We start from the raw sequence: 51,460 nt of genomic DNA, 5'->3' as shown, positions 1-51,460 counted from the left end.
AGGGTGGGAAAGAGGTGTAGATGCCTCAAAAGAAGTAAAAAACCATTTGCGCTGATGTATTTTTTTATATAAATATATGGGTGCTACTTTAGTATGCGGTCTACCTTCACATATCTACTTTAGCATGCGATCTACCTTTATCTACGTTTACATACTTTTATATGCGGTCTCACTGTCTCAGTTCTCGCGTGTGACACTGACTGAATAATACCGACCCTAACAACCCAATCTTAAATAAATAGGGCCAACCTTAACTTAACCTAACCTATCCTAACCCATAAATAAATAGGTGTTGGCTGCTAAGATATCTTTTTTTAAAGTTTTATTTCATCAATATTTTCACAACAACAAAAAAAACTTCTTAGTAGCCAACACCTATTTACTTAAGGGTCAGGATAGGTTAGGTTAAGTTAAGGTTGGCCCTATTCATTTAAGATTTGGTTTATATTTTGATAGAAATGCTTCGACAACATTATGGGGCGGCAGGAAAAAACAGAAATTGTAATAAACATTTCGTTGCTACGATACAAATAAAAAACATAGATAAAGTAAAAAATAATCGACTGCTATTCAAAGGTAGATCGCATGCTAAGGTAGACCGCACACTAAAGTAGCACCAATATATGTATGTATGTAAATATATAATTATTATTCAATTGAGGATACCAAATGTGTCGATGCAATCAAATTATATAATATTATATTGAAATAGCATGAATGGCGTTATAAAAATGGAATAATATGTTATTAGTAATTCCCGGCATTGGCGATGATAATGTTGACAGCATGATTGTCACCATTGTATGACAATTCAAAGTAGCGCGCACAAAAAAACCAAATCGGCTTATTAGCGAAAATCAGTGTTCAAATCAGTTAACCCTTTCGGCTACAAAGTAGTTTATTCGAAATGTTATTTTATACCCAATCGTCTAACACATTCATTACATTATACATAATTAGGTATATTATGCATGATAGATTGGATCATGAAATAATTATGTAATATTCGCATCCTTGTTCAATGACCTGGAAAACCAAGTTTGACGGTCACAATTAATTCGACAGGTACTTCAGATTACGTTGGCACAATTGGGTCATTTTGTAATCGTAAAAGGCCGAACAAAATTAAAATTTTACATGTAAATGATTCAATGTTGGTGACTTGTGTGATGCATCTGTAAGGGCATTGTGCAAGTAATTGCAATCCGGAACGCGTTTGCTCGTCATCTAATGGTTCACCGATTATTAAATTTTTATAATTTTTAGTGTTATAAATACTGGTACGTATTGGGTTTCCCTTTTTATTTATTTTTATTTAAAATATTCTGTAGACAAATCAATTTTTTTTTACATATTGTGAAATAAATATGGAAATTTGTGACTTTCGTATTTTCATTATTTGATTACTATATAGATTTGTATATATTTATTTGATTAATTGGTCAGTATTTATTGAACAAATGATCTACATATTAGAATATTAAATATGTATATCTATGGTTAAATGTATTAACTACTTGCTATAAAGTCATACAATGAAAATCCAATAATTGTTCGAACAAATGAGAACATTACTTATATTTAAATATTATCAATTTATTATGTAACAAAAACTCTAAAAACGAAAATCAAATTTTTGGTCAGTATCTGAATTAAATAATTCATTAAAATTATCAGCAAAAAATATTAAACGTCGTTAAAAACTATAAATGGTTAGTTAAAACAGTATTTTAAACATTCAAATCGTAGCAGTGATTTGATTTTGACCATCGGACTGTGAGTGTTCTTTTTTAATTACTGACTGTTTAATTTAAATAATAACCTTTTATAAATTTATTAGATGATCGATAGAACATTTATAGCACTTACTGACTATTTTGATATATTACTGACAACTTATTTAATTTACTACTCGAAAGGGAGTATTAGTAACTGTCCATTTAAATAAAATACACTTTCTAATATAAATTTTGAATATACATATGTATGTAAATTAAAGAAAATGGAACCTGCCTGAAATCACTAAATATTAGTGATTTCAGGCAGGTCATAATAGGTCCTCAAAAAACTTTACCATTTCCGAAAAAAAAAAGGATCAGACTGTCTATATTGAATAATAAAAACATGACATTAAGTTGTATTTACAGTAAGGAAGTTAGTTTTTATTTAAGGTTTAAATTTAGGCCAGTCTTTAATTGGTCAGTAACGTTAACCTGACCAACGCCGATCGGCGTTTTGCCAATTAGTCCATGAGCTTGAAATGCGAGTATTTAAAAAATAAAGTAGAATACTACCCGCTAAGCCTTTTCAGGTAGCATTGAAAAAAAATGCATTGAACATGGGTCGTGTAATCCGTGTCAATGTTTATAAAGACTGGTTTACACCGGAATTTCTGAATTTATTTATTTTTGTTTTATAGCAGAATTTCTCGATGGAAATCCCTAACTGCTGAGTACTTTACATTGTGGCTTGGCATTTAGATTGTGAGCATTACATTTTAACAACAATGAAGAAGATGGAACTAGTTTTGGGAAAATACAGTCGTTAATAGACTTCTTTTGATTAGTTTATATTGTTGCAAGATATATTCGAGAGTCTAAGCACACCTTTACAAAACTCGAAATCCTCGGCGGTAGTTATCTAGGGTAGTGATATAGAGTTTGTTTGAATTAACTACAATTTTTATGCCTGCTTTCTATTGGATTTCTAAATAATTCTAGTTAGAAATATATGAAATTTTCAGCGTGGCGGGCTTTCAACAGAAAATACGTCAGCACTCAAAGGGTTAAATGTTTTTGGTCAGTATTCAGTTATTAATAAAAATTGCGGTCAGTATATGTATAGTTGATTGGACAATGTATGTATATATAAATACATGGTCAGTTTATTTTGACAGTCTATTGTGCTATTACGCATATAAATGATTTCTTACCATTATAGGATATGCATATTTATGAATCTAATGAAAGCACTTAATAACCAAACTGACTAATCGTATATACATAACTACTGCCTATTAATTTCAAAAGTTACCGACCGAATGCACTTTATTCGGTTTCCTCAAAGTTAAGTTAATGTGATCCGAATAATTTTAACCGAAATAATCTTTGGGAATGCAAGTTTTCAAAATCCGCCTGAAACCAGAAGCGATTGGATAATGTTGCATAATATGCATACATATGGACAAACATGTGTACATATATTACAATATGAATGGACAAATGGATCGAAATTTATTTGCATAGGTTTCGGCTCTGTCGAAGCGGCGATTATTCGCGCCAATTAAATTTTCCCGGCTGGTGCCATTGTGCGTCGGTTTTACCGGCTGGAAAATCGGCGAACAGTGTTGTCCGTGGAAAATTGACATATTTAAACAGATGACGTTGGCCGCAATCGCCATTTTGGCTCAGGATTTCGTCCACTCTCCACACATTCACTCATGAGAGATCCTCAACTGCGCAGGTACGAACCAGCTTCATTTAACACGAAAATGTCAAACTTTTTAAAACTTTGAATGAAATATTAATCAAAGAAAATTATTATTATTGATTTGAATTTTTATGATAACATTTCAAAAAGGTTTGATTTATAATTGAAAGTTAAAAATGTTAATTTTAAACGTTTTCTTATTTGATTTTTTGGATTTTGTTAGGCGTCAGGTTATTGTGCCGCATTTTATATGTGAAAAAATTAATGCATTGGTTATGTACGTATATAATTTTATATGAACGTTGTTAGTGCGACAATTTACCATTTCCGATCTATATATGTATGTATGTATGTAGTCATAGTTGATTCTATCTCATTTCATAATAAGAGTCATTAAATAATTTTTTTTGCACTAGTCAATCGCATGATTGCAAAATAATTATTGAATGCAATTTTCTTTAATCAAAAGAAAAAGGAAAGCATTTTGCCAAAAAGTCATTTTTGTCTAGATAAGACAGCACAGCAGGTCACCCTTTTCAGTATAATCTTTTGGAATCCTTGAAATTCTGGGTTGGTTCCAACATAATGGATATGTTTCTGCAACATGACATGTCTCGTATCTGCAGCATATTTTATTGTACATATGATCTTTTTTTTTGGTTATTTGATGAAGATGAAGGTTACTGACCACCGATTATCTAGAGTTGAAGGTTAATATTTGAGTGGAAGTTCAACGATTTTCAGAGATTATGCTGAGGGAGGTCATGAAGTCATTCAAATAAATGTTTTGTGTAATCTGATGCTTATTGTGCAAACTGTTTCAGAATGTGTCTTTGGGTTTTGACCGCTTGTTTGGGTGTGGTACCCGTTCAGCCAAACTATGCTTACTATCCATCTGGATACGGCAATATCGTTACCAATGGTGCTCCACCACCTATAATAGTACCCACGACTCCTCCACCAACCTTACCGCCACTTACTCCTGTTCCAACTCCTGCTCCAACTCCTCCTCCTACGGCTCCACCAACTGCTCCTCCAACGGCTCCACCAACTGCTCCTCCAACGGCTCCACCAACTCTTCCTCCAACTCCTCCTCCAACCACTCTTCCTCCTCCGACTACTCCACCTCCTACTCCGCCTCCTACCACTCCACCTCCAACTACTCCACCCCCAACTACCCCACCTCCTACTACACCACCTCCGACCACCCTTCCTCCAACAACTCCTCGAGCTACCCCGTTCCCTCTCATAGATCCAAGAATTGGCACTCAATCTCCGCTGAAGTTGATGGACGCCGAATTAGTGAGGTTCGGTGGCGAATTAGAAGATGTGGTTATTGAGTCTGCCGACAGTGGTGGAGCTATCATATTCCCAAGGAACAAAAGGTCGGCCAGGTCGAAAAAGCACAAGAGAACGAAGAGGCAAACCAACTGCGGTTGTTTCACAGCAGCTTTATGTCCAGCAGCTCCGACTACCACTGCTGCTCCTAATACTAATGGAGCTGGACTTATTGACTTCCGCATTGTTTCTAACGTATGTAAAAGGCTTTAACTAACCAAAATCGATGCTACACAATGTATGTTGATTTCTCACCATTATCGCTCACGTATTATAAATACTTCGTTAAAGCCCAGCAGAAAGTCCTAGACGCGTCCACGTTATCGATTTGTGCACACACTTGCAAAAATTTATGGAAATGGCTGTTGCGTATCGTCGATTTTGACCAGTATGAAGTTTAATGCAGTTTTTTTTTTTTTAATGTCTATTTATACTATACAGAACTGCATGGCAACAGCATGACAAAGCAATGCATGGAAATACTACTTCTATTCATACTATACTAAAATCGTAAATAGTCGCCGAGTCAATATTGTCACAATGTTATGTATCCGAAAATATTTACTTAACGCTTGCACTCGCCACTATGACGTCACAGCATGTGTGAATATTTCCATAGTGACCAACAAAATCGGTTTTGCCTGATACGTTGTTTCTGTGCAGTTGCCAGTCTGTGCTGTGCCAGTATAAACATATCTTTAAGTGTATTTTGGGTTTGGTTTCTTTCTACATCATTACGTGAGAATTGCTAGCTCTAGTGACATCGTAAAAAACGTAACTAAAATTGAGTCTGGAGTCGAGAAGCTTAGAGCTCGTTCTATTTCTGAAGGCCCACCCCCACTCTGCAGAAAAGGTGTGTAAGCATATTATACGCATCATTCCCGTGGAGTGGGGGTGAGCCTTCGTAAATGAAACGACCTTAAACTTGAACGTTTTACGTATTGTTAGATACTTATAATGGTACGAATCATTGTATGAATATAATTAGGCTATATCTCTATTATTAGGTAATGATTGTTCTCAAATGTTACAATTCATTCAATAATAATTCTCTTTCCATATGAAATGTTCATAGTGTCATTGTATTTTTAAAATATTTTCAGTCTAACAACGTCCAACAATGTATAGAAGGTCTGAAATATTGTTGCCTATCTACCTCTCAACCACAACAGTCTTGTGGAGCTCGCCTTCAAACGAATATCATCTATCCCATTCAATCCGGACAGGCCAAATATGGAGACTATCCTTGGATGGTGACTGAATACGACCAAAATAAAGACGTTACTTGATTTAGAAACACACTTCAGAATAAATATAGCATTGATCCATTTCAGGTAGTAATACTGACGACCGACAACATGTACATAGGAGGTGGAGTGCTCATCGACTTGCAAAACGTTCTGACAGTAGCTCATCGCATTACGAGCTATCCGTAAGCTATTGCTATTTTTAGCTAGTTGAATAACATTAACTTGCTTTTTAAGAAGGTATTATTCTGTTGTCTAGGAATGGAAGTGGTCTGAAGATTCGTTTGGGTGAATGGGACGCTTCTGGCAACTACGAACAGTATCCTTACAGGGATTATTCTATAACTAGAGTCTGGATCCATGAAGCTTATAATCCTAATACACTTCAGAATGATGTGGCTCTCTTTAGGATAACTGGTGGAGTGCAAGTGGGTACACCTGCTATTGTTCCAGTATGCTTGCCATCACCAGCTCAAGTCTTTGATGGACAAAGGTACTTAAAAAGTATTTAATTTTTGAGAACTATAATTGCACTAGTTAAAGAAGAGCAAAATGATTTAAATTTCAACTAATATAATAAATACAAATGTGGTTTTAGATAAATACACATGTAATAGGTTAAAGTTAATTTTGTATTGAAGACTATTCAGAGGCTTACCCATTGATGTATAATACACTAGATCCGCCCTCACGTCTTATACTGGTCTCCCTTTTGGCGCATGCAAAATACACGGCGCATGCACATGTTTCTCTTAGTAGGTAGGTAGGTACCGCTGCGTCGCAGGGAAAAAAACATTTTTTTCCCAACTTCCCCGCTAGTTAACCCCCCCGCACCCCTCAGTTAGTGAAGACAAAATCTCCGACCAAAATCACACGTCAGGGCCCATCTATGTGTATTATACATCAATGGGCTTACCTCTGAATACTCTGTCCCCTTAAGGGATCAAGTCGAGGTACAAGAAAACAATCAGGTAGGTTTCATATCTTTAATATATGCTCTTCTGGTGGTAGCTGGGTTTTGAATGAATCCTGAGACGAACCCACTGGCTTTTATACGTGTTTGTAAGCCGCGTGGGTTTGGTTGTTTAGTCGAGCTTGGTCATTAGTCGGTGAGTCAAGCTCTCCGATTGGTCAATAAGTCGAGCTCTCTGATTAGACGATGAGCGCCGCCCGCTAATTGGGCGAGCTCTCTGATTAGATGGCGTGAACTGATCGTCCTATCTTTACGCAACAATATTAAAATGTATTTATATTAAATGGTCAGTATCATAGCTGCCAGTGCAAACAACGAAAGATCAGAAAGACAAAAATCTGATACAACTGACTATCTAATAATTAGATGGCCAATTTTTTTACTCCACCAAATCATAAGTACATATGTATATTCATGCTGATCAAAATATATATTAATACTGACCGTCTGTCTCACTACAATAATACTGACACGTGGCCGTATAAAGGTGTTTCTTAGATGGGAATGAAAGACGCAGCAGTAGTGATAGACGTAGTTTATTGTTCTTGATCGGTCGGCCTGTCAACTCCAAATGAAGCATGGATCAAAACCGTCGAATATTTTTACCGCATAGGTAAATCGTTGGTCCATTGGTCGTGACACCTTATTGACTGTTACGCGACATCAGGTGATTAGTAGAGGTAGGACCGGAAGCGTGCCGTCCTTTGTTTAATGTTCACCGTTCATTGTACATTGTTCATTTTTATGATGAACCTTTTTTTTGCACTATAGCTTTGTAGTTTTCTCTATTTCCTGGAAAATAGACCCAAAATGCCCTGTTTCCTGGAAAAAGCATGCTTCCGGTCCTACCTCTAGTGATCAGTAAAGAGCGGACCAAGTTTGCGCCGTTCATTGTTCATTGTTCGCACTGCATTGTTCATTGTTCGCACTGCATTGTTCATTTTTGAGATTGAGAAAGTGCATTTTTTCGTTTCCTATATAGGAAAGAATATGGGTATTACCCATATCTCTACCCCACTCCTTTCCTTTTGGGCATGCTTGGGTATAATTCCATTGAACTTCGGAGAAACTTCTCATTAATTCGCTTCGTTCTCCTGCTCTTACGTGGTAATACGTCATGCCCGTTGTTGCTGGAGCAGTTGGGACTTTATGTCCCTAATCACTATGTGCGTGGTAGACATCATCATTTGCTGGCTGTACCTCCTGCCCACACAGTTCTTTTTCGAATGGCTCCTATTCCAAGAGCTATTCGACTTCTTAATGAAATCGTTGCTGCCGAGACTGAATGTGATATTTTCCACCTTAGTGAGCGTAAATTGTCGGAAATTACTCTAACCCATTTATCTGGTAGTCTGCGCTCATCATTGTTTTCATGATTGATTATGATTTATGAGTGAAATTTTGATTAGCTCTCTTCCATTTGGGCCTTACAGGGATGTTTTGTATTTGTAGTTGTTTCTTATATATGCAAGGCATTCCTTATGCTATATTTTTTATTTGATATTTTTACTTATCTGTTATTATTAAATGCTATTTTTACTTATCTGTTATTATTAAATGCTATTTTTTATGTTTATGTATAGATGTATTTATGTTTATGTTCAAATGTATTTTTTTATGTATAATTGATGAGTATATTATTTTCGTTATGTATTAATTTATGTTTAATTGTTATTTTGTTTTTTTTGTGTTATATTTTTTGACCATTGTGGCGCTTTAGGAATTCCTGTTATGCCACAATGGTCTGTTTAGAATAAAATAAATAAATAATTTTTTATGATGAACATTTTTTTTGCACTCTAGCTTTGTAGTTTGCCTTGTTTCCTGGAAAAAGCACGCTTCCGGTCCTACCTCTAGTGATCAGCGACATTAAACAAATGGTTGAAGAGCACCAATCATCTAATCTCTACGTTAAAATACATACCTTTTTTTGAAAAATACTGACCATTTAATGCAATTTTTTATTTATATACAAGCTAATGAGATTCGTTTGACTAATTGGTTTATCAGCATACCAACTTAAATATACGCTAGACCCCAGCATGCCAAATTAATCATTTGTACATGCACTTTTCTATTTTTGATCCTTTTGATACGATATTTTCAGATGCTGGGTGGCAGGCTGGGGCAAGGATGCATTCGGTGTGACCGGTCAGTATCAAACGATACTGAAAAATGTGGATGTGCAAATCTTGGCTCCTGCAGCATGCGAAACAACTCTGAGAACCACGCGTTTGGGAACTGCGTACATACTGGATCGAGCCGCTTTCGTATGCGCCGGGGGAGAACTGAACAAAGACGCTTGCACGGTGAGTTCCACGAACGATTCTGCCAGCAGTTTTCATTTTGTGAAAGTTTTAACATGCTTTTCAATGTCGTTTCAGGGCGATGGAGGATCAGGTCTCGTCTGCGAGACGACTCCAGGTCGTTGGACTCTTGCTGGTCTCGTGGCTTGGGGCTTGGGATGTGCATCCCAAGGAATACCAGCAGCCTATGTCAATGTTGTCAACTATTTACCATGGATACAAGCCAGACAAGCGTCTTGAGTCGTTTGATTGTGCATTTAATTTCGTTTTGTCGTCGCTCCTGTCAATTGATGTAATACATTATCAAAAATATTAAAAAAAAAATCGTACATCAAATAATAAAACTTGCAATTTGTATGTATTATTTATTTTTTATGTAAATTAATATATATTTATATAATTGAAAATAAAAATAATATTTTCATAATAAGAACGCTTTGGTCTGTCTAAAATATTACACGTGTTTATTATTTAGTTTATTATATTTTTTTGGACGAATTTAAAGAAAAAAAAAATCAGTGAGATTCCATATTGTTTCTATTTTTAACCCTCTATGAGCCAAACGATTATTTGAAATAGATTTTTTTTTGTGAAGTTATGAATTTTTATGAGGATTTTAGTGAATATTTCGTTTGAATTTTGTCATAACTTCGGACGGCAGCGTTAAAATTCACCAAAATTAAACATTATTGGAACTCAAAGGGCTAATTTTTTTGCATGGTATTGCTTTCGACAATGATATATGTAAGTGCAATTATTAATATTAAAATTAACCAACTTAAAAACAATAACTGTACACAAATGATTAACGAACTTTGTACATAATAAATAACAAATTGCGTTAAAGAAAAAACGTTAATAATAGAAACGGTACAAATATTGGGGAAACGTTGCATTTAAAAAGACGTAAATAACCAATGGTTCTAAACTTGAACAAACGAACACTATTTTTGTTTTATTTATTTATGTATATAATAATATTATTATATAAATTACGAGCTAGGTTTTTTTTTATTTAATTTTTTTTTTGTTGTTTTTAAATAATAAATCTATAGAAAACGACATCTAAATCATCATCGGTCTAAAAGTATCGCAAATGTACAAATTCGTATTCACTTTTTGAATATCATAATAACAAAAAAATGAAACATATCACATGAAACATTGCTTTCGTGAAACGAATATTGTTTTTGTTTAATCAGATCAATTATTCGACGGCTTCTTTTTTGGGACTCAATAGAGGAGTATCGCTGCGAGCTTCACTCGCTTCCGAAACCGACTTTCTTCTTTCCTTTTTAGGCTCACAGGTCGGCGGAGATCCAACTTCTATATACTCATCGGCTTTATCTTCAATTTCTTGCTTGATAGCTACTTCTTCTTCTTTAACGGTTCGCTCCTCTGAAGTTTGGTTCTCCTTAGAAGAAGATCTATGCTGCCTCGCATGAGCGTAAAGACTCAAAGGACTTGGACTTTTCGAGGTCTTCACCTTCTTCAAACTCGGTGGGGAGGCTGTAAAATATGACATGGCGTCCATAGCGTGGAATCCATTCTGATTTATGAAGTAAGGATGTTTCAGAGATTCAGCCGCGCTCAGCTTCAATCTTGCGTCGTCTTCTAAATGGCTGTAGCTGTGGTTGTCCAGTTCAGCTCTGAAGAAGAATTTAAGACCACACCTGGCACAGTCGTAAGGACGGGACGCCAAGCCATGAGCTAGCATGTGCTGTTGTAGAGCAGCAGCTGCAGTAAAGACAGCAGAGCAGAGATAGCAAGTGAAGCCACCGCATCCGGCAAAGGTATGTTCGATCAGATGAGCTTGGAGCTGAAGAGGAGATGCTAAAGATCTTCTACAAAGTCGACACTCAAGAGAACTACCGCCTATCACGTGTCCTTGCACGTGAATCCGCACTTCTTCCTCAGACTCGAAAGCAGCCTGGCACTCTATACAAGAATAAGTCTTCCTGTGTACTGTTTCCACGTGAGATTCTAAAGATGTAGCAGATTCAAACTTCAAGTGGCATTCGCTACAGCGAAGATCTACATTCTGGACAATCCCACTGTGCTGTCTGTAGCACTCTCTGCAAACGTGAGTCGTTGGAATTCCGTTATTCAACTCACCACCTGTCGGAATTACATCTTGAAGTTCGAAAGACTTGAGACAGAGAGCACACTGGTAGTTCTCAGATACAACTCCGGAATTTTTCAGATGGAACCTGGCGTGGATTCGAGCTTCTAGATCTGTAACGAGAGTCTGGCGACATATCACACAAGGTGTAGGGAGTGCCACGGGAGATGTAGAACAAGGACTGCTCGGTGGGTTGTTGTTATTTGAATGCTGCGACAGATGAGCGAAGAACTGCTCTTCATTGGCTAGAACTGATTTGCAATGAGTGCAGTTGTTCCCGGTTAAGACTTTACAATGGGTCAGTTTGTGTTCTGCCAATATGGCCGCAGATGGGAAGACTTCGTCGCAGATGAGGCATTTGTGCTTCCCGCCAGATGCACTGCCTTGGGAGTGGCTCTTCATGTGGTTCTCTAGTTCTGTGCGCGATTTGCAGTTCTCGCTGCAGTACGCGCAGCTCAGGCTGACAGCTCCGTTCTTTCCTGTCATTTTGATGTGGTGGACCAATTTGCGATGAGCTGCCAGTTCACTTTCGCTTTGGAAGTCGCTTCTGTCACATATGTCGCAGTTGTTGCTATCTTTTTTTGCGTTGTTGTTCTCGGACGGTGTGGATTTCATGCGGTTCGAAATCGAAGCCTGCTTTGGCTTTGGACTGCTGCCGTTGATGCTCTGAAAACATGACGAATGTTTGCATGAGTAATGTTCAAAAACTATATTGGGTTTTTTTTACAATATAAGTTAGATCCGCATCAAAATTAGGACACACTCAGACACAAAGTGCTCTTGGAGACACACAGAGCCAACGCGCGCATGCTACATATTTATGTCTTCGTGACGCCGGGTGACCGTCACCGTACCGACAGTCAAAAAATAGAAAATGTTCATTTACCATGCATACATATGAAAAACGGTTAGTATATATGTATGTATATCAATGGCGTGCAGTAAAACTCTCTCTCCCCCCGTCGTACATCCTCACTTACATAATTAGTGCGAGCAGGATACAAGAGGAACAAGAGGAGCAGGCTTTTCCTCCCGTATCCTGCACGCGCACATTTAACAAGGCTGTATGACAAAAAGAGAGATAATTTCACCGAATGCCACTGATATATATTATATATACTACATTCTAAGCCCGCTTTAAAGGTCAAGGAATTTGACCCTTAAAGCCCTCAACATGAGGCCACCCCCCCCCCAACGAATACAGTCTAAGAGACCCTTTCGTCGGAGAACGAGACGGTTGTTCATCAATATCGCACAAGAACAACCGCACATCACTGTTCTATTAAAAAAACCACACTGTACATAACCAAGTACAAAATAAACAACAGCGCACGAACACATAAAGCGCGCATGCGTTAGGAAACAATACCTGAAATGTGCCGTGCGAATGTACGCACACTTCAAGTATACATACATGTATGCATGTTTATACGTGCACAAACACGCACACACACACACACCAACACACACACACACACACACACACACACACACACACAATCACACACACACACACACACACACATATACAAACCACAAAAACATACACACACATAGTATCGTTTACTATGCACCCTTTATTACATACCTCCTTTACGTTTCACTTACGATTACAATCCAGGAAAAAGTTTGCCTCTTATCCGATCGTTTTCATACTTTGCCATATTGCTCATTTTGGTCATCAATATATGTAAATGGATCCTCCGCCATTACGATGGTGCAAAAATATCGTGTAAGATGCGTTTGATATCTGCCCGGCGAGATAGTGGTTGACGTTTATCCATCGTTTGTTTATTAGTTTTAAACATAGATGGCGGTAGTAAAATAAAATTATTGTTTTTATTCAAAATAATAATTTTATATACAAATTATAGAAGAGGTAAGTTTTATAAAACCATTTTTTTTTTGATCTTTGCCTCCGATATTTGCTTTTTCGATCTTTTGACTTTCGGTTCCGTAAGGTAGACCCAAATACGCCATATCAGATTCATGTGGCTCCATGTGGACCTCCTGAATCATTCAATAAATGCTGTGAAGCGTCTTTGGCCTTTCATTTGGATCCTGAATCCATCCCTATGATACACTATTAATAAGTAGACCTATCGACTCACGTGTGGTGCATGGTGTGTCTGCATGTGCCTGTCGAGCAGAAACTCGACTTGGAAGCTCTCCCTGCAGATGGGACATCGGAATTGTTCTGCGTGGGCGGCCAAATGGAACTGCATTTCAAGATCTGAAGAGCACGTGGCTCTGCAGAAGAGGCAGCGCAGGGAAGACGGTGGCTGGTGGTGCGCGTGCGAGGCGTGCTGTGCGCGCACGTGCAAAGCGAATTCGGCCTCCGTGCGAAACGAGGCCGGCGGGGATGAGCACGCCGTGCAACGGTACACCTTGCACTCGTGGCTGTGCTTCACCGTAAAGTGCACCTATTTAAAAAAAAAAAACATTCAAAATAATCAATATTTGAAAAACTGATTGATAAATAGAAGCAGCAACATACATAGACAATATTTTTCAGTTTTGTTATTCCATTTTATTACATTTTTTATACCAGGAAGGCCTTACAGGTAAACCCCAATGCGCCTTCCTGGCCAATTACAAACAATACAGCAATTTTATTATACAAGTCGCTGAATTACGAGACACTGAAAACTCACAAATTAACGAGACATCTATGAATTGTACATTAATTAATCTCAAATAGTGGTGACATAGTAGGTAGGAAGGTTTTTAGCCAATTTTTAATCGGGAACCGTTTCAACAATGAAATCAGAGAAAATTGGCAAACTCTAATAGGAAACGATTGACCGGGAGTCATAAATATCCAGGTCTGACCAGCAGCACTACAGATATTCTTTTCAATCGAGGTCAGCTCATAGGATCGAACCCGGTGCCTCTCGGTGTTAGGCAGAAGCTTAACGACCGAGCTATGCTGCTGGCTAAAATGTAAAATGTAAAATGAAGAAGCTCAATCAAAGAACAGCAGTGATCATTAATCTATAAGGTTATTTAAAGGACGATGCTAATCTTAGTACAAACTTTAGATCTAATCTGAGTGACATGTCTAGGATCTAGCCGACGAAAATGAGATTCCTTGCAGAAGTTATGGAAGCAAACTTGCAGCAGTTTTTTTTTTTAAATAGTTTTGCGAATGTAAAAACAATCTGATGCCGATAACTTACGTCAAATTTAAATACAGTTGATTCCTATCTGTGAACGGTTGGGTCTATATTTTATTGGCAATCGTAGACGAATTCTTCAGGAAGTGTTTGATCAAGATATTAGGACTCAATCTTGAATAGAAGGAGATAAGAAGTAGACGGACTGATAAAGTACTGGAATGGTACAAATGCGAATGCAGAAGAAAACAAAGGTGAGTTGATGGATACTAATTAAAGCACAATGTATGTATATTTTCATTCTATACCAAAAATAACCAGCAATCATGTGGTCATGGGTTTAATCCTTGGCTTTGCCGCTAGCCAGACCTTATGTGACTCGAAAACTCGATTGAATTTGCCAATTTATCTGATTTCATTGAAATGATTCCAACAAATTGGTAACCCTTTCCTATTATATCTCGCAAAATTCGAGTCGAAAGCATCTCGAATTAGTTGATTTATAAAATTCTGCAAATTTGATCATAAATGTCTCGTAAATTTCGAATTTTTCAACATATCGAAATTTGGCATTCGAAAAAAATGCTGATTATATAATGTATTCATTGATTTGAGCTAAATTTTTCTACTCATCTCAATACTATTCTTGAAAGTTTTGTGACATAAGAGATATGGTTAATAATTGATGAAGATATCGATAACATACCTGTATTGCGACTTTGGAATCGAACATCTCCTTGCAGATAGCACAACGGTAGATGTGATGAGCATGCAGATCCATAAGATGCTTCTGCAGCTCATCTGGCTTCGAAAATGCTCTAGAACAACTGGGACAACCAAACTCGGAGCCCAGAGCCAACAGATGAGCAGCAGCATGTCTTTCGAGCGCAGACGCCGAACTGAAACGAGCTCCACACTGCGAGCAGGACAAAGGACTCCTATCAGGAGCACCTGGAGTTGTAGAACCACCAGTGGAACCATCAAGATGCGCCCTGACGTGCACCCGGAAGGACTCAAAGTCAGGCAAAGCAGCACCGCACTGGTTGCAAAGCAGAGTACCAGCACCTAGAGCCACATCGTCGCGGCTCCTTGGCCTCTTGGTACCGCTCTTCTTGCTCAGATCCGTCGGACGGAGTTGCTCTCCATGGACCAGCAAGAAGTGTTCCGCCAGACCAGCTGGAGATTCGAAGGGGATGGAGCAAGCGGCACAAGCCAGCGGTGAACTGCCAGGACTCCTCTTGGCGTGTGCTGCAGCAGCGTGTTGTATGAGAGCCACACCTGACGGGAACCTCATGGTGCACATGTCACATGGGTAAGGCAGGGCTGGTGATTGGGACGATGCCAGGCCGTTTTGGGATGGAGATTGGGGCAGTTGCTCTCCGCTTATTATAGCCCCGTGCATGGCTCGTACATGGGTCTGTAGCTGGTCCATGGTGGTGAAAGAGTCTCTGGTGCAATATATGCATGCAAGTTTGGGTGTGAATGCGTGATGTGGGTGTCTAGCTCTTGGTGATGGGGGAGTTAGTGTCGCCGAAGCTCGAGGACTGCCTTCTTGGGGCATTTCGCCTGGATGTGCGACAGCAATGTGGCTCTGAAAGCAAAACGTTTTGTTTAATGTTAAGGGTAGTTCTCAAAAAGCAATGACATGATTTTAAAATGTGTCTAATTATGTAGTAGCATTTGCTTGTTGTTCAAATTATTTATACTTTGTCATAGATAGATTTAGTAACAATAGATGAAGTTTTGTGATCATGCGAAAATTTGAAGTCACTGATCACGTTTTCACGATTGAGAATTTGTGTATTTTGGGGATTTTTTGAACACCGTTAGTGCTAAATTTGTTTAAATTTTTTAAGTTTACCGGAAGTGGTCCTTATAGGTGTCCTCTTTTTTTTTTACAAACATCATATCAAGTTGCTTTCGCTTTTTCGTCTGACAAAATTTGGGTTTGGATTCAATTATCTCCCAAACCGTCAACCGAACCAGACAAAATTTTTACACGTAATAGAAATTAAAAATTTTATACCCTAATATTTTTACCTCAACCGGAAGTAGTATTTTTACTCTAGAGAATCGAGGTTTTTTTTATGTTTTTCTCAGAAAGCTTTCGGTATATTGAAATAAAGTTTAATATCTAGAAGTTTAAGCTTAATCTTGTTAGATTTTTCTTTCACTATTTTTTCGACCCTATAAATATTCATGAGAAAATTCAAGTGTAATCCTTGTATCAGTGTGATGAAAACAAAAAGGAATCATTAAATTTAATAAACCAAAAGGGGGATATTTTCATCTTAGAAAAATCAAAAATTTTGTGACTACGATATTTTCCACACCACTGAACCTATCAAGCTGAAACATTAAATTTGAATTTTTTATGTACTATATTAGATTTGATAAAGTTTTGGTTTGAATTCGTAAACCAAAAGTAGTATTTTTTTTTAAAACAATATTTCATTATTTTATTTTGACCTTTTAATTTATTTTTATTTTCTTGATATTAAATGTGTATAATATTGATAGTGTTTTTAAGTAAAAAAGAAAATTTGAATAAAATCCAACAACCGGAAGTAGAACTTTTGTCTTGTGTAAGTTTCCCTACATTAGCGTTCAAACTTGCATCGAAAATATTCTCATAGCCGGTAGGTGTAAACGTGTATGTGTGCGTCATTATTGAATTTTGTATTTTATATTTCTTATATTCCCTAAATATTATAGGGATTTCTTATATTCCCTAAAAGTCACGGATTGGTAACATCCGAATTTGTAAAATGATTTGTATAGTATTAATTACACTGTTCGACACAAAAAATGGTTCAGAGACGAGATATGACTTTTCTTATAGATCTATGCCCAGTAAACACGAATCTGGCAATAAAAAATGTTGATTGGCTCGAGATTCGGAGATATATGTGTTTTTTTAATCGCGCGATTTTTCTATATCTTCGTGTTGTTCGATCGATGTCTCAAAATCTGTCAATTTTCTGTTCAAAATGAATATTGGAATCTATAGTCGGGTATTTTATCTTTCATTTGTAGTACTTTTCAGCTTTCAAATTCCTCTAAGTAGTCGTCCAGTTCAAATCAAAAGTCAAAAGTACGTATTTTCACTTAGGATTTTTTGTTGATACTATTTTATATTTATTATTTTTTATTTTTTATTTTTTATTAACAGATTCGTGTTTACTGGGCATAAATCTATAAGAAAAGTCATATATCGTCTCTGAACCAAAAAAAAGTCGACATTTGTCGAACAGTGTTATTGTTCAGATAGTCTAAAAGCAAATTCAACCCACCTGTAACATATCGGGCCGCCTGAACCTATCACCGCACTGCAAACAGCGATATCCTGCCGAAGATCTACCGCCAGAAGTCAGAGGATTGCTTCCAGCAACAGAAGAAGGACCATTTCCATCACTCCTCTTGTGGTTCTGCATGTGCGAAGTGAGAGCAGCTGCTGTGTTGTAGCCGCGATTGCAAACAGTGCACTGGAACGGCTTCTGATTGTCGTGCGTCTTCATGTGTATCTTCAAATGATCACTGAAATCAATCGACAAGGGCAGAAATCAGCGACCGGTCCGACACCACCGACCGGTTCGTTTGATCCTGAGTATGATTAATTCACGATCGTCACCTCGAAGCGGTTGACAAATGACACGGACCTCGACTACAAAGGACCCAGAGGCAATTAGTCATCCGCGTATCCCGAGGTACAATCTCTTTCTGTGCTCGTCTCCGCTTTGTTTACCCCTGCTTTTGTGTCGTGTGGGCGACCGAGCCCTGACGTCTTAATTTAATCTCGAATTCGATATGGTCTTTGGTATTCGGGATCATGAGAAACCGAAAATGGTTCGGCAGGTGAGGCTGTGAGTCAACTCTTTGCCAAAGGGTATCTTTTCAAGTTTGAACTTTTCATTCAAAAACCCAACTTGGCAGAGTGACAATCAATCGCTAGAAACTACAAGCAGTTGTATATTTATTTATTTTTAAATTTATATATTTTCCCATGGTGCTATTTGGGGCTACCCAAGGTATTAAAATTATACGTATGTGTATAAATTTTGAAATCATATTCAAATAGTGGTGGCGAAGTGTGTAGGATGGTTTTGCCAATCGGATAAGGAACCATTTCAACAATGAAATCAGATAAATCGTCAAACTCTTATATAAAAAGATCGACTTGCAGTCAGAAAAATCCAAGTCTGATCAGCAGTACAATGGAAATACTCCCGAATAAACTCTTCGAAGGTCAACCCAGGGCTGGAACCCGGGAATCTCTCGGTGGTTAGCATTTACGTAACCACCGAGCTATATGTATATCAAGAAGTAATGTCGTTTTTTAGACATTAAAGTTCATAGAAAAACACGACAATGTTTTTACACTGACTAAAACAGAACATGCTAATTTGATCAATTTTGACGTAAAATTTCGTCTATTCGTGAGGGTGCATATTATATGAACGACACAAAAAGGAGAATAACAATGTTTTCAACAAAAATAACTTGAACTGATGACTCACAGCTAGTCAAAGTTATGCGAAAAATGTAATAAAACTTTGTATGAAGTCCCGTAAATGATTGTGACAAACGAAAGTATTGCTAATCACAATGATGTCCATATAGTAAATGTATTTTTTTTTTATTTTTAAATGCTTTTTATTATTACTAAATTATGTTCACATACATCTTATGTCTATTTTAATAGCTACTGATCTACTGATCATTTTCTATTTTACAATTTTAAATTAATTTTGTTAGTAATCATAGTATTATATTATTATAATGTTAATATGTACAGCGTAATGGGAAAAAGAGCTCAAAAACCTATTTACATATAATTTTATAGCAAATGTATGTGCATGTTGATTTGAACTGAAAATCTGGTCATTTCAATTTAGTAGAAAGTCCTAAGCTACAGTTAGGTTCTATCTATGTACGTTCTAAAGATATTTTCAATTTTTATGATCCCAACTTACTATGATTTGTCTCGTTTGATTTTTGATTTTTAAATGCTTTTTATTATTACGAAATTATGTTCACAATACATCTTATATCTATTTCAATAACTACTGATGTACTGATCATTTTCTATTTTAAAATTTTAATTTAATATGGTTAGTAATCATAGTATTATATTATTCTAATGTTAATGTACAGCATACTAGGAAAAAGAGCTCAAAAACCTATTTATAATTCTATAGCAAATGTATGTGCATGTTGATTTGAACTGAAAATCTGGTCATTTCAATTTAGTAGAAAGTCCTAAGCTACAGTTTAAGCACACCGAGCATCCTCAAACATAGCTAGAGTTCAGACAATCAATCAAAATTATATTTCAAATCGTGTTTGCTTAAAATTCAGACACACCTTACAATTTCTATAGATCTACTTGTGTGTACGTCTGGAGAGTCGCAAAAAACAAACTTGATACGAATTCGTGGAAAAGCATACATCGATACATCGACGGTCCGTCATTTTATGGGGATTAACGTTATGGTAAATTAATAAATCAGCGTCTTGTCTCCGGTGTGTCTTTGTGTGCCATATTCGAAGCGGATATATCTCGGGGACCAGACAAATGGCCGCGGCGAGGTTGGGCAATTTGTCAACCGGGCGGCTTGTCAACCGCAACAGCCTTCTTCAACCACTTCTTCTTCTTCTTCGTCCATCATCCACAAAACTTTTTGGTCCTCTCTTTGGCCACAACTCATTCACGTGTGTGGGGACACATCAATCACACATTCAAAGCGGTTTTTGTGTTGTAGCGCGCGCGCGCACTCGGGGCCCCCAAAAACGACGTTAACAAAACACAGAGAAGATGGAGAAAAAAACAACAACAACAACGTTAATATTCAATCGGCGGAATGCGCCGATATATACGACACTGAAAGGTGAGGACGCGAGTCGAGCCACCGACATAGTTCTATGCATATCGTCACAGACGGACGCCAAAGTGTGACGGTCTTGAACCGTGAGATGCCTTGAAAAAATCATTAGTTCGATGATCAAGGTTAAAGTTGAACATAAAGGTTGGAGACTTTGACTTGCAATTAGAAGGGCAATGTTTGAATACTTTATTAAGTTATTTATTTATTGAATACTTGAATTTATTTATTGAATACTTTTTTAAGTTATTAGCAGTGGTGTCACCCTAATGATTTTCATGGGTTTCCGGAAACCCATTGTTAGAAATCTAAAAACTCATATAACTTTTGACAAAACTTATACAAATCTTGAAAATTGTTTTCGATGGTTTGAAAACAATTTTCTTTGAAAAGGTCGCAGTCTATTACATAGCAGGTAAAGAGAAAATACCCTTTTCCGTTATACACAAGCAAAATTAACTGTTTTAAAGTGTCTGCAGTCTGCACTTGGAATCACCTTTACTCACTATTACGTAAAAATTAAAATTTATATTTAAAATTTATATTTATATTTATATTTAATTTAAATTTTCACGTAATAGTGCCTTAGACGAAATAAAAACTTATAAATTGATATAAAAATTTGGAAACTTGGGGTGACACCACTGGTTTTAAGTAAATAAGTCTCTCAGACTGTATTCGTTAGGGGGAGGTGGTGGCCTAATGTTGAGAACTTTCAATGACCTTTAAAGTGGGCTTATATTAATGTAAACTACATTTGAGCCTTTGTATTTGAAAAGTCCAATTTTCAGTTCCAAAAACACTATTTCTGTTTGACTTAATTCACAAATTGCTAACACTTCTTTTAATTCGATATGTCAAGAATCTCGGAAAAGCAGGATAAACGTATTACAGGCCACCAGCATCTTTAAATATTGTTAAACGTAAAACATTATATTTACACAATGTTTTGCGAAGCATTTCTCCAAATGAAGAAAAGAGGACTTTTACAACTTTCAAATATAACGGCTCATTTATTGTTTGATAAATACATCCAAGAAGACAAAATGTTGCAAAAACAAAACTGTTGAAGATGTTTTTGAAGGAGTTGAAGACCATTTCATTGTTAAACGGTTTAGATAGGCTCATTGAGAGAGTGGTTAAGCAAATGCTTGAGAGTTTAAATTCAAGAGTTGTGGATAGCAGTTGTATGCCAGTACAAACAAAATTCATAAGAAAAAGAATCGAAAACTTGAAAATAGGAGTATAATCATTCTTTTGAGATCAGATATTTGGATGAGATTTAAAACAATCTAGAATTCTCTACTATGGTGATATTATACTTCCTTCAAAATGACTCAATTTTCAAACGAACTGAATTTGTTTGAATCAAATTAGTAAGAATAGATGAAAGATCATGAGGTTTTTTTAATTTTGACGAAGTTGATAATTAAGAGAAATACAATTAAAAATGCTGATGTTTTTTTTTAATTATTAGGTTTTAGCTGCTCTAAATAAACCATATTCTACGTGCGTTCAGAGATAGAGGAAAATCTGAAGATTCCATGAAGTATAGCTAAGCTTTTTAGCTTTCGCATCAAATTTGTATACTAAATGAAAGCTCCAAGTTGTGAATACTTGATTCAAAACTAGCTAAAGCATATTATAAAGATGAAATAGTCGAATCCAGATAGACTCGACTGATCGATTGATTTAAGTCAAAATAAAAAGTGTCAAAATCAAATGCTAACTGAGTTTTCTTTCTGATTTACGAACTAAGTTTGGATATATGTAGGATTAAAAATTCGAAAGCTGAAGTATAAGATTTCTCTACGCGTTTGGGGGTGAGTTCTTAATAGTCACACCTATGTTGTATGTCAAAAAGATGGGTGTGAGTAAGTGTTAATTATTTTCAGATTCGAGCAGGTGGAGAGATGGAGCGGTAAAGTGAATACATAAAATTTGAAAGAAAAGAATTTTCCAAGGATAAATTCTTAATATATTTCTGTACCTTCTGGAAAATGCTGCTTCGCAGTGGACACAACGGTACTTCCGGTCGCCGGTGTGCAATTTGACATGGCGGTCCCTCGACCTCTTGTGCTTGAACAATCGCGAACAGAACTCACAGCGAAATGGCATCTGATCCGAATGCGTCTGAAAATGAAAACAAGAACAAAAATAATGCATTTTCCAGGAATACACAAAGCGTGAAGATTCTCACCGAGATACCTTTGAAGGTATCGTACGCGTTAAGGTGTGTGAGATGATGTTCAGATAGTTGGGTACGTATCCATATGAAACGTGTCATAAAGGAGATGAAAATTCTCCGCTTATCGCACACAGTGTATCGTTTCATTTTTCAACACAAAATTTTAGTGTTGCCCTCACTCGACTTTTATGTATTTAACCTTAATTTATACACATATGTTGTAACATTGCATCATTTCTTACCCGTATGCAAAGGTAGCTTAATTCAATTAAAAGTTCTAAGCAATATTCATGCACATACATACGACGTATCAATTGAAATACTATAAATTCTTGCTATAATTGTATAGGTACAAATATTTTGCCAAAACCTTTCCCTAATTCTTAACTAAAAATCGCAATAAGAAGGATCTTAACTTTGAAAAATATCATTTGGGTGCTGAAATTACTTTTGTAGCTGGAGAAATTTTGACATCTTACATCCTGCTCGCGCACACGCAAATAAAGATGCAGACAGACATAGTAGGACGTGATTTTTTAAAGATAGTTTTGCGCATATATATATATATATATATATATATAAAAACGTTAACATGCCCGATCTATGCTATTTTATAAAGCCCTCAACATGAGGCCACCACCCCCTTAACGAATACTGTCTGAGATACTCTTTCGTTGGAGAACGAGATGGGAATCCAACTATATTGCACCAGAACAACTGCCCATCACTGATACATGCTATGGTAATCCAGGCTAAAACTCTCGAGTGTTTTTGGTGATATTTTATTTTTGTATTGACATAGATTTGATAATGATCGATAATGGTGATTCCCATATTTGAAAAGATGCTGAAGAAACGTGTCAAAATCAGAATTAGCAATGACCTGAGGATACGCCCATTCCGATGGAGTCTACTTATGCAAGCCGTACGATATAGTGTGTCTGCGCCCTCACACTATATGTTGTGTGATTTATTTATTTATATATTTTTGCCACAGTGACATAGTGGGATGGTTTTTGCCAATTTGATGGAGGAACCGCTTCAACAATGAAATCAGATAAATCGGAAAACTCTGATAGGAAACGATCGATTTGGAGTCACAAATATCCAAGTAGTGTCAGCAGCATTTAATATTATACTCAGAATAAATTCTTTTCAATCGAGGCTAGCTCACGGAATCGAACCCGGCGACCTCTCGGTGCTTAATATCAACGCACCGAGCCACGCTAATGGCTGTACTAATTAGGATCCAAAGTAAACAATAAATACATGTATGTAGTAAGAAATTGTAATGTACGGACAAGCAAAAATCTGTCTAAATCTGTCCGAACGTGTTGAAACAATTGCAGAACAGTCTAGCTATACATTTTTGCCAACCTTTACCAAAAATTATGCACGTTGCAAATAAATCATCCTCTTCTTAATCACCTATTTACCGATCAAAGGTCGGTCTACCCGATATTTGAAGAATAAATGGAGTTAGACGAAAGCCCGATAAATCATATCATGACCGTTATATATATCATAAAAATCATATTACAATAAGATCACATATTTATACAATCAAACACTTGTCATAGTATAGTAATCGATATATACATAAATACATATATACTGCGACCCATGAATCACTATGTGTAAATACGTAAGCAACATTTAACCGCACCACGGAAGCCGACAGCCGTGCCGACCATTGCGGAAACTCGGTCCTCGTGAATTGAAATGATTAATTGTCGGCATTCGATATTCGAGATAACGTCAATGATTCAATCACGACTCGGCCTGTACGCAGCAGCGTAGGTTTGAATGTGTGTTATCACAAAGAGCGCATCTGTGTCTCGTGGTCTCATTGTTCATCACGAACACCTAAAGATGGCCGACGGGGATGTTATCTCGCCTTGGAATCGCCGCCACTCCAGTTTTATATTACGGAACAGAATGCGATAGCCATCTGTGAGGACTTTATTTAGAGACGACGTACACACTGCGACCAGTTACGCTTCAATACGCCATCTCGTAAATACATTCAGGTACCCTTCTTGCCTTGCGTGCCGGCTACCGCTTCGGTCGCCGATTTACGATGTGCGTTCTTATATTCTTGTATATGTTGATAGGTGGTTAAATTGATTTGATTGGTTTGTTGCCAAAGGAAATCCTCGATAATGCGTGTATACGTACATATGTACATACATACAAACAAGTGTGTATGACATTTGAGCATTTACATACATATGTATGTTAGTCGTAGAGCGTAAGGTATAATACATGACAGTTTGAAGAAGGTTGTGTGCTCATTTGTATTATAATATGATGTGTGGAATCTACGTTGTGGAAGCGTAGGGTGTGTAAGTAATATGGGTTTTACTCTTACCCGCGCGTTGAAGTCTCTGTATTGTACCTTTCAGGAACATTTGTATGAAAATATTGTTGCGCAAGAAGAAAATTCTGTTCTTGATAGAAATGGGTGGTATTTTTTTTTTAAATGCATACATATGTTTTTGTATGGAAAAGTAAATATTTTCAGATTAATTGAGTATTTATTGCCTTAGAATATTCAAGATATGTAAACAACAGTCAAGACGCATATTATTATATAATATACTAGTTTTTTTACCCAGCTGTAATATAAACAGCTTAAACATGGCGAATCTAATAGTAAATATTCGGCGATCGGAAAAATTCACTCGAGATAGTTGCACTCTCAAGACATCCAAACTTTAAAAGATGCTCAAGGAGAACTAACGCAATAGAATTCCACAAAAAAGCGTCAATGGGTAGTTGTATGTTAATATATAAAGCACCTTTGTATATTAGGACTTCTAGAAACTGCGCTAGTATTCAGTGCAATTTAGTGCATCTTTCTGGGAACCAAATATTCATCTGTTTTTTTATTAAATTTATTTAAATCGAAAAAAACATAATATTCATACATATCGAATCGTCGTCATAGAAACATTGATTTGTTTTTCGATTACCAACAAACCTTACATATATACAAAGTCTCTTTCGAAATTATATATTAGATATGTATGATTACATATGAAGTAGATCTCTTAAAAGATAAATAAAATGTATAAAAACCAAACGAAATCAAACTAGTAACAATTTGGATACCGTAAATATATATTGAATTTTTAAATATTTATTTTAGTTAAAAAACGTACATATAAATCTACTTGGAATTATTTATTAATGAATTTCAAAATTTATATCCTAATTGACTTTTAAATAAAATAAAAATGAAACATATTAATCATATGGGTTGAATTTTGTTTACGGAACTACATCCGAATCATTATCTAATTAAACATTGATGATTTATGAGGCATAAATAAGCTGGCAGGTATGTTTGTATGTATATGTAGACCAATTTATTTTTCCCATTTTAAGTTTCGTTGGAAATCCTTATTAGTAAAAAAATATACATACATATATAAAATCGTATCATTTATCTATATCTCAAACGTATCTTCTTATTACAAAAGAAAAGTTTCAAAATGTATATGTACTTATTGACTATTTGCATAATTAAACACTGACCATAATCTAACGCTGGAAGCTTATATATTTTGATTTTATCGAGAGACATTCATACATTGTAAGTAGTATGTTGAAAGTACACATAAACATATCAATACAGATATGGATGATCATTGATCAAGATATGGATGATCAAGGGACGAAAAAAAGCTACTGTTTAATTCTAAATTAATCTTAAAAAAAAACTTCATACACAAATGATACGTTGGATTGAAACGTATAGGAAACGATTACTAATATGGTATTGGGCATGTTTTCATACAAAACTTCACGTGTTTTTCAAACACAGCAATGATTTATGAGTCACCGAACCTTTCAATGACGTGTGAAAAAGATTTTCACACTGTACATATAATACATAAAATCACGTGACGAACAGATTGGTCACACAAGAGCTACGAGGCTCAGCTCTACACACCTACCAATTTCCAAAAACTCTCCAAACACGATTTACCTCAAACCACCCAAAAACCAAATGAGAAGCGATACCGGGAGCGATTCCCATGGAACGAACATCAGCCAGATTGCCTCTAATAGAATGAGCGAATCAATTGTCAATTTTTCAATGAGACCTTAAGCTGCGGATGGCGTGACCACAATAGCCGCTCATTTCTCTAAATTAAGTATAATCTCGGGGAAAAATTCCCAAATACCGGTAGCGAGCGGGTCGAGCGTTTCTGCCATTTATTTCTGAATTCAATCTTTTTTTATACGTTTTTTTTTTATTATGATTTCGGTTCGGTTTTTGGTTTTGTTTCGTCCGTCTGCGGTGTCGTGACCGGTTCGAGTGATGACACTTTTTTCACGCTCCGAATTGAATGGGTCGCGGTCCCGATCTGCTGTGTAAAATTGTACACAGAATCTCCGCGGAGATGTTTAAAAATTGTTGATGGGAAATTATAAGGTGATTACCGACGGACAACGCAATTACCATTTACGTACGTGTAGAAGAGTATTTATCGTTCACGATTGCATGATTTGAACGTGCGCCATCGCATTATTCCGCTCAATTCGTCTTTGGATGCGACGAATTTGTGCGAAATGCCGAAATATCAGACGATGGCGGCAGTCGGGCGTGTAATGGGTTAATTTTCGGTCTTGTATCTGTGTTGGACCATTGCAGAGCAATACCCAAAACGATGAAATTAAGATTTTCATCCGCACGATACTCTTTCAACTTCGGTGCTTCCAAAATAACGTTTTGTGAGTTAAGAAATAAGTTGTAATTATAGAATATTAGTAGAGCTACCAAGCGTTGCCTGAGAGGTTAGAAGTTGAATGAAAGAAGTTTTATTTCAAAACACCTATGTATGTAATTCAAATAGCCAGCAGTTTAGCGTATATATTTAGCACCACTGAGGTCAAAGGTTTGAGTCCTCGCCATCTGCTGGTTAGATTTGGGGGTTTTGTGACTCCAAATCGATCGTTTCTCTATCAGAGTTTGCCAATTTTATCTGATCATTGCTGAAACGGTTCCTGAAAATTGGTATTAGATCTATACCTGTTGTCACAAAATCTGCCTGTGTATAATTTGTAATAATTATACACAGTAATCTGAAATCTATAGATATCTCTATAGACATCTCTATAATTACGTATTTATTATATGTATATAGATTGTATACAAAAAAAAATCTAAAAATAATCCATAGATGTCTCTATTATTATTATTTCTGATTAATTGTTATATGCTATATATTCTGATTGTATATGTATTACTGTATTTCTGATTTCTGATTGTTTATGTATTCTGTATTTCGTTAACATACACCCGTCACATTGGAGCAAATCTGTAATGACGAGTGTATATTGATTTGTAACCATAAAAATAAAATAAATAAAATATTCAGTCAGATGGATGAAAGTTGGAAAAACCTACTTAAGATTTCAAGACTTCTGAAATCATCAAATGGTAAGAAAGCACTGAATCGTACGGCACGGCATGCCTATATACGAGTAGGTAGACTCTAACTGTGAATGAGCGTGTCTTCGTGTCATTGTTAATTGTACGATCTTATTTTCTATACGTTTCTTCAAATATAGGAATCACCGATAACGACTACTATTAAACTTTCATATGTCGATACAAGGATAGATATCACAGAAAACACTCCAGGGTGTGCAGACACAGAGTAGTACGCGATACGTGTTTTTTTATAGACAGATCAATGGTTATCGTGTAATGCTTTCAATTGTGTGGTTACGGGTTAAATCCCAAGCTGTGCTGCTGGCCAGACCTTGGATATATGACTCCAAGGTCGATCGTTTCCTATCAGAGTTTGTCAAATCATCTCATTTCATTAAAACGTTTCCAAAAAATTGGCAACCGTTTCCTATTTATCGCAAAAATTCGAGTTTACAGAATTCGCTGATTTATAAAATGCTGCAAATTTGTCTACAGATGTCCTATGATTGTTATATCTATGTTTGTGATTGGCCTTGAATTATACTTACACTATTTATGTACAATGTTTGACTATAGATGTCGTATAAAATAAAATAAATGGGTGTATAAATAAATAAATAATTAGAGAAACTTTTATGTTAATAGATGTTAAAGACATTTTATACATTCGTAATAATATTAAAAAGAGGTATGTATTAAGTCAACGCCTTGCAATAGTGAAAAAATTTGGACTAAGCAATCAGCATCCCTTTCCATCGAAAGGGATGCTGATGTCATTGGAACCATCACAAAAATTAAGCTAGACAAATTGCAGAATACTATTGATTTGGATTTGATAACCATCAGCGATAAATTGAATAAACTTTTCGATTTAAGCTGGGATTTGAACCCACGCGAGCCAGTGAGTCATATTGTGGCTTTTTCTAGCTCTATATAATATATTTTTCAAACAACATCTCGTACGAAAATAGCTCTGAATTCGACGACGAAACTTCACATCCTCATATCTACCGATACCCAAAAGTTTCCCGCAAATATAATAATAAAAAAAGAAGAACCGAAGCAAGTTAAAGACTTTTCCAAATCGACTCAAGTTTAATTTGCATACGCATTGTCGGTTAAAGTAGCACCTCGTTTAAAGTGGCGATTTTCACTCAATACCTTATGCTAATTTTCGTGGTGTTTTAGTGCGCTTTTCGGCTGAATTTTCAACTCATTCAATTCACAAACACATACACGTACACATACAAACATACAATGTGCATAGTCGAATGGAAAAAAAGGCAAACGAGCGCGTCCAAAGGCAGACACCTCATTAAACAGGCATTGTTTGGTGTTTAGTGAGACCGGCGAACGACGACGACAATAATGAGATGGATGACGCGAGTCCTACGCAGAAATTATATAATATATATACATATATATACATATGTATATAAACCGTTCCATTTGTCAAATCAACACCTGCGAAATTGGCCCCCACTAGCAAAGAGGTCCTCCGACACCTTTTTCTGCATATATGTACTGTTGAATTTGTTCAATACGAGCACTCAATGTCGAATCGGGTCAAGCGTTTCTTCATATGATCGTACAGCTGGATATAAAGTACATTTTTTTGGAAATAAATATGCTAAAATTTTGATGGAAAAGGTTCGTTTTTGAAATGGCAGCTATTGTAAAACGTATGTGGTTGCCAACAATAGTAGTAGTTGTCGTATTTTCATTGAATTTATTATGCTACTCAAATTTAAGCTAAAATTTATATCATTGGTATGAAATATCAGTTCGATATACTGAACAGTTCCAGAGACAAACATTAAAATCTTCAATATTTAAAAGTAGGTAGGTACTACGTACCCACTTCAGGTTGATAAAATTTTATTTTTGAAATTGGGTATGATAAAAAATTTATCTCAATTCATTTACCGGCTTAAGGTAAAAAGAATCCAAAGAAAAATTTAAAAAAAGATATTTGTATGGATGTGACACTTCCTGTTGATTAAAAAATTAAAAAATATATTACAAGGAACGATTAAAATTTTGTACAAATCATGAAAACGTGAACAGTGATAGGCTTTGATTACAAATCGGTCAAAATCTATTTAGAAGACAAGTTGCTGAAATCACCTTTGCGAATTTCAAATTGTACGCAAAGACGATGAGTGCAAAATAAGTTACATAAAATACATAGGATAATGAAATTTTTCATAGAATTTTTAAAATACAACATTATCGTATTTTTAAGATAAAGAGACTTTCCGTAGTAGAAATATCGAAACATTTCTACTATGGAAAGTCTCTTTGTCGCGGAAATTCAAAAAAAAAAAGTAACTTGCGGCGCATCATAATATTCATAAAATATGTAGATACACACATATATGAGAGAAGTCAATAGGAATTAATCCTTAACAAAAAAATTGTTTCATTTTATGTAAATGAGCTTTAAAAGAAGATGAGAGGAAGATAAAGAGCATAATAGAATCTCATCATTAGTAATATAAAAAGTAATCATATAGCAATTTAGACCAGGAGTCGGGAACCTTTTTCGCGCAAAGATCGAATCAAGAAAAATTCACCAAATCATCGAATTCTGATATTTTTTTCTATTAGCAAATAATTTTCAAACTTTATATCTATATCTTTATATCTACAAAAATGGTAATATATTTTCTCAAAAACACAATTCATATTTGATTTCGTATTTGGAACTCTCAAAATACAATAGATCTGAAATATGACTAGCGATAAAAAGAGAAAACAAGAAAATACAGAAATGGTAATGGAATTTACGACAAAATAATGAGTACACTTATGTATGTATATATGTAAAAGCAGAAAAAAAGTCAAACTTGAGGACCATTTTATATTTTAAATGTTAATTAAGGCGCAAACACACTGAATCGTACGGCACGGGCACGTTGTTGGCCTCCTGTGGTGAAAAACTTGTCACACACTGCAGGGCCTCTCCTACATTTATTCAAATATACATAAGTTATCAATCACTACCAAACCGATGTCAATACAAGAATGTTTAACTTGGGTACCATAGCATAGATCAGGCGTGCTAGCGTTTTTTTACTTGTGCAAAACTACCTAAAAAAATACGTGTTGCGTATATTTATGTATCTGCGTGTTTAAAGAGTGTTACTGAGATTCCCGAGCACTGGTTTAGACAAACAAAATATATATACATTCCCATTTGTCATTTGTAGAAGCCAACGGAAAGCCACCAGAGAACCACCCTTCCCAGGACCCTGAATTGACGGCAACTGTAAAAAAATTCCTCACACATAACGAAGCACCAAAGTACGAAATCGTGCGCTATAGTACATTTGTATGTATAAAGGAAATCTTAGCACCTTTCGGGTGACGTCAATGGCGGCGAATAGACGTTTGTCGGCCATTTTTCACTCGACCACAATGGCGGGCGGGTAATGTGTGACCGAGCAGAGACAGATTGCGAATTAGCCGGTGAATAGGCGTGAAAGAGCAAGACACGTAACCATACGCTTTTTTCATGCAAATCACAATAATGGGCTCAAGTTTGGGCACAAACCATTACTACTCCACCACTCTAATGCACTTTTAATTCAGCCATTTTCATTATTATTATTATCGTTGTCATTATTTGACCGTGTGACAATGCCTTTTGGGGACATGCCAAGTACCTATTGTATGTATGTGATGAAGTCGAATTACTCGCTTTCAGGTACTATCGCTTCTTAAAAATATGGCTGCATTGCAATTTTGAACGTAGAGTACTTGTCATATGCGTTGAATTACTCGCTTTTAAGTATTATCAAAATATGATCTTCGGCAGTTTCGTTGCAATTTTCTTAAATGGTACTAAAGTACTCAATTTGTAAGCGAGCATGAGAGCTTCAGCTCCATCGCATACAAATATAATAAGAAGGTACTCGCGCCATTGCGGATCAAAAAAATTTAATAGAAGATCACACTTTTAAGAAGTTACAGTATCATCAAATATATATGTATATAGCTTCTTAAAAAATGTAATTGTATTGCATTTTTGAATGTTAAGTACTTTTTATATGCGACGAAGTCGAATACTCTGTGATCTTCGACGAAGTCGAATGTGATCTTCGGCAGTTTCGTTGCAATTTTTATTAAAGGTACTGAAGTGCTAAATTCGTAAATGATCATGTGAATTTCAACTCTTTCACATATATGTAAATGTAATTAGTACTTCAATTTGAATAGAACTATCGAAGATAAGATTTTTAAGAAGTGATTGTATCAGATAACGTGCATAGCTTCTTAAAAGTGTAGTTGCATTGCAATTTTGAACGTAAAGTACTCGTCATATACGAAGTCAAATTACTTGCTTTTGAGTATTAACAAAATGTGATCTTCGGCAGTTTCGTTGCAATTTTCTTAAATGGTACTAAAGTACTAAATTTGTAAGCGAGTATGAGAGCTTTAACTCCATCGCATACAAATATAATTAGTACTTCAATAGCACTGTGGATCTAAAAATTCGAATAGAACTACGAAGATCATATTTTTAAGAAGTGGTTGTATCAGAAAGCGTGTAAAGCTTCTTAAAAAGTAGTTGCATTTGCAATTTTTTAACGTTAAATAGTATTGAAGTACTTATTATAAGCAACGAAGTTGATGAATTTATTCACCAAAATGTGATCTTCAGTAGTTTTGGTACAATTTTTCAATCTAAAATAGCATTGAAGTACCAATTTGTGATGAAGTCCAATCATCTGTTTTTGGGTATTATCACTTTATTAGTTGTTTCATTACAATTTCAAAATCCATGATGATATTGAAGTATGTATTTATTGTATTTATACAGTCAAATTACTCGCTTTCAAGTACCATCACTTCTCAATGATCTTAGCTATCATTGCAGTTTTTGAATCAACAGTGAAGTACGCTTTCAGGTATTATCGTTTCTTATACAGGTGATATTAAGTAGTTTCATTGCAATATCAAAATGGATTGAAGTACTTAAGATAGGTATATAGAAGTACTCGGTCAAGGGACTATTTCTTATTTAAATTTTGATTCTCATTAGTTTCATTGCAATTTTTGGAACCAAAGTGGTACTCGATGTTCATTACTCAACTCAAGTTGTACGTTTTTTATTATGATTTTCCAATGTCGCTCGAAAGCGTTGTGAAAAATCTGCATTTGAATGTAAGAGTGTATTTAAGTTGTACTGAATGCATTTTTCTTTATATAGGAGTTTTTGACGAAACCAGAATAGCAAAGAGGCATTTCCACAAAGCGTCGAAGTGAAAGCCTTTTTTTTTAGCTTGACGTTTAATAATTCAAATGAAAGTACTTATGTGCATATGTGTATAAAGTACATATGTGCATATATTGTATGTACGACTTGACCAATGATGCGCTTTGACGTGCATTTCAAATTAGGATGTATGAAGAAATTTCTTGGCACTTATTTGACGTGGTTAAAGTAATGAGTTTGAATTTTGAAGTGCATGGCAAAATTAGTGCAATTGAATTTAAAGTGATGATTATTGTTAAACCAAATATCAAAAGAGTTAAAATTTCAAATTTTTTAAGCTTCAAGACTCTTTTCAAAATCCCATAGTTTTGAATACAATTATGAATACCTAGAGATGAAGGATGCAGGCAGTAGATATGATAAAGTGATATCTTGGAGGGTCAATTGGTACCGATTACACAGTAAAGAAATTTTGAAGATCTTATGAACCAAATTAAGATTGTAGATTTTAGTACTTATAATAAAGGAATAAAGTATGTATTATAGTTCTAAATCTAAATATAGCAAGTCTTATTGAACCAACATATGAAGAAGGATTATACCTAGAAAGATACAATCTCCATAACCCAAACTTTTCTGATTACTTCAACAACACTGCAACTATACTTCTCTTTAACCTCTTATTTAAGATTGGTTCAAATTCCTATTACAGATTAACCTCACTTGTTTCTTTCAACATCTTTTAGTACATTATCTTAGACACTTCTCACTATCTCAAATCTTGTACTTAATATTTGGCAACTTAAGCTTTCCGCTTCATTCTCAATACGAATCGATTTCCATTACCTAAACTTTTCCGATTCTTTCAATAAGTTAATTGCGACAAACTAACCGTTCTTTTCTTTAACCTCTTATCCAAGCTTGGTTCAAATTCCCATTACAGATTATTTCAACACCTGATTACATCATATTGGACACTTATTACTATCTCACATCTTATACTTAATATTTGACCACTTAAGCTTTCCAATTCATTCTCAATACGAATCGATTTCCATAACCTAAACTTTTCCGATTCCTTCAATAAGTTCACTGCAACAAACCAACCATACTTCTCTTCAACCTCTTATTCAAGATTGGTTTTAATTCACATCGCAGATTGGGCTCATTTGTATCGTTCAGCGCTTACTGAATACATCATCCCAGATCCTTTTCACTATCTGACAACTTATTTGGCAACTTCTGCTTTTCCATCCTATTCTCAAAACAAATCAATCTTCATAACACAAACTTTTCCGATTGCTTCAACAAACTTCACTGCAACAAACCAACCACATTTATCTTTAACCTCTTATTCAAGATTAATTCAAATTCTCATTACAGATTGAGGTCACTTATTTTTTTCAACACCTGAATACATCATCTCAGACACTTCTCACTATCTCACATCTTATAATCAATATTAATAAAATTCCGCTTCATTCTCAATACGAATCAATCTCCAGAATCCAAACTTTTCCAATTCCTTCAAAATGTTCACTGCAACAAACTAACCATACTTTTTTTTTAATTACTAGCCTTTTATTACTTCGCTTTTGATGTTTTCGTCTGATTTAGTCTGACGAAATTTAGGTTCTTATTCGATCTTTTTCAAACTTTGTCATTTTGCTCGGTTTGGTCATCAATGTATGTAGAAATCAAGTCTGCCATTACGATGGTGAAAAATAATCGTAATAGACACGATTGAAAATACTCCATTATCTTTATCGGTGACGTATATTGTCACATTGCCGGATTTATCCACACTTTTTCAATCGTATTTTCCCTTTTCACCACCGTCTCGCTATGTCAGATTTTAATTGTTTGAACGCCTATAACTTTATCTTTTTTCACTCTATCTCCTATATATATATATATATATATATATATATATATATATATATATATATATATATATATATATATATATATATATATATATATATATATATATATATATATATATATAAATGAATGTCTGTGTGTGTCTCGAATAGGCTCTTAAACCACTGAACCGATTACGATGCAACTTTCAGGATTTATTGTATGCATGTCCGGGAAGATTACTGTGAAAAAAAACGTGAAAAACGGGAATGGGTGTCATGGCAACGCTATAATTTCAAATGTTTGCTGCCTGCGTTTTTCCGATAAATTGGAACGGGAACGGGAACGAGAATTGCATGCGTTATTGTGGCGTTGCAACGCATGTCGGGTTCTGCTAGTGTTTTATAAAATTAGCGTTATAGGTTCTCATTATCTTTCATATATATTTTTAGTTCAGTCATAGTGTTATTTAACCTGTTATCCAAGAATGGTTCAAATTCCCCTTACAGATTGAGCTCACTCGTTTCTTTCAACACCTTCTGAATACACCATATTAGAGATATTTTTCACTATCTGACACATTATAATCAATATTTGGCAACCAGAGCTTTCCGCTTCATTCTCAAAACGAATCAATCTCCACAAGTCAAACTTTTCCGATTGCTTCAACAAGTGCACTGCAACAAACCCCATGCAGATATCGTAAGCGAAGCACACGTTTTACAAACACATGATCGATCGAGCTGAGCATAATATAACGGATGAAATACGGTATCGGCACCCGTCTCCGGCAAAAGGTCACCGCTTTCACAAGAATGAGTAATGAGTTTGCAGCGCGGAATGGCCAAGGAGGAAGACCCATCTGAGATGTCGACGACGAGATAGACCCGTTGGTGGTGGAACCCGTTCCTCGGATCGGGATCGTCCAGCAGCTGGAACCGTCGGGGCACCTAGCCGTCCTCGAAAATCCACGGCTCCAGATCCCAATCTGCGTTGCGGTCGATCGATCAATTGAACGGTGGAGATATTCGGAGATGAAGAGACGCCGACTGGTGGTTAGGTCGATGGCAGCGTAAGATACGCCCGGTGACCGGTGGCTGATCCTCGACGGAATCCGGTGCAGTTTTTTAATCCCACGATCTGGTGTGGGACACGCACTGGCGACTGACTTCCTCTCCTCTCCTCCGAGCGAGAGGAAGAGGGCCGGTTTTGCGACGTATGCCGACTAAATTCATACATAGAGCAGCATCTACTTGCTTACATACACATCCCGTTGGAAACGGTTGAGCTTTCTGCATTTATGTAGCGTCCTTAAGAGGGCTGAACACCAGCGCCTTGTCCATGCAAACGTATTAGACTTCTCCCTTCCTCAATTATGGCACTAGAGAAATTATTTTTTAATATGCTATGGATATCCACTATAGGCATGTTTCTGTGGTTTTATTTTTTTGATTAGTTACTTTTTATAGGAGCTAGGAGCCGCCAAACATCTATAAAATCGCCTCTTTTTTACACCCACGAAAAGAGTCCAGCGTGCTTATTTAACGGTCGATTTAAAAAAAAATACGCACATAGTTGCACAGAAAATATTTTTCTCATACCGATGATGAAATGTTTTTAAAAATTGGTCCAGTTTTGGAGGAGAAAATAGGAGAATACGAAAACTCGATTTCGTCGATTTAAAATACATATTATCTGGTTGAAGCGAAACTGTCGCATTCACTCAATATATATATATATATATATATATATATATATATATATATATATATATATATATATATATATATATATATATATATATATATATATATATATATATTTATATATATATATATATATATATATATATATATATATATATATATATATATATATATATATTTATATATATATATATATATATATATATATATATATATTTATATATATATATATATATTTATATATATATATATATATATATATATATATATATATATATATATATTTAAATATATATATATATATATATATATATTTATATATATATATATATATATATATATATATATATATATATATATATATATATATATATATATATATATATATATATATTTAATATATATATATATATATATATATATATATATATATATATATATATATATATATATATATATATATATATATATATATATATATATATATATATATATATATATATATATATATATATATATATATATATTGATATTTATTGATATACATATATTGTCGCATTCACTCAATATATATATCGAAGAAAGGAACGGCAACAAAATTAAGGTTTCGGGTGTAAAGCCCTCTTAAGAGGGCTGGATATATTTAGTGAATGCGACAGTTTCGCTTCAACCAGATAATACGTATTTTAAATCGACAAAATCGAGGTTTCGTATTCTCCTATTTTGTCCTCCAAAACTGGACCAATTAAAAAAAAATCATGATCGGTATGCGACAGATATTTCCTGTGCAACTATGTGCGTATTTTTTTTTAAATCGACGTTAAATAAACACGCTGGACTCTTTTCGTGGGTGTAAAAACGAGGCGATTTTATAGATGTTTGGTGGCTCCTAGCTCCTATAAAAAAAAACTAATCAAAAAAATAAATATATAGAAACTTGCATATGGTAGATATCCATAGCATATTAAAAAATAATTTCTCTAGTGCCATAATTAAGGAAGGGAGAAGTGTAATACTTTCGTGTTCAGCCCTCTTAATATGCCAGACAGGTCACCCTAAAACTACTTTGTACAAATCAAAACACATTATATGTATGTACAATGCAGATTATCAATTACAAACCGCAAGCATATGCATATTTGCAACAATCAATATAATCAGACCAGCCGTAATTGCGAGAGGTAGGGAATGCTGATTTTATAAAGAGTCAAAGTAGCAATCGACATTCGAAAAAAAATGATTTTCAATTGACATTGGAGCAATTGACATCCCAGATGTTTACATTCGATATAGATTTTCAAGCAATTAATATTCGACATTCTAACAAATAGACAAATAGACATTTTGAACAATTAACATTTGAGCAATTGACATTCCAGCAATTAACATTCGAAAAATTGACATTCCCAATTGAGTCTACCTAATTGAGAATCCGTCTCCTAATTGAGTTTACCAATTTATCTAAGTTTATTGTTGGTATCTTTGATTATTTAAAGATGCGTTCAAATTGAACGCGCACGATAAACATGAACACCCAACTTCTTGAATGTCTATTGCTCGAATGTCAATTGTTAAAAATTTTCTCGAATGTCGATTGCTACTTTGACTCTTATAATAAGTGAATTAGGCTATGTATATATGTATTTATACTTCCAAACTTTATTTGGAAGTATTCAATTATATTAAAATAAATATCAAAAGATCATTTAGTTTTAGTATTTAATTTATTTATTTATTTTATTTTTACATACATATATACAAATATACCAGGAAGGCTTAACAGGTTAACCCCAAATGCGCCTTCCTGGTCCACATAATTATTACATAGATACATGTATGTAAATCTAAACAATATCTGACATCTATGGTCAGATATTACAAAAATCGTATTAATACGATAAATAACGATGAATAACTTTCATGTAACAATACGAATTTTATATTTGATAAACAACCACAGAGACATCTATGGTGAGGAATATGGCGAAACCTAAGATATAACAATAACTAAAGGTTCGCAACAGAAAATTGGGAAGGAAACGCCAATTTTACAGGAATCGTTACAATGAAAATCAGAAAAATTGGCAAATTCTGATAAGAAACGATCGACCTTGACAAATCAAGGTCTGGCCAATAGCGAGACTTAGCGGGAATCGAACTCGTAACAACAAGTACGAGATAATTCAACATTCACCATTAGACCACGCTACTGGTTAATACATTTAGAGGTCAAATCTTAGACTCTTAAAGGTACTACATACATAGATTCAATGTCAGATGTGCTAAGTGTCCTTTTGTCTTTTGATAGGCATATTAAGTCGTGTTCAAATTAGGTACACGTTCCATCAACGTGGTGTTACATAGTTGGGTGTTCATGTTTGTTCGTGCGCGTTCAATTTGAACGCAGCTTTAAATAATCAAAGATACCAACGATTATCTTCAACGATGCTTCTTCTTTTTCTAACCAAGTACATACGATGACAAATTATTCTTTGGGACGTGGACCTGGTGCTCTTCTAAAACCACTATTCAAGCAAATCCTCTTCTTATATTTAAAAAAATGTTGGATTCTTCATGTCTAGCATTACAAATTAGTCAAGGTTAGTATTTCAATAGTGCACCACCTCCACCGACGACACAATCAAGCCATCATCATCAAATACGAAATTGGACCGTTCGGTCAACCCCGGCTCGGGTGACGACAACGTCGTGACGGATGACCGTCAAACGTGACGGCCGAGCTACGATCAGATAAGGGTTGGTTCTTTCGTCTCATTTCGAGCTTGTCGCGACATACATACGTATGTACATATGTACATATAAAACCACCACGAGAGATGCCTTATCTGGATTGTTTACAGCGGCAGTTATGGAGTTTTTCGTAAGGGCCAACACCTGACCGTTTCCCACAATTACACAGGTGCTGCTTCTTTATGCAAATTCGCCAGCGGCTCTCAATCGCGCCACTCTATCTCACTAATTAAAAACCGTATCTCACATCCACAATATACGTATGTGCTTTTACTATTGTATCGAATTCGTTTTTGATTGTTGCTCTAAATTGGAACGCAAAGTGTTGTAATTACATAAATTCTGTGTACATACGTTCTCTTCTTAATGCCTTCTACTGTCTTTGGTATATTAAGATCAAACATTTTCAGCCTGCCTGATTATTGCACTCTCTTCTAGGTACAGACGATGCAATCTTTCAATTGTAGAAAATAATTCATCCAGCTAAGCAGTCTAATGTCATATTACGATCGTCGTCATCTCCTGCTCGATTAAGGCTTTTCAAACACGCTTACATCCGTCTTTGTTTTGCACAACTCTCATCCATCTCATCCCACACATTTTTTCTAATTTCATCCTATTACATTCTCTCAGGTACCATTCCAGCATTATTTTTTCCACTTTTCACTTGTTCTTCTAGATACGTGACCTGCTGATTGCCATTTCAATCTTTTTTCTCTCTCCGTTATATTAACTGCCCTTGTCATACTCCTCATCCGATCCATTCCGATTCCTGTATCTCATCGATGTTCCGAGCATATAGTGTTAGTATGTGATATGTGACACTGATCGATAACAGTGATTTCCCATATTTGAAGATATGTAGGGGTGTCACGACAAATCACTCACGGACTTTACACTCAATATAAAGCATTGTCAAAAAGTTTCCATGGGTTTCCGGAAACCCGTTGTTAAAAATCAAAAGTTTCCGGAAACCCGTTATTTAATATAAAAATTCATTGCCCGTTCCCATTGCCGTTGCTTTCCCGTTCTCGTTCCCGTTCCCGTTCCCGTTCCCATTTGTCGGAAAAATGCAGGTAGCGAACACAATTGAAATTATTCAATTGTTTGTTTATTTTACGCCCAACAATGCAGGTCGTGACGCGAAAACATTTAAAATTATTGCGTTGCAATGCCACTCATTCCCGTTTTTCCCGTTCCCGTTCCAGTTTCGAGTGATGGTTGGAGCTCACCAAACACACTTTGGTTACCACCAAACACATTTCTTTGACTACACAATGGCGCTTCAAACTTTCGCGTCGGTAAAATCGTAACTACGAATATTATTATGAAGAGTTTTTTTACTGCATACAACAAATGCTGAAAGTTCCATCGTAATGGGTTGAGTGGCTTAGGAGCCTATACGAGACAGACAGACAGATAGACAGACATACATATATATAGAGTGAAAACAGAATAAAAAGTTATTGGCGCGTAAACAATTAAAATCTGACATAGCTAAAGGGTGGCGAAAGGTGAAAAAACGATCGGAAGAGTTTGGATAAATACGGCAATGTGGATAATAGACGTCACCGAGAACGATAATGGAGTATTTTCAAACGTATTACGATTATTTTTCACCACCGTAATGGTGGATTTGATTACCACATACATATATTGATGACCAAACCGAGCACCATGGCAAAGTTTGAAAACGATCGGATAAGTACCCAAAAATTTTAGGCTAATAAGAGGCTAGTAATAATAAAAAATGGGGTGTAAATCGAAAATGTTCGTTTACCATGCATACATATGAAAAACGGTTAGTATATATTTCATATATATATATATATATATATATATATATATATATATATATATATATATATATATATATATATATATATATATCAGTGGCGTGCGGTAAAACTTTCTCTCCCCCCCGTCGTACATCCTCACTTAATTTGCGTGAGCAGGATACAACAGGAACAAGAGGAACGGGCATTTCCTCCCGTATGCTACGCGCGAACATTAATTAAACAAGGCTGTATGACAAAAAGAGAGATTATTTCACCGCATGCCACTGATATATATTATATATAGTACATAGTACCGTTTACCATGCACCCTTTTTTTATCTTTCGACTTAAGATCTTGCGATTTTCGATCTTTGCCTTCCGATATTTGCTTTTTCGATCTTTTGACTTTCGGTTCCGTAAGGTAGACCCATATACTCCTGTATCCTGCGCGCGCACATTAAACAAGGCTGTATGACAAAAGAGAGATAATTTCACCGCATACCACTCATATACATATACTACATATACAAACATAGTACCGTTTACCATGCACCCTTTTTTTATCTTTCGACTTAAGATCTTTCGATTTTCGATCTTTGCCTTCCGATATTTGCTTTTTCGATCTTTTGACTTTCAGTTCCGTAAGGTAGACCCATATACTCCTGTATCCTGCGCGCGCACATTAAACAAGGCTGTATGACAAAAGAGAGATAATTTCACCGCATGCCACTCATATACATATACTACATATACATAGTACCGTTTACCATGCACCCCTTTTTTTTATCTTTCGACTTTCTATCTTTGCCTTCCGATATTTGCTTTTTCGGTGCCGTGAGGCAGACCTTAAAAAATGGCATATCAATACAACTTCTTTTGGCGTCTGAAGCACTGCAGGCATACCACGGTGCGGCGTTTACAATCAACTACGCACAAAACCATAATTGTCGACGTTTCGTACGATAATAAGTGGAGTATTCTGTGGACCGATTCGAGATGATCATCAGATGAGGGTCTCCGGTCACGTCGCCACCACCGCTTCTCCAACTTTTATCACGGCTCGGGATCAGATCTCGGCTGGATCTGGCCGTGGCCCGGAGGCTGTATCGGCCACCGGATCCGGCTCAAAGGAACCCATACACCGGCGGCACAAACTCAAAAGCGTCCTCCCATCGTCGTCACTTACCCCGCCCGATTGCGTAACATACGCCGCTTCGCGCGACAATTCCCACAGTGTCGCATATTATGCACGTAAGTACACAGATAGACGGATAGATATACGGCGAGTCTAGTAGATCTAAAGAGACCCCCGACACGTTCCGCATCGGCCGTAAATTATATGCGCACCTCGTAGAGACACATTGCTCCTATCTATTGTGTACGTGCGATCTGAATAGGTACACGGTGTTTCAAGCTGGTGCTGCTTTATTAGTGAGGATGCATTTTGTATGCATATTTTTCATATATATATATATATATATATATATATATATATATATATATATATATATATATATATATATAATATTAAAACTACGTCTGCAAGTATTAGTGAATCTTCTATGGAAACGGTCGCAGTGACGTCGATGTTTGCCTCTTCTCCTACATCTGCCTGCTCAAATGGTCCTGATAGTCGTGATTCTGTTGTGACTGTGTTGGCTTCTTCTTCTGCTTCCTCTTCCGTTTCGTCTCCATTGGCTCAACCTCCGTTGGCTCAATCAAAACTGCCATTTCTTGTCTCAAAGAAAGTCACGCGCCAAACTGGGAGACCGAAAATTGGTAATTTATTACCAAAATGCACGAGGTCTCAGGACAAAGCTGGCTGCGTTTAATTCAGCCGTTTCTACTACATATTTGTGATGATATGGTAGCACTAACGGAAACATGGTTGACTTCATCATTTTTTGATGCTGAACTTTTTGATTCTTCCTGGAGGCTGCATCGTCGCGATAGAGTAGATCGACGTGGTGGTGGTGTATTATTTGCTTGTCGTGATTGGTTTCGGTCAGTCCGGATGACAAATTTTGAAACTCTATCTGGTGAGGACTTATGGAATTCATAACTTGAAAATCATAATCGAGAAAGAATATTACGAAATACAAAAACCTTGTAAACATTCAAGACGATAAACGATATATAATAATAATAATAATTATTTTTAGTTGTTTGTGTATATATATGTTTTGTTTTTGTTATGTCTAATTTATTATTTTGTTTCTTGTCTTTTCTGTTATATTTTTGACCATTGTGGCGCATTAGGAATTCCTGTAATGCTACAACGGTCCAAACTTTAAATAAATAAATATATATATATAGCCAGCAGTTTGGCTTAATGGTAGCGTATATATTTAGCACCACTGAGGTCGAAGGTTCGTGTCCTCGTCAAACTGCTGGTTAGGTTTGGGTTTTTGTGACTCAATTAGTTATTAATTTCGTGTTCTTCCTCTCGAAATACAGCGATTTATGTATACATTAAATTGAATGTCTGTGGAACAGGAACGGGAACGGGAATAGCACGCGTTATTGTGGCATTGCAACGCTTGCCAGGTTCAGCTAGTTAATAATAAAATGAAGTGCACGCGAATAGTGCAAAAGTCTTAATTTGTGATAAATATAGTGTTGAAAATTTTAACACAATAAAAACAGACAGATAACCAAAACGATTTGATTCCGTGCTAATCATTAATACTGCTGGTCAGGCTTGGATATTTTTGACTCCAAGTCGATCGTTTCGTATCATAGTTTGCCAATTTATCTGATTTCATGGTTGAAACGGTTCGTCCATCAAATTGACAAAAGCCATCCTACCCGCAATGTCGCAAATATCTGAATTTGATTTATGCACAAGTCTAAATCTATAGATGTCGCTATGGATTAATTAATTAATCAATTACATAGTTGTTAATTTCCTGTTCTTCCTCTCGAAATACCGCGATTTATCTAATAAAAAATGCTGCAATGTTTGTAATTAAATGTCTAAGAAGGCGCATTGGGGTCTTCCTTTCAAACCAACAGCAGCGTGTTCTAGTGGTGAGTGTTGAATTATTTCGCGCAAGTTGTCACGGGTTTGATTCCCACTAGAGTCTCGATGTTGGCCAGACCTTGGTTTGTCGAGGTCAATAGTTTCTTATCAGAATTTGCCAATTTTTCTGTTTTTCATTGAAACGGTTCCTGTAAAATTGGCTTTTCCTATTCAATTTTCTATTGCAAACCTTGAGTTATTGTTATATCTCGGGTTTCTCTCCATATATGTCTCTGGCGCAAAGGTACAATGGGGTTTATCTGTTAGGCCTTCCTGTTATATACATACATATATACACATATATACATAGACAGCAGTTTGGCCTAGTGGTAGCGTATATATTTAGCACCACTGAGGTCGAAGGTTCGTGTCCTCGTCAAACTGCTGGTTAGGTTTGGGGGTTTTGTGACTCCAAATCGATCGTTTCTCTATCAGAGTTTGCCAATTTTATCTGATCATTGTTGAAACGGTTCCTGAAAATTGGTATTAGATCATTTCCTGTTGTCACAAAATCTGTGTGTATAATTTGTAAAAATTATGCACAGTAATCTGAAATCTATAGATATCACTATAGACATCTCTATAATTTCGTGTTTATTATATGTATAAAAATTGTAATAATAATTGTACACAAAAATCTAAAAATAATCCATAGATGTCTCTATGATTATTATTTCCGTACTGATTAATTGTTATATGCTATGTATTATTGTATTTCTGACCGTTATCGTACACTCGTCGCATTGGAGCGATCTGTAATGACGAGTGTATATTGATTGTAACAATAAAATAAAATATGTACCAGAGTGTCATGACCGTAAATCGACACTATGTCTAACTGTGTACATATGTATGTATATATGTATCATTATACAATTGATTAGGTAAAAACCGGAATTCTTGACAGGACGTACCCGCTCCTGCCTGTCATCGGTTGCTCTTTGCGACTACTCTATTATTGCCGTGTCTTGAATTAATTCGACTTTTACCTGATGCATTTTTCGCATATAATTTCGGACGGTTGGGCAGCGTACGGAAATACAAAACATATTGCGAATTGCGTATATAGCATTCGTTTGTGGTTCAATACAAATTAATCTAAATATGAATCAAAACGGGCACGCGTTGTGCCAAATTGACGCTTCATCTTTCTTTTCACGTGCATCCACATATTTTCCACATTTTGCCTGTGGATTTCACTATCATTTGGATCCACGAAATTATAACTACTTTTACTGGAATTCGGAATATTTATATAGTATTCTTATATATATAGTATTTGTATTATGCATATATTATATGTCTGGTATCAGTGACGTGTTAGAGTATTCTGTAATGTCACTGTGGCAAATATGTAAAATAAATAAATAAATAAAACATTAGATATATTAGTTTTATAAATAAAAATAGTAATTTTTAAAAGATTTAAAGTTAAGAGGGCTGGACGCCAGCGCCTTGTCCATACAAACGTACTATACTTCTCCCTTCCTCAATTATGGCACCAGAGAAATTATTTTTTAATATGCTATGGATATCTACTATTGGGGTGCATCTATCGTTTTATTTTTTTGATTAATTATTTTTTATAGGAGCTAGGAGCCGCCAAACATCTATAAAATCGCCTCTTTTTTACACCCACGAAAAGAGTCCAGCGTGCTTATTTAACGGTCGATTTAAAAAAAAATACGCCAATAGTTGCACAGAAAATATCTTTCTCATACCGGTGATGAATTTTTTTTTTAAAATTGGTCCATTTTTGGAGGAGAAAATAGGAGAATACGAAACCTCGATTTTGTCGATTTTAAATACGTATTATCTGGTGGAAGCGCAACTGTCGCATTCACTCAATATATATATTGATATATATTGTCGCATTCACTCAATATATACATTCATTAAATATATATATCGAAGAAAGGAACGGCAACAAAATTAAGATTTCAGGTGTACAGCCCTCTTAATGAACATTATTATTATTTTTTATTAGACGTCTTTTCGTGTACAATATGAAGGCAATATGAATTACAAACAGTTGTTAGTAATGGTTGAGGTAAAATTAAAAAAAAAAAAATTAACTTTCTACCCCTTAAATATAATCAAAGTAATAGTCCAAGACTGACCTGTTCATGTTTCTTGAGGTAGGAGAGCCTGGGGAAGGCTTTGTCGCAAAACTGGCACTGGTAGGGCGTGTGCTCGGTGGCCCCCAGGGTGAACGAGAGGTCCCTTTCGGAGGCTGTACTTCCAGGGGACCGGGACCCCCCCTCAGGGGTCGACGATCTCCAGGAGCTACCGGGGGTTGTACCGACACCCTCTGCAACAAATCAACACCGAAAATCAATTCGACTCATAATAAAATCCACCAGAAATTTTATATATGTATGTATGTACGTATGAAGCTGCGATAATGTGTGATAATGCATTTCAATGTCGGGGACTTTTCCAGAAGGAAAATGTGTGCGCTATCATCATTCGTCTTGAGTTGGGAAAAATGGAAAAATATACACATGAGGTGTCCTAGACGGCGCTAATAGAGCCGGGGATATAATAGATAAATATCACTTTGCTGCGGACGGGAAATCTTGACAAATGATGGGCAGACTCTCCCATCACCGCTATGTATACTTATTTACGTTTTTTTTTGTAAGTACATACATACATACATACATATATATTTATAGAAAAAAGAACTGTCACTGTGATGAAAATTCAATTTGATGATAATGTTAGAACTTCTGTATGAAGAGGGCTGCAAACTTAAATCGGCCGCTCTTTAATTTTATCAGCATTTGTATAAATCATATTAATAAATATATGTAAAATTGAATGTCTCTGTGTGTCTCTTATAGGCTCCTAAACCACTAAACCGATTACGATGGAACTTTCAGGATTTGTTGTATACATGTCCGGGAAGATTACTGTGAAAAAACCTCTTAAAAATAATATTCGTAATTACGATTTTACTGACGCGAAAGTAAAGCTACTCCGCCTTCAACGTATCACGCCGAGAGTGTGACAAAATCGCGCCACGCCTACCTCGCACTCGAATGTACTGACCAGTCAGGGTTGTACCACAAACACACAGCGGATGGCCCACGTCAACAAATATATCTATACCAGTGGCGTGCGATAAAATTCTCTCTTTTTGTCGTACAGCCTTACTTAATGTGCACGTGCAGGATACTAAGTAAGGCTGTACGACAAAAAGAGAGAATTTTATCGCACGCCACTGATCTATACCTATGTATACATTAAATTGAATGTCTGTGGAACAGGAACGGGAACGGGAATAGCACGCGTTATTGTGGCATTGCAACGCATGCCAGGTTCGGCTAGTTAATAATAAAATGAAGTGCACGCGAATAGTGCAAAAGTCTTAATTTGTGATAAATATAGTGTTGAAAATTTTAATCAAAATAAAAACCATAAAAACAGACAGATTTGATTCCGTGCTAATCATTAATACTGCTGGTCAGACTTGGATATTTTTGACTCCAAGTCGATCGTTTCGTATCAGAGTTTGCCAATTTATCTGATTTCATGGTTGAAACGGTTCGTCCATCAAATTGACAAAAACCATCCTACCCGCTATGTCGCAAATATCTGAATTTGATTTATGTACAAGTCTAAATCTATAGATGTCGCTATGGATTAATTAATTAATCAATTAGTTGTTAATTTCGTGTTCTTCTTCTCGAAATACAGCGATTTATCTAATAAAAAATGCTGCAATGTTTGTAATTAAATGTCTAAGAAGGCGCATTGGGGTCTTCCTTTCAAACCAACTGCAGCGTGTTCTAGTGGTGAGTGTTGTATTCTTTCACGCAAGTTGTCACGGGTTCGATTCCCACTAGAGTTTCGATGTTGGCCAGACCTTGGTTTGTCGAGGTCAATAGTTTCTTATCAGAATTTGCCAATTTTTCTGTTTTTCATTGAAACAGTTCCTGTAAAATTGGCTTTTCCTATTCAATTTTCTATTGCAAACCTTGAGTTATTGTTATATCTCCGGTTTCTCTCCATATATGTCTCTGGCGCAAAGGCACAATGGGGTTTATCTGTTAGGCCTTCCTGTTATATACATACATATATACACATATATACATAGACAGCAGTTTGGCCTAGTGGTAGCGTATATATTTAGCACCACTGAGGTCGAAGGTTCGTGTCCTCGTCAAACTGCTGGTTAGGTTTGGGGGTTTTGTGACTCCAAATCGATCGTTTCTCTATCAGAGTTTGCCAATTTTATCTGATCATTGTTGAAACGGTTCCTGAAAATTGGTATTAGATCATTTCCTGTTGTCACAAAATCTGTGTGTATAATTTGTAATAATTATACACAGTAATCTGAAATCTATAGATATCTCTATAATTTCATATTTATTATATGTATAAAAATTGTATACAAAAAAAATATCTAAAAATAATCCATAGATGTCTCTATGATTATTATTTCTGATTAATTGTTATATGCTATATACTCTGATTGTATATGTATGTATTACTGTATTTCTGATTGTTTATGTATTCTGTATTTCGTTAACGTACACCCGTCGCATTGGAGCAACTCTGTAATGGCAAGTGTATATTGATTTGTAACAATAAAATAAAATAAAATAAAATATCTATGTAAAAATTAAAATAAAATATTACAAAACGATCGACGTCAAATCGATCGATGTATTTTGCTCTAATAAAACTTTAAAAATGTGAGTATTGATAACACTGATCATCACTTTTTTCTCTTACCGGAGCGGAGTCTAATCAATCTATACTACTTTTGACCCACTAAATTTTAATATGACACTGATTTTTTTGGAATGACAATGATTATGACAATGGGGTGCTGAAAAGCAATCTGCCTAGGGGCGCCATATACCCCCAGGTTGGGCCTGAATGTATACCATTCGTATTTACTAATATATACATATATATATAATATGTATGTATGTGGTATTTACATTGATATAATGTACTGATACACTCGCGTATAAATTGAAATAAAATATATTATCACGTTGAAGTGAGAGCTCCCACCGCTGACATCAATCACAATTTGCGTTTCGCGACTTCGTATCATTTCCCCTCCCTTCATCTCCACCCCCTTCAGAACGGATAATAAATACCCGACCATTTATATGCTGCGTACGAGGAAACCTATCTATTAGGGAACCGCCGCATTTACGGGGAGGAAAAGTGGGCGGGGGTGCGTGAAAAGGGTGGTTTATTTCCTATACGCGTGATATTTCTTAATATTTTTTGCGTATTATTGCCCTTTAAAAACGTAAATATATTGCGCTTTTATTCTATTTTATTACAAATTTCACCATAGTGACATGAGAGACTTCCCCGATGCGTCACTATAGCAAACCGCACATGTTTAAAGCTCAGCTCGTGAATGGTAAGTGTAAAAAAACATTAACATCTTTTTCAATATATAACATAGATCAATGGTTAGCGTGTAATTCTTCCAATTGTATGATCATGGGCTATATCCCTGGCTATGCTGCTGGATGTGTGACTCCAAGGTCGATCGTTTCCTTTCAGAGTTTGTCAATTTATATTTATTTATTTTTAATTTGTACCAGAAAGACCAGGAGCAGCTAACCTAAATGCGCCTTCCTGGCCCGAAACGTTGTACAAGTATTATTAGTATTATACAAAGTAAATACATATCAATTAACATGCAAAGAGACATTTATAGTTACATTTTTAAATTTGCAGCATTTTATACAATTCAGCGAAATTCGAGATTGCTGAACACTCAAAAATTGCGAGAAAATGGTTGAGGTTGCCAATTTGCTGGAACCGTTTCAATGAAAATCGGATAAATTAGCAAACTTTGATAGGAAACGATCGACTTGAAGTCACCAATCCAAGGTCTAACCAGCAGTAACCAGTGGGATTTGAACACGTGACCACTTTGTTCGAAGCATTATATGCTAACCACTAGTCTATTCTGCTGGTTAGGTATATGATTTCATTGGAAACGTAAAATATAAAATACTAGTGGTTTCACCCGGCTCGGTATTTTTAATATAAACCGCTTAAACATGACTAATCTAATAGTAAATATTTTATTCAATTTATTTGAATAGTTTTATTTTATATAAATTTATTTGAATACTCATTTGGTTTTTTTTAAATTGACTGCCACGAACAAACAAACATATGTATATACTAAGTCTCTTTCGAAATTATATGTATACTAGAATCCATTTTACATTTTACGTAAGTCTCGTGCTAGATTAGCTCGACTATATATTGGTTCGACTATACATACATATTTTGGTTCGACTATATATTGGTTCGAATATATATTGGTTCGACTACATATTGTTTCGACTATATATAGTGTCGTTGAACAGAATGGATTGATTGATGCCTTATTCCAGAAGTTTTAAGCCAATTGGTAGTATTATTTATTGGAAATTTTCAATCCTACATACATATATGAACAATGCACTACAAAATTATTTTTAATTTTGTTCGTATTGCTTTTAAATATGTAATATAAACAAACATTATGTATGTACCCGACTAAAGTGACACATTATGATGACTATACTATGCGGTAGTCATTAAGTTAATCCCAAAATACAACACGTTCAATAAAAAAGCAACAAAATAAAAGGTTTCCTACGAGGTTGTACATATTTCTTGACCAAAATGCAATGCGAAACTGAAACGAAATGTAATTGGCAACCGTGAATCTAGATCTTACTATCATATTATCATACTAGATCGTTTCGAAATTATATGTATACCAGAATCCGGCGCCCCCTCCCGGCGCCCCTCGGGACTTCGCCCCCGGTGACTCCGCCGAGTTTTATATTAAAATTTTAAATGTAAATATTTCAAAATACGTTCATTTTTATTTATTTATTATTATTGTTTTTATTCTGTGAATGTGTGTGGTGTGAGTGTGCGTTTGCTGTTTAGGTGTGTGTATGTTTTTGTGGTTTGTGTGTATGTGTGTGTGTGTGTGTGTGTGTGTGTGTGTGTGTGTGTGTGTGTGTGTGATTGTGTGTGTGTGTGTGTGTGTTGGTGTGTGTGTGTGTGCATGTTGTACACGTAT

The 51,460-nt window shown here is 35.6% G+C and overlaps 2 protein-coding genes across 2 annotated transcripts; one reads left to right on the top strand and one right to left on the bottom strand.

Moving 5' to 3' along the window:
- The first annotated feature begins 3,404 nt into the window (after positions 1-3,404).
- On the top strand, positions 3,405-9,653 carry LOC143913254 (inactive CLIP domain-containing serine protease A3-like). The gene is made up of 7 exons (XM_077432931.1): positions 3,405-3,462; positions 4,254-4,962; positions 5,871-6,020; positions 6,102-6,199; positions 6,274-6,507; positions 9,095-9,296; positions 9,372-9,653. The coding sequence occupies exons 1-7, from the start codon at positions 3,440-3,442 to the stop codon at positions 9,531-9,533; spliced, it is 1,578 nt and encodes a 525-aa protein (XP_077289057.1). The 5' UTR covers positions 3,405-3,439; the 3' UTR covers positions 9,534-9,653.
- Positions 9,654-10,500: 847 nt separating this feature from the next.
- On the bottom strand, positions 10,501-49,477 carry L (zinc finger protein Lobe). Its single transcript, XM_077431818.1, has 8 exons — positions 49,420-49,477; positions 46,509-46,699; positions 22,404-22,546; positions 17,825-18,068; positions 15,238-16,122; positions 13,527-13,838; positions 13,345-13,425; positions 10,501-12,081 (listed from the first exon to the last, which is right to left on the bottom strand). Exons 1-8 carry the CDS (start codon positions 49,475-49,477, stop codon positions 10,501-10,503), a joined length of 3,495 nt encoding a protein of 1,164 aa, XP_077287944.1.
- Between the last annotated feature and the right edge of the window lie 1,983 nt (positions 49,478-51,460).

Source organism: Arctopsyche grandis, chromosome 6 (genome assembly GCF_051622035.1).
Source record: "Arctopsyche grandis isolate Sample6627 chromosome 6, ASM5162203v2, whole genome shotgun sequence".
NCBI classification, from domain to species: Eukaryota; Metazoa; Arthropoda; class Insecta; order Trichoptera; family Hydropsychidae; genus Arctopsyche; species Arctopsyche grandis.
The sequence above is the reverse complement of the archived record's forward strand: the minus strand, read 5'-3'. Positions and strand labels throughout refer to the sequence as shown.

Coding starts and splice junctions, on each gene's coding strand:
- LOC143913254 (XM_077432931.1), top strand. CDS start 3,440: ATGAGAGATCCTCAACTGCGCAG. Junction 3,463..4,253: donor AGAGATCCTCAACTGCGCAG/GTACGAACCAGC, acceptor AAACTGTTTCAG/AATGTGTCTTTGGGTTTTGA. Junction 6,200..6,273: donor CATCGCATTACGAGCTATCC/GTAAGCTATTGC, acceptor TCTGTTGTCTAG/GAATGGAAGTGGTCTGAAGA.
- L (XM_077431818.1), bottom strand. CDS start 49,477: ATGAAGGGAGGGGAAATGATACGAAGTCGCGAAACGCAAATTGTGATT. Junction 46,700..49,419: donor AATTGTGATTGATGTCAGCG/GTGGGAGCTCTC, acceptor GATTTGTTGCAG/AGGGTGTCGGTACAACCCCC. Junction 13,839..15,237: donor ATTCCAAAGTCGCAATACAG/GTATGTTATCGA, acceptor TTTTTTAAATAG/GTGCACTTTACGGTGAAGCA.